Genomic DNA, 72,089 nt, shown 5'->3' with positions numbered 1-72,089 from the left:
GCCTGTCAAGCTTTAGAGTCTGGAGGGGAAGGCTACCTTATCTATGCAGTTGATTTGTCCGCTGAGAGTATTGGGATAGAGAGTATTCCTGTTGCGGATGAATTCCCAGATGTATTTCCAGATGAGATTCCGGGTTTTCCTCCTGCTATGGAAGTCGAGTTTGGCATAGAGTTGATGTCGGGTACTTCGCCTATTTCTCGAGCACCGTATCGTCTGGCTCCGTCAGAGATGCGTGAGTTGAAGAATCAGTTACAGGATCTTTTGGACAAGGGGTACATTCGTCCTAGTGTATCTCCTTGGGGAGCTCCTGTTCTTTTTGTAAAGAAGAAGGATGAGTCTATGCGGTTGTGCATTGACTATCGACAGCTGAATCGAGTTACTGTGAAGAACAAGTATCCGTTGCCTCACATTGATGACTTTTTTTATCAGTTGCAGGGTACTTCGGTTTACTCCAAGATTGACTTGAGATCTGGGTATCATTAGTTGAAAGTTCGAGATCAGGACGTAGCCAAGACTGCATTCCGTACTCGCTATGGGCATTATGAGTTTCTAGTGATGCCATTTGGATTGACTAATGCGCTGGCTATATTTATAGATCTGATGAACCGTGTCTTCAGGGAGTATTTAGAAAAGCTTGTCGTGGTCTTCATTGACGACATCTTGGTGTATTCGCGTAATGCGTAAGAGCATGTTTCTCACTTGCGAGTGGTACTGCAGACTCTTCGGGACGAGCAGTTGTACGCCAAACTGAGCAAGTGTGAGTTCTGGATGGATCTAGTGGTCTTTCTTGGCCATATCATATCCAGGGAGGGGATTTATGTTGATCCGAGCAAGATTGAGGCTGTGCTGAATTGGTTGCATCCAATGACGGTTGCTGAGATCCGTAGTTTTCTGAGTCTAGCAGGATATTATCGACGCTTCATTCTGAACTTCTCTCAGCTAGCTCGACCGTTGACGCAGCTTACCCGCAAGGGTGTTGATTTCGAGTGGTCCTCCGAGTGTGGGGAGAATTTCTGTGAGCTTCGATGGCGGTTGACTTCTGCGCCGGTGTTGGCATTACCATCAGGATCTGGAGGGTATGTGGTATACACTGATGCTTCTCTTTAGGGGTTAGGTTGTGTCCTGATTCAGAATGGGCATGTTATTGCATACGCTTCTAGACAGCTGAAGCTTCACGAGGACAACTATCCAGTTCATGATTTGGAATTGGCAGCCATTGTGTTCGCTTTGAAGATCTGGCGTCATTATCTGTATGGAGAGAAATTTGAGATCTTCACCGACCACAAGAGTCTCAAACATTTGTTCACTCAGGCGGAATTGAACACGAGGCAGAGACATTGGATGGATTTGCTTAAGGACTATGATTGCGAGATTAAGTACCATCCGGGAGCTGCTAATCTCACCGCTGATGCTTTGAGTCGCAAGGTGCGACTATCCACACTGTAGACTTGTTCGATGTCTAGTGAGATCAGTGACTGTTGTACTTCGGGGTATACCTTCAAGCATAAGAAAGGTATGCAGAGTATCCAGATGTTTGCAATATTATCTGAGCCAGCTTTGTATTCGCAGATTCGGGATGCTCAGATGTCTGATTCGAAGACCCAACGTTTGGCTCGCCTAGCTAACGAGGGTAGCTCGTCTGGATTTCACTATCAGTCAGATGGTTTTCTGTGTTTGTCTGGTAGACTTGTGATTCCGCAGGATGAAGAGTTGCAAGAGGAGATCTTGTCTCAGGCACATCGCACCAAGTTGAGTATTCATCCGGGAAGCAATAAGATGTACAAGGATCTACGTACTCGGTTTTGGTGGAAGGGGATGAAACGCAGCGTGTATCAGTATGTTTCGAGATATTTGGTGTGTCAACAAGTCAAGGCAGAACACCGACGACCTGAAGGTTTGCTTCACAGTCTGCCTATTCCTGAGCAGAAATGGGAGTTATCACGATGGATTTTGTGAGCCATTTGCCGATGTCCTCGAGGAATTGTGATGCTATCTGGGTTGTGGTGGACCGACTCACCAAGTCAGCGCATTTCATTGCCTATAGTCAAGAGTACTCTATGGATTGCATGGCACGGTTGTATGTTCAGGAGATCGTTCGACTTCAAGGAGTGCCTATGAGCATTGTCAGCGATCGAGACCCCAGGTTCACTTCTAGGTTCTAGGGGAGTGTTCAGCGTGCGATGGGTACTACTCTCAGTTTGAGTACTGACTATCATCCGGAGACAGATGGTCAGTCAAAGCGCACTATCCGTACTTTGGAGGATATGCTTCGAGCGTGCATTATGGATTTTGGTTCAGCCTGGCAGGATCATTTGCCATTGATCGAGTTCGCGTACAACAATAGCTGTCATACTAGCATTGGGATGGCACCTTTTGAGGCATTGTATGGGCGACGTCGTACTCCACTCTTCTGGGAAGAAGTGGGGGAGAGAGGCTGAGGGACCGGAGTTTATCCAGCAGGCAGTAGATATTGTTGATCAGATCAAGAAACGGATTAAGACTGCACAGGATCGGCAGGCCAGCTATGCTAACACTAAGCGTAGGCCTTTGCAGTTTGATGTTGGGGAGAAAGTGTTTCTGAGGGTGTCACCTTTCCACAGGATTCTCAGATTTGGCCTTAAGGGCAAGTTGTCTCCCAGATTTATCGGTCCGTTTGAGATCTTAGAGAGCATTGGCGATTTGGCTTATCGTTTGGATTTGCCATCGTATCTGTCTAGTATTCACAACGTGTTCCACGTATCTCTGTTGCGACGGTAGATCCGTCTCATATTCTGCAGCGGTCTGAAGTTCAAGTGGATAAGGATTTGACGTATGTTGAAAGACCTATTCGTATCCTGGATCAAAAGGATAAGGTCTTGCGGAACAAAGTCATTCCTTTGGTTTTAGTTCAGTGGCAGTGCCGAGGCGCTGAGGAAGCTACTTGGGAACTTAAAGACAGGATGCGTGCAGAAAATCCTGAGTTATTTTGATTTCATTTTCGATTTGTATTCAGATGTAAACTCTGTAAATGTTTGATTTGAATAAAGAATGTTTTGGATTGTTGTTTTACATTCGGTACTTAAGATCGGATTTCGAGGACGAAATATCTTAAGTGGGGGAGAATGTAGTAACCCGTATCCAGAATTAACGATTTATGAGTAATTAATAATACGATCATGTTTAGATGTAATAAAACATGATTAAGGGATTCCCAGATGGATTAACAGAGTTCGGAAATAAATTCAGAATTCTCAAAAATGGTTCGAGGGTCGTCGAGTTCGGAGGCTCCGAAGTCAAGGTTTGGAAGGTCCGAAGTCAGGGTTCGGAAGGTCCGAAGTCAGGGTTCGGATGATCCGAAGAGTGGTTCGGACGCTCCGAACGTGCTGCCGACAGACGTCATGGATGACGTCATTGTGCTGACGTAAGCAATGATGTATTATTGGATTCGGACGACCCGAAGTCGAGATCGGACGGTCCAATCGTGTTCGGACGCTCCGAAGTCCAGTTCGGACGATCCGAACTCCGACTATAAATAGAAGGGCCGAGATTCAGATTTAGATGCACAAATCACCTCTTCTCTCTCGATTCCTTAGCCTTCTAACTCAGATCTAGGGAATTCTAGGCGTCCCATCGGGAATCCAGAAGTGGCATAGCGATCCAGGCGTCGTAGCGGAGCTGTGGCCTAGTTTTGAGGCAATCGACAGCAAAGGGCTAACGACGGACGAAGGTATAGATTTTGCTTCCTAAAAATATTTAGGAGTATGCTTTAGCTTAGTTAAGGCTTTTAGAGCGCTATAATGATAGTAGTATCATTTGGTAGTGTAGCGCGGATTATAGGCGTGAACCTAGGGCTGATAGCACTTGCCTAGTATTATGTGACTGCATGATTTATATGTCATTGATTTATGCTGCATACATTTGCATATTGAGCTATCTCGTTCGAGATGTCTATAGTAGGGTTTTACCCTATCCTGTTAGTGGTTGGACTTCCATCGATTTGGGTCTGTCATATCCACTGGTATTTTGGTATGGGATTCATCTTCTGAAGCGACGACACAACGTGCTACATACTAGGGCCCGGTCTGTCTTTGTTCTCTGATCCTTGACCTCGAGTTTATAGGGAGTTCACTTTGCATGCTCATACTCTCATGCTGAGCGTTTTATGCTCACGTCTCGTACTCTGTGTTTCTGGACACCCTATTCCATGGGGCAGGTTTGCGATTGGACGAGGTGGGTGGATCCAAGAGGGGCTAGGCAGTGGTTGATCAGCTGGAGCTTCGTTTAGGTTTTTATTCTGTTGTTTTGGGTTTATACAGCTATTCGATTTGGTTGTATATTATTTTGGATATTTACAGATTCCTTTTCTTGGGATTGTATAAATGTTATGGTTTCCGCAGTTGAATTCTGATTTCTGTTTAATTAAGTTAATTGCATGCCTAAGTTCTGTTTAGTAGGTGATCCGGGTAAGGGTCACTACAGGGGTGTTGGAGGTTCACAAGGTGCAGGATCATCAAGACCAGTGGCTCATTCTGCATCTTCTGTTCATTTGCTCCAACCACAGACTCAGCAGCAAGGTAGAGGAGGAGGAAGTCAGACTGTGAGTCAACCTCCGAGACAACAAGCTCGAGTGTTTGCTTTGACTGAAGAGCAAGCAAAAGCTGCACATGATGATGTGATTGCAGGTAACTGCTCTATTTATGGTTATCCTGCATATTTGTTAGTTGATACTGGTGCATCACACACATTTATATCTGAGCAATTTGTTGCATTACATGAATTGCCTGTTGAACCCTTAGCTACTGTAGTGTTTATTTCATCACCTTTGGGAAGAGGTATTATATCAGTGAAGTCGGTAAGAAATTGTACATTGAAGTTTGAGGGTCATGAGATTGAAATAGATTGTGTTGTACTTGGTTTGTCTGATTTTGATTGTATCATCGGTATCGATATGCTAACCAAGTACAGAGCTACATTTGATTGCTTTCAGAAGATTGTGAGGTTCAGACCAGAGATGAATGACGAGTGGAAATTCTATGGTAAGGGTTCACGAGCCAGAATTCCTTTGATATCTATTCTTGCTATGACTGATATATTGTAGAAAGAGGCAGAAGGATTTTTTATTTATGCAGTTGATGTATTGAAAGCTAGCCCGAAATTGGCTAATTTACCAGTGGTTAGTGAATTCGCTGATGTCTTTCCTGACGAGATTCTGGGATTGCCTCCATTTCGAGAGGTAGACTTCAGTATAGAATTGATGCCAGGTACACAACCGATATCAAAAGCACCTTAACGTATGACACCAATTGAATTGAAAGAACTAAAAGATCAACTTGAAGATATTTTAGTCAAAGGATACATTAGACCGAGTGTGTCTCCTTAGGGAGCTCCGGTACTATTTGTACGCAAGAAAGATGGGTCTATGAGGATTTGTATTGACTATCTGCAAATGAATAAAGCAATGGTAAAGAATCGATATCCTTTACCTCGAATTGATGATTTATTTTATTAGTTGCAGGGTTCGTCAGTATATTAGAAGATTGATTTACAGTCTGGCTATCATCAACTGAGGGTAAGAGATGAGGATATCTCTAAGACTGCATTTAGAACCAGGTATGACCATTATGAATTCATAGTCATGTCTTTTGGTCTAATGAATGCACCAGCCATATTTATGGGATTGATGAATAGAGTATTTCAAAAGTATCTATATGACTTTGTGATTATCTTTATCGATGATATTTTGATTTACTCTAAGAATCTGTGTGATCATGCTGAACACCTCAGAACTATATTGAGAATTCTACGAGAAGAGAAATTGTATGCCAAGTTATCAAAATGTGAATTTTGGTTGCAGAAAGTTGTTTTTCTTGTCCATATTATTTCAGGCGATGATATTTCAGTTGATCCAAGCAAATTTGAAGCAGTGATCAGTTGGCAGAGACCGACATCTGTGCCAGAAATTCGAAGTTTTATGGGCTTAGCAGGTTATTATCGTCGATTTATTAAAGATTTCTCGTCTATTGCCAAGCCTATTACACAGCTTACACAGAAGAATGCACCGTTTGTTCGGTCTGAAGCTTGTGAAGTCAGTTTTATTGAGCTGAAGAAAAGATTGACTACGGCATCAGTCTTGACAATCCCTTCAGGTACTGGTGATTTTGTTGTTTATTGTGATGCTTGTCACAGAGGATTGAGATGTGTTTTGATGCAGAAAGGACATGTTGTTGCTTATGCTTCACGACAACTGAAACCACATGAAGTCAGATATCCAATTCATGATCTTGAATTGGCAGCTATGATCTTTGCATTGAAGATCTGGCGATATTATCTGTACGGTGAGAAGTTTGAAATATTTTCTGATCATAAAAGTTTGAAATATCTATTTTCACAATCTGAGCTGGACATGAGACAAATAAGATGGCTTGACTTACTGAAAGACTTCGATTGTGAAATCAAATATTATCCAGGGAAATCAAATGCAGCAGCAGATGCCCTAAGTAGGAAGGTATGTGCTTTATCCTTGTCTACTATAGGTGTATCTAATTTGATTGAAGATTGTTGTATTTATGGATTAATATTTGAGACAGATAGAAGACCAATGAGAATTTGTGTTATCCGTGCTGAGCCTGAACTGTTGATTCGAATCAAAGAAGCACAGAAATCAGACTAGTGTTCAGAAGTCGATTGAAATGATCAGATCAGGACATAAATCTGAGTATCAGGTTAGTATTGATGGTGTTTTATATGTGAATAACCAAATTGTTGTTCCCGATATTTCATATTTAAGACATAATATCTTGAAAGAAGCCCATTGTAGTCGATTCAGTGTACATCCTGGAGGCAGAAAAATGTACAACGACTTGAAGAATCAGTACTGGTGAAAACAAATGAAGTCTGATGTGACTGAATTTGTATCTAAATGTTTGAACTGCCAACAGATGAAGGCTGAGAGAAAGAAGCCTGGAGGTCTATTGCAGAGTTTATCGATTCCTGAATGGAAATGGGATCATATTTCCATGATTTTGTGACGAAGTTACCACGATCATCCCGAGGATGTGATGCTGTTTGGGTGATCATTGACAGGTTGACGAAATCTTCATGTTTTATTCCATATCGAATGACTTATCTTCATGATCAGATGGCATATTTATATGTTCGAGAAGTGGTACGATTACATGGTGTGCCAGATTCGATTGTATCTAATCGTGATCCTAGAATTACTTCGCACTTTTGGCATAGTCTACAACAAGCTCTAGATACGTGTTTACATTTGAGTACTGATTATCATCCTCAAACTGACGGACAATCTGAACAAACTATTCAGACTCTTGAGGATATGCTTAGAGCTGTAGTACTGGATTTTGGTATTACATGGAAAGATTCAATACCACTTGTGGAGTTCTCATATAACAACAGTTATCCGACTAGTATTGAGATGGCTCCATTCGAAGCACTGTATGGAAAGAAATGTCGATCACCGTTGTATTGGGATGATGTGTCGGAGATACCTGAATTGGGACCGGATATGATTAGACAGATGACTGAGAAAGTGAAGTTGATTCAGCAGAAAATGAGAACAGCATAGCATAGACATGCTAGATATGCAAATATCAGACGTCGACCGTTATCTTTTGAACAGGGAGACAGAGTATTCTTGAAGATTTCTCCGTTCAGGGGTACTATTCGATTTGGGAAGAGAGGTAAGTTATCTCCACATTTTATTGGGCCGTATGAGATACTCGAGAAGATAGGCAATCTTGCTTATCGACTTGCTCTTCCTACATCTTTATGTGGTACTTATGATATTTTTCATGTCTCGATGCTTCAAAAGTACCAACCTGATGACTCTCATATTTTGAAACCTGATGAAGCAGAACTAGATAAAACTCTTAGCTATTTTGAGAAGCCGATTCAGATTCTCGATCAAAAGAAAAAACAACTCCGCACCAAAACCATTCCATTGGTGAAGATTCAATGGAGTCGTCATGGAGTTGAAGAAGCGACGTGGGAAACTGAAGAAAACATGAGACAAATATTTCCCTATCTATTCCATTGATGTGAGTTCTTATTCAATATTCTGTTATTTCTTTATCTTATGTGCGTACAGATTCCTTATGAATTCGAGGACGAACTCATGCCTTAGTAGGGGAGAAATGTAAGGCCCGAGATTATTTAATTTTAATCTAGGAATATTTAATTTGGGAATGTTTAAAGTTTAGATTTAAATTCTAATATTCTTAAACTATTTAGGATTGAAATTGAATTAAAAGAAGGGCCGATGACTGAATTGCAATTTATGAAGTTTTAGGGGTTAAATTTCAATTAGAATTTAAGTTATCTGAATTATTGAATTGAGTAGTCAGCATATTCACGTGTACTTTGCACATTTCTTCAGAAACTTCAAAAGTGAAGACCGAGATCTCTATTTTCTTCTCGAACTTGATTTTCAAATCTATATATCTTTTTCTCCGGTTACCCGATTTCAATTCCGGACATAGCGCTGCGATCCTCTTGAGACAAGCTTCGATTTGGTGTAAGTATCTTCATGATTCATTATGTTTTGATATGTTGTATGGTAGAAAAATCAGAGTATGAACATGAATAGGTGTTCTTGAGCTTTTATGTATTCCAATATCGAAACCGGGTTGAGGATTAGTGGTTGAATGAATTTATGATTATTTCAGCATGTATTTCGATTTGTATAGCAGATGATTGTGCTGGGTTTCGATGGTTTCTTGTTAATAAGAGTTGGTTGTGACGTATATGAGATTGGTATTCGAGTTCTGTGAGACCTCGGTCTAAACATCTAATCTCGGGATAAACGATAATTAAGCATACAAGATCCAAGATTAAAAGCAAAGGAATTTTTTTTAAAAAAAAGGTGCTCGCTCTATCAACTCGTCCACCTAGCCATGCGATCTCTGACTCGGTCTTGCCCAACCTGTTGCCAAGTCCACATACAAACAAAGACAATAGCCGGATAATCCGATGAGAATAATATTTCCAGTAAAAGAGACAAACGTGCAATATCAAATAAGTATCTAAAAATGAAATACATCAACTTCCAAATATTCATATATCAACCATGAAATTCCAAGACAAATCCAAATAAAATGCATGTCTTTAAAACTCTGGGATTATCAAGTCCGGATAATCCAGAAATTGCTGTTTTTGCTTTTTGGGATCCCGAGGATGAGTTCACGTAACAACTCACCGACTCTCCCGATCGAGGTGGTGCTACGTATCTCCATCCTCTAGAATTTGGTGCGACTATAAGGAGTATGCTAGCACTAGGTGAAACGGCTACACCCAGGCCACTCACAATATAGTCCCCAAAATGTCTAACATAAAAAGGGCCGTCCTGCCCGCTGAAATCAAAGATTCTTAACTCAAGATGAATGCAATGCAAACATAACTCAATCAACTAAATTCAAGTAAAAGCAAATAACATGCAAGTATGTGATTCTTCGGAACACTCGAATCAAGTCGGATTCGAGTCACTCATTCCATTCCAGTATAAGTCATCTTATACCTTTTGTCAAATGTCGATGCTCCAAATCTGGAAACAACAACAATACTCAATCAAGATTCAATCAAACTTCCTCAATCGATAATAAGAAATCGATACTATACCGGCTACAATCTTCAAGCTGCACAAAGCTGAAATCTCGCAACTCCACTGGCCTCAAATCAATCTGTACGGAGACAAAAGATGATCAACATCATCGAACAAACTCAAAGCCCAAAGTACAACAACTCAAATGGTTTGAAATCTCAAAACTCAAACCGACGGCATAATGGCTATAAACTGAACAAACCGGAAACGCAGACAGCAGTTCAATACCAATATCAATACGAATCAATGCTAAAACAACAATATCAAGGCAATTCCAACAAATCTCAAAACCCAATTTTCGAACAAGGCTTTCGAAAATCAAAACAATTCCGAACCATGCTCAAATTCAAAACCGACAGATAATAAACGATCAGAACTCCGCCAAGAACAACATACACGAATCTCAAGCGATTCTAACAACATTCGAAAAATAGAATGAACCTGATCGTAGAAAAACTTACGATAGAACGAAGCTCTCGCAGCCGTGATCGCTAATCTGCCTTCAGAAATAAATTCTAACGGACGGATCGAGCTCGGGAGGAAATCTGGAAGCTCAAAGAACTTGGGAGGCGCTTCAATGGAGGGAGACGTGAAGGAGGAGGAGGATGAAGTGAAAAAGAGAGTCAAAGCTTGCTTAAATATCTAACAAGGTCCAAAATTGCGTTTTAGTCCCTGAAATTCCGAAATTTGCAAAAAGGACCCTGATCAAAATCAAGTCGGCTCTTGAACTCTGGAATCTCCGATTATCTCAAATAAAGTCAATTAAGATAAAATCGGGGCGTTACAATTCTCCCCCTCTAAGAAAAGATTTCGTCCTCGAAATCAAACACTGTTCCAACACGAACTGTGTCTCTCAAGTTACTCCTTCAAGTCCGTCAATCAAAAGTCGACTCTTTTTCGTCAGAAAATCTTTCTAAGCTTAGTCACAATCAAATCATCTCTGGTTCCAACTCAAGGCATAACATCTAATGTTCTACTCGTCTGACCTGGCTGTCCGTCGTTCTGATGATATCGAACTGAAAAAGTTGCAATCAGACAACAAAATCTCATCGAAGTCTATGCCGAAAGAATGAGTGCATCAAAGATCTCTATCTAAACTGACAGACTTCAGCAAATCATACAATCTGACAAAATTTCTGACAGAAATCTAACATCTGATCATGTTTGAGAATCATTCTGTAGGGAAAACACGGCAGATTCATCAATCGATCAATCATAAGAGATAGTAGATAAAATAAGAACAAAGCTTTCGGCTCCAAAACATCCACTGTTGCATACAATTCTTCAGATAAAGATTCGCAATTAGAAATCTCATACAATCTAATCATCTTCTTTGCCTCCAAGTCAGTTCCGTCTGCTAAAACAAATACTTCAACTCTTAAGATTAGAAAAGATCGCGGAAATTTCCTCATAAGACAATAGATAACAGATCTTCTAATCAATAAGATTGCTGCGAGCTCAAAGTCCAGATTCAGACATGGAGTCTCGAGCGTCTTCAGCTGTCTCGATGTCTAGACTAGAGCGCGATTCCTCTGAATAAGAATACATCCCAAAATATCGATAAGAAGAGAGCGCTGATCGGCATAAATTCCATCATCAAATCATACAATCGAAGAAGACCATTCGATCCAAAAATAATTCCGACATCGAAGAATAACATACAACAGTTTGGTACCACAATCTGCTATACGATTCTCAAAAGCTCTGAAAGATCAGTACAATTCTCATTCTGAAAAGATAAGAAATCAACGATAAGAATTTCTAGTCTCAACTAATTCTTCTGAAAGATCCGGTTAATAGAAAGATTAACAATACTACTAGAGTATTCATCAATTCGAACGACTCAACAAAAGTTAGAGGCACGATAAACATTAAACATATTCTTCAATAAGAAGGCAAGAGACTCGCCAATATCTAACAGTCCAATGAGAATAGAAAACCCAAAATCAAACGTTACCTGATCTGTCATTATCGGGTGCAGCCTGAGTCTGCGGATCCCCAGACAGAGCAAAAACTCGTGCCTGTTGTCTGGGAGGCTGGCTTTCATACTGATTACCTTCCTGACTATTCTGCTGCTGAGGTTGGAAAGAGTGGACAGTAGGTGCTTGCTGTTGAGGCTGAGCTGTCTGTCTCGAAAAACTTCCACTCTGAGCTTGCTCAGGGACACGCTGAGGACACGTTCTTACAAAGTGCCCCGCCTGGTTACAAATATGATAGCTTCCGAAAATACCTCTACACTGTTCACTGGAGTGACGACCTTCACAATTGGCACAAGACATGCCTGACTGACCCAAACTCTGTCCCGATCCAAACTATCTCGAGCCACTAGAGCTCAAAAAACTGGTTACATGCTTCTTAAACTGCTTCCCTTTTGGATGATAGTAATCCTTCTTATTACCTCCACTGCTACCACCTTCAGAACTCGGTGGTTGGTTCTGAAATTAAAAGGACTGGTTCTCGTAATACGATGGTTGGTTCTGGTATTGAGAAGGTTGTGCCTGAAACTGTCCTTGCTGCTGCTGCAGCACAAACTGACCTCCTCTCTGTCTCCACAAACCTGCTTCTGCTCCCTTTGCATGATTCATGGCATCCGCAAAATTATCAGGCCTAGCAGTGTTTACCAGTGTGAAGATGTCAGGGTTCAGACCATTAATGAACTGGTCGGCTTTAGCTTCTTCATTGTCAGCAATGTGCGGTGCAAATCTCAGCAACTATCAAACTTGGCTACGTATTCCTCAATATTCAAATTCTCTTGCTTCAGATTCGCAAATTCGGCTCCCTTGTCCTTTCAGTACGAAACTGGGAAAAGCCGTTTATAAAACTTCGACTTAAAAAGATTTCAGTTAATAGTTGTACCTCGGTTCTCCATGGATCTCTTCGTCGTGATCCACCAGTTCTTAGCAATACCACGAAGCTGATGAATGACCAACCTGGTTCTGCGGTCATCGGAATAGTCAAGGGAATTGAACAACTGATCAACGTCATCCAATCAACCCTCACAGTCAACTGGATTTTCAGTACCCATCAACAACGGCGGATTAAACGACTGAAACCTCTTCAGCAAGGTTTCCATAGGCGTCGATGTAGCATCCAACTGATCAACCTCAGTACTAGTTTGGAGTAACTGGCGGTGGGTTCCTGTTAATAACTCGTCGAGGACCCATCTGATAATCAAAGGTTAGGACACAGGATATCTCAATCGCTGCAATCGGTGCCCTTGCAACCTCTCAGAATTCCGGATACAGGTGAAATATAGTTCATATCTCAATTAATTCATGCTTTACAATTCAAATCACAAAATCATGTAATTCAATTAATTCTCAATTAATAAAGCATGCTCGCATGGTATTTAAATAAATCAATTTAAATAACTCAATCACATGCGAGAATTCAATTCATGCGGACTCGATCTACCCCGCTCACTTCTAAATTCAGTCCAAGATCTTACGCTCTGATACCACTTAATGTGAGACCTCGGTTCTAAACATCTAATCTCGGGATAAACAATAATTAAGCATACAAGATCCAAGATTAAAAGCAAAGGAATTTTTTTTAAAAAAAAAGGTGCTCGCTCTATCAGCTCGTCAACCTAGCCATGCGATCTCTAACTCGGTCCTGCCCCACCTGTTGCCAAGTACACATACAAACAAAGACAACAGCCGGATAATCCGATGAGAATAATATTCCCAGTAAAAGAGACAAACATGCAATATCAAATAAGTATCTCAAAACGAAATACATCAACTTCCAAATATTCATATATCAACCATGCAATTCCAAGACAAATCCAAATGAAATGCATGTCTTTAAAACTCTGGGATTATCAAGTCCGGATAATCCAGAAATTGCTGTTTTTGCTTTTTGGGATCCCGAGGATGAGTTCACGTAACAACTCACCTACTCTCCCGATCGAGGTGGTGCTACGTATCTCCATCCTCTAGAATTTGGTGCGACTATAAGGAGTATGCTAGCACTAGGTGAAACGGCTACACCCAGGCCACTCACAATATAGTCCCCAAAATGTCTAACATAAAAAGGGCCGTCCTGCCCGCTGAAATCAAAGATTCTTAACTCAAGATGAATGCAATGCAAACATAACTCAATCAACTAAATTCAAGTAAAAGCAAATAACATGCAAGTATGTGATTCTTCGGAACACTCGAATCAAGTCGGATTCGAGTCACTCATTCCATTCCAGTCTAAGTCATCTTATACCTTTTCTCAAACGTCGATGCTCCAAATCTAGAAACAACAACAATACTCAATCAAGATTCAATCAAACTTCCTCAATCGATAATAAGAAATTGATACTATACCGGCTACAATCTTCAAGCTGCACAAAGCTGTTGGAAATTATTAGCGTACAGTACGGTCCCTTCATCCATATATCCCGATCGAATCAACAACCATTGGTATATCGAGAGTCGCTCAAGATTCGATAACTATGCAATACATCTTGAAGATCAAATTAGTGACATCGCATGTGCTACTAAGAAACCATTTCTTAAATCACATCAATTACTCTGGCCAGAGATTTATCACACTAATATCTCCTCAGATCGCATAGGATATCCACACTCGCAAGTATGTGGTGAATCCTTGACAACAATGCATTGACTCCTATATGTGTCGTAACTGTACCCAATCTCGACACCTGATGACCCCCATAGAGTCGGTAAACGAGTCAAAGCATAGCACTAGCATATAGAGTCTCCATGATGTTTCAAGTCGTAAGGACTAATGGTGTACAACCAAAACCGCGGACTTAATGTACTCCGCATCGCAAATGCTAGTCTCAAACTCGAGCGATCCTTATCCTTATTATCGGACGGCTCAATCGACTAGGAACGGTTTTAGAACATACAGTGACTATAAGATGTATTTCATGATAGACATCTCTATGTTCTACCACATCTTACATACACTATAGTATATTCAAGGTCTTTATCAAAACAACAATAGTATATCACAATATAACAATATGAAGTAATATAAAGTCATTGCCATAAAAGTGTAAATAATATTAAACAAAAGATTGTTTATACAAAGAGTCATCAAAGCCCATAGCCACACAGTTGGCTCACTGGGCACCCACTCTTACAAAAGCTGCAATCTCGCAACTCCACTGGCCTCAAATCAATCTGTACGGAGACAAAAGATGATCAACATCATCGAACAAACTCAAAGCCCAAAGTACAACAACTCAAATGGTTCGAAATCTCAAAACTCAAACCGACGGCATAACGGCTATAAACTGAACAAACCGGAAACGCAGACAGCAGTTCAATACCGATATCAATACGAATCAATGCTAAAACAATAATATCAAGGCAATTACAACAAATCTCAAAACCCAATTTTCGAACAAGGCTTCCGAAAATCAAAACAATTCCGAACGATGCTCAAATTCAAAACCGACAGATAATAAACGATCAGAACTCCGCCAAGAACAACATACTCGAATCTCAAGCGATTCTAATGACATAAAAAAAATAGAATGAACCTGATCGTAGAAAAACTTATGATAGAACGAAGCTCTCGCAGCCGTGATCGCTAATCTGCCTTCAGAAATAAATTCTAACGGACGGATCGAGCTCGGGAGGAAATCTGGAAGCTCGAAGAACTTGGGAGGCGCTTCAATGGAGGGAGACGTGAAGGACGAGGAGGATGAAGTGAAAAAGTGAGTCAAAGCTTGCTTAAATATCTAACAAAGTCCAAAATTGCGTTTTAGTCCCTAAAAATTCCGAAATTTGCAAAAAGGACCCTGATCAAAATCAAGTTGGCTCTTGAACTCTGGAATCTCCGATTATCTCAAATAAAGTCAATTAAGATAAAATCGGGGCGTTACAAGTTTGATATTGTTTTGGTTACCGATTGCAGTCGTTACGCCGCCGGTTAACGATTTGAAGCTTGTTTGATATCTTGTTATTAGAGCTGAATATGATTGAATGTGTTGCTGGTAAATTGAGCTTATGACCATTTTATTTTCAGCTTTGACAAGATTTTGATCGACTCGAAACATCTGCCTTCGAACCGAAGAAGATTTTCTTTGAGGTTTGAAGTTGTCCGTTGAGAATGAAATAATGAAAGTGAGCAGATTTGTATGTAAAGTTGAATTTATTATGATATATTAGTTCTTGTCATTATGTTTCAGATTTGAAGCTTCAAGAACTGAGACAAAACGAGAAGGTATAAGACGACATCGCAAGTTAGGGATTTGTAACTCGAGAATGAAGCTTCTTGAGTTGTCCCGCCAAAATCACATACTTGTTTTGTGTTTGTATTTAGATTATTGATGTTGTTGATCCATCTCAGGTAGTAGATATTTATTTGATATGATATGAAATATGAATTGATTCTTATGCCAAGGTCTGAGGCGACCTTATTTTCGAGTCTGATGAGACGACGATATATGGATATTCATGTCAAGATCGTATACGAATTTTTATGGCAAAGAGTGTGATAGGAATAAATTATTTATATATGCGTTTACTCTAATCTCAAGTTGAAATGTTTAGAGTCGATATGTTTTTATTTAACGCATGTATATGTTGATTATACTGAGATTGTATTCTCACCGGACTTTTCCGGCTGTTGTCTTGTTTTGTATGTGTGCATGACAATAGATGGGGCAAGAGCTGGCCAAAGTCGACGAGGGTAGCTTATGAGAGAGTCTAGATATGTGGACTCGGGTTGTGTAGCTGATTTTATGAACTTAGATTACTAGCAAGCAAGTTGGAAAAGACTTTTGAATGTCATTCTTGAAATGTTGTTGAACACTTGTATAGGTTTATGGGTTTTGTGAGATTCCAAACCTATATTTTGATTTATTAACTTATTGTAAACATGTTCAGACCTTGATCTATGTATGTATACATGTTGTAGGACTTCATTATGATGGATTGGAGTGATTGGAATGATCTTAAATTGCTGCTGAAAAACAGAGCATGAATCTGCACAGGGCAGCGCCCGGAGTGATTGGAATGATCTTAAATTGCTACTGAAAAACAGAGCATTGAATCTGCATAAGGCAAACCGAGCGCATCTCCCTTGTAGAGTTTGGGGGCGCTCCATCGACGGTTTTTAACCGACTGAGCGCACCCCTCCTTGAAAAAAAAAATAAATTTGTTTGATCTTCTTCATTCCTTGTTTAAGTCATGATGTTTAATTACTAATTTCCCTAAAAATGAGATTAGCAAACCGAGGCCCCACAAAGCACAATACAGTTAGCACAAATTATACTCACGACAATTTGAGTGTTTGCATATATATATATATGTTTTGTGAGATAAAATAAATATCTTGACAAAAGAAAGTTGAATTTTTGAAATTTGAATTCGAATTTTGAAATTTTCGCGCTTTAATATTGAAGTAGAGAGGTCGATGTATTGAAAATCATAAATATGAAGAATGACGGTTAACACGAAAACCAATGTCTATTCAATTCTGATGACAGAGAGAATAAGGCGGTGTTTGGGATAAGTCGTCAAATCCCATAATAATGAGTTGCAACTTTTGACCAGTGGAAGATGAACGGTTGAGATGTAAGTTTACTGACTCTTTATCTTCCTGAATATTCCTATAAATACATGACCTAAACATAGTTAGAATTTTCAATTACTCACATAAGATCTCAATATATTTAGAAAATATGGCTCAGTCAGAAGGAGATAAGTTAAGTGAGTTCAATGCTGCTTTGACGTAGTCTCGAAAGTGAGACTTTGAATATAGAAATGCTGAAAAGTTTGTTGCAGAGTGGGAGGCTGTGGAGCAAATTGCGTCTTCATCTTTCTAGTGATGTGCTACTGACCTCTGCTAAAGTTTTCTGTCACTTTACGGCTTTAAAGCAACAATATAAGGATTTGTTCTGGACAACTCGTACTCATGACATTTTCAGCTCTGAGGGAACCCTTTTACTGTTGCTCTGCTCAGAGCATTATGAGTTGAAGCGAATCTGGGAAGATGATATAGGTTTTTCTTGATCTCCGATAGTAGATCTTTTTACGTTTGTCCGATCATGGCGGTGGGCAGTAGACAAAGAGATACAGAAGGTTTAACTAGCCTTTGATGCCTTGTTGTAAAAGATGCTAGTTAATTCTTCCTGTAATAAAGATGTTATCTCTCTCGAAAATTTTAAGTGAACATCTTTTTATAAAAAATTATTAATCTTTGTACTTTATATCCTGATCGGTTTGATTTTTAACTATTCATAGAACTCAACAGTTAACGTGAATGATGAGACTAGAAATTTTGGACAATTTATCTATTTAGAACATATGAACACAAAAGTCTTGTTAAAGTGATATCCGATCTTTTGTTTCTAGTGACTTTTCATTTTTTATCAAGCATGAATTTCCATAGAATATCAGCAAATAGATATTGATGTGACATATATGATGGTAATAATGAGACAACATATTAGAGTTAATTTCGTAAGTCTCAACTACTGTGTTGTAATAAATGTGTAGCAGTTACTGATTAGTCTCAACTACTGTGTTGTAATAAATGTGTAGCAGTTATTGATTGGACATGATGATGACCCTTGAGTTCTCAGGCTTTATTATCTTCCATCTAATATGCCTATAAATAGCACGAAGGTTAGTTTAAAGATGGGAGCAGATATATTAGAGGACAATAAGCATATGGAGTTTCAAGTCTTTGAATTTCAAAAGAAGTATTATCAAGATCAAGTACTTGCACGGGTGATGAAGATATATGATCACGTGCAAGCACTTGGTCACCATATGTCATCTAGTCCTCCTTCATTTTCAGTTGAGGAGGCCTTAAGGTTTTCTGCTAGATCTCGTCGGTTCAGCCGAATGTTGGGAACTCAATCCAATCGAGATATATTCAAATCATTGGGTTGCCTTCTTTTGATGCTATTTATTGAGAATATGGGCTTGGAGAAATTATATTTATTTGACGATTGAAATGATGCAACCAGTACTTTCAATGTGACAAATTGGATGCTTGAGTGGAGTGATTCTATAGACAGAGAAATAGAGAAGATAACTATCTTGTGGCTCTGAGATTGAAATATGTCAGTTGTAAGCAATATTATTAGTTATGAGCAAGTAATCTACTTTTGGTTAAAATATATTAACATAATATTTTGAAAAGTACTTATTGAAAAGTAGCTCATTGTAGCCTTTTATTAAATGTGTGAAGCACAGATACCAAGAATTATAAACTTATCAGAATCTCTGTATTGATATCTTTTTAGATAAGTTAGCATTGATACGACGTATAGGTGACTGTTGGCCTGAATGACCGTTCACCTTCTTTGTCTCTCACCTATAAATAATTCAACAAGCAACAAAAGAAATCAGTTCAAGCAAAATGTCAAATTCAAATATTAATATGAATGAGTTGGAGTGCGAGATAAAGAAGAATAGATATAGAGACAAGGTGATAGCAAGAGGAATGCAAATATGGTTTTTCTTGGAGACAATTCACCGTAACATTCCTCGGGATTTAGCTATCATGGAACCTCGTTATGTTGAGGGATTACTTCGATGCAAACTTCTTTTTCAAACTTAGAGCACTCGTGATGTGCTAAAACCTGCTGCAGTGAGACTTTTTATGCTTTTAGCAGAGAGAGATGAGATGCAGAGAATTTTCTTTGAGGATGATGTCTGCAATGACCAAGGCTCACTCACTCTGTGGATGATTGAATGGAGTCGTGAAATGATGAGCAGAATAGCTGTAGCTCGTGTAGCATATCGTCATTCTTAAAAAAATATGTATTCATCTATGTGAATGTGTATGTGTTCAATGTTTTGAACATTTTTGTGAAAACATGCAGTGTTCCCCCTAAATTTGTGCTTATTTTAATTTAAATCTATAAACCCAAGTATATTGAGAAAATAAGAGAACTTAGCGTCCGGTAATGGTTTGGTGAAGATGTTGGCTGTTTACTGATCAGTAGATATATAGATCATCTAAATCTCTTTCTTCAGCACATGTTCTCTTATAAAGTGATGGCGTGCATCGATATGTTTAGTCCTTGAATGCATTACTGGATTTTGAGTGATTGCAATGACACTTGTCACTTGTGTTGTCACAAAATATGGGAGCTTCATTTGATTGTACTTCATAGTCTCGAAGTTGTTGTTGTATCCACAGTATTTGTGCACAGAAGCTGCCAGCTTCCAAGTACTCAGCTTCGGTGGTTGAGGTAGCCATTGATGTTTGCTTCTTGCTGAACCATGATATTAGTCTATCTCCCAGAAATTGACAAGATCCACTAGTGCTTTTTCGATCAATTTTGCATCCTGCATAGTCTGCATCTGAATAACCAACTAGGTTAAATTCTGAGTCTTTGGAATACCAAAGAGCTACATTTGAAGTACCCTTAAGATATTTTGTAACGCCCCGAAATTATCTTAATTGAGTTTATTGAGATAATCAGAGATTATAAAATTCGAGGATCAACTTGTTTTTTTATCAGGGACTACTTTGCAATTTTCAAAAATTTCAGGGACTAAAATGCAAAATTAGAATTATTAGATATTTATACTTGGTTTGACTTATTTCTTCACTTCATCTTCTCCTCCAAGCCACCTAACCTCCATTGAAGCGCCCCTTAGAGATTTCAAGCTTTCAGATTTCAGTTTTCGGTCGATCCGTCCGTTGGAATTTATTTCTGAAGGCAGTTTAGCGATCATGGCTGCGAGAGCTTCGTTCTATTGTAAGTTTTTCTTCGATCGGATACTTTATTTTTTTCAGATGTTGTTAGAATCGATTGAGTTTCGGTTATGTTGTTCTTGACAGAGTTCTTATCGTTTATTCTCAATCGGTTTTGAAATAGACCGTCGTTCGGATTTGTTATGATTTTTGGAAGATTATTCGAAATGTGGATTTTTAGATTTGATGGATTTGAGTTCTATTTGTTGTATTGGTGTTGATATGAGTTGTTATCGATATAGTACTGCTGTATATGTTTCCGGTTTGATCAGAGTATAGCCGTTATGCCGCCGGTTTGAGTTTTTGGACTATAGTTTGGTTTGGATTGATTTGAACCATTTTCAGTCAAATGTGGATGTCGATATCGATCTCGAGTCTTTATTATCTCTTTTACAGATTCATTTGAAGGTCGTTATTTGCTGGATTTCAGAATTTGAATAGTTCTAGATATTGGAGACGGTATAGTATCGACTTTTTATTATCTTTTAAGGATATTAGAATGAATATTGATTGAGGAATCGTTGTTGTTTCCAATTTTGGAGCATCGACGTATTGAGAAGAGGTATAAGACGACTTAGACTTGAATGAAACGATTAACTCGAATCCGACTTGATTCGAGTGTTCCGGAGAAATCACATACTTGCGTGTTATTTGATTACTTGGATTATTGAATGAGTTACGCTTTGCACTTGCATTCATATTGAGCCATTTGAATTCATTCACTTTTGATTTAGACGATCTGAGAATTATAGTAGGGGTCATTGGCAGGCGATTTACTGCAATGACCGACTTAACCCTCTATAGTTGCTTCAGAGTCTAAAGGATTGAATTATACACTATCCACCCCGAGTGTAGAGTAGGTGTGATTTGTGTGATAGTTCATCCTCGGGATCCCAATAGAGGAAGAGAAGAACTGATTACCTTTGATTATCCAGACTTGATAATCCCAGATTTAAAGTCATGCATTTCATTTTAGATTCCTTCTTGAAGTACATGATTGAGATTTGTGTATCATGCTTGAGATTATATGTCATTAGTTGATATACTGAATGATATTGCATGTTTGTTTCTTATACTGGGAATGTTATTCTCACCAGATTATCCATTTTTTGTCTTGTTTTTGTATGTGAACTTGGCATCAGGTGGGGCAGGACCGAGTCAGAGATCACATGGCTAGGTGGTCGAGTTGATAGAAGTGAAGCCTTGATGTTTAGAAGTCGATTATGTAATCGAACTTACATTGTAATCGAACTCGTTTGTATTGTATTGCATTGAATAAGCTAGACTGAAGCATGTTCTACTAATTTGAGATTGTATAACCCTAGAATTATCTTGTATTGAAGCTTGTATGATGTTGATTGCATGTTTCTATACCTTATTATGTGTTGAATGGATATCAAAATCGAGTTGGTGAGTAAAATTCTGGAATTTCTTGTTCAGAGCTGTCACCGCTCGATCGGTAGAACTTGACCGATCGAGCGAGTGAGTTTTTAGCCAAGTTTCTATTTTTTTGAAAACTTTCCCGATCGATCGGTAGAACTTTACCGATCGAGCGGAACACTATTCATGAAAAAAAAAAATTGCTTGATCTCTTGAACCTTTTTATGTTTATCGATAGGATTAATTCTTGATTAGATGATTAGAATCGAGGTCTCACATATTTAATTATTCGTTTTGCAGCAACATAGTGAGATTGTTTGGATGCTGCTTGAAATCTTGCACATAAACATACTACAAACATAATATGAGGTCTACTTGCAGTTAGATATAATAGTGAACCAATAAGTCCTCGATACATTGTTACCTCTACTGGTGCTCCTGCTTCATCTTTGTCAAGTTTTATGTAAGCACTCATAGGAGTAGACATTGTTGAACAATTTTCCATGCCGAACTTTTTAATAAGTTCTTTGGTGTATTTGGCTTGATTGATGAAGATATCATTCTCAAGTTATTTTACTTGTAATCCAAGGAAGAAATTCAACTCGCCCATCATGCTCATTTCAAATTGTTCCTGCATAAGCTTAGAGAATTTCTCGCATAGTCGAGGATTAGTTGAACCAAATATAATGTCATCCAAATAGATTTGAACAAGCAAGATATGATCTCCTTTGGTGAATTTAAAAAGATTCTTATCGACTGTTCCAATTACAAAATCATGATTTAGCAGAAACTGTGATAATGTATCATACCAAGCTCTTGGTGACTGCTTCAAGCCAAAAAATGCTTTATCAAGTTTAAAAACATAATTAGGAGTTAATGAATTGACAAAACATGGTGGTTGTTCAATATAGACTTCTTCTTGGAGTAATCCATTTAGGAATACTGACTTCACGTTCATTTGATAAACTTTAAAGTTCTTGTAGGCAGCATATGCAAGAAATATTCTAATGGCTTCAAGTCTTGCTACTGGAGCAAATGACTCATCGAAATCAATACCTTCTTCTTGTCTACAGTCTTGAGCAACAAGTCTAGCTTTGTTTCTTATCACTATGCCATGCTTATTCAATTTATTGTGAAATACCCATCTGGTACATATGATATTCTGATTATCCGGTCGAGGAACTAGATTCCAGATTTTGTTTCTGATAAACTGATTTAGTTCCTCCTGCATTGCTTCAATCCAGCTAGCATCTTGTAAGGCTTCATCAATTTTATTAGGTTTTAGCTGTGATATGAATGCTGCATGCAATAACTCATTAATCATTTGATTCTTAGTACGTAATGGAGCAATAGGATTACCGATAACCAGCCCAGGTAGATGATCTTTACTCCACCGGAGACATGGTCGAAGGAGATTTGTATCCTGATTTCTTGGAGTATCATCCTCAGATCTGACCGTGTTGTCTGGTTCAATAATTTCTTCTACAATCCTTGGTTCTTCATGATCTTGACCGACTTGGTTTTCGGTTGGCTGAGTAGTCAAGAGCTCTGAATCAGCTCTTCTGGTGGGAGGCTTATCGCTATCACTTTCATCATTTAGTACCGTTGTTTTTAGCCTATTTTCTAGATCATTAATACTTGCTTGGGATTGATCTGCACATTTAGTATCTTCATCAAATATAACATGAATGGTTTCCTCTACTGTCAGTGACTTATTGTTGAATACTCTATAAGCTCGACTGACTAAGGAATAGCCAATGAATATGCCTTCATCTGCCTTTGCATCGAAGGCTGTTAAGTGATGTTTGCCATTGTCATGGATAAAACACTTGCAGTCAAATATTTTGAAATATGAAACATCGGGTTTTGTGTCATTCCAGATCTCATATAGTGTCTTTTTATGTCTCTTGTTAATCATAGATCTGTTTTGAGTATAAAATGTTGTGTTAATTGCCTCTATCCAAAGTTTTTTAGAGACGTTAGAATCAGCAATCATATTTTTAGCTGCTTCTTTGAGAGTACGATTTCTTCTTTCAGCAATACCCTTTTGCTGTGGGGTCCGAGTAGCAGATAACTCATGTTTGATTCCCTGGTCATCTAGATATGATCCGAGGGTTTTGTTTAAAAATTCAGTGCCTCTATCACTCCTGATTCGATCTATCCCAGTACGTTTCTCATTTTGCAAACGTTTTAAAATTTTTATCAAGTGAGTAGCTGTTTGATCTTTGGAAGACAAAAAGATTACCCAGGTAAATCGAGAGTAATCGTCCATAATAACTAGAGTATATCTCATTCCCCCTAAGCTTCTGACCGGTATAGGACCGAATATATCCATGTGCAACAAGTCTAAGCATTTGGAAGAAGACACACCTTTTTTTAAAAATTTGTTGCTCTCACTTGTTTGCCCTGCTGACAGGCTGAACAGACTTTATTATTTTTGAAATCCCATTTGGGCAAGCCAAGAAACAATTCATGCTTGCTCAGATGTTTAATGGACTTAAAATTTAAATGATTCAGCCATTTATGCCATAACCAGTGCTTATCATTTTGAGCAACAAAACATGTAGGAACTGATGGTTGATCACTTTGCCAGTTTATCCTATATGTGTTTTGTTCTCTTAATCTGGTTAACATAACTTCATCTTTACTAGATTTGATTGTGCATGAATGTTTGTGAAATTCAACAGTATGACCATTATCACACAATTGACTTATTCTAATCAAGTTATAGCATAGATTATCAACAAGTAATACATCGTTAATAATAAAGTTACCATGAGTAATCTTACCCTTACCCATGGTCTTACCCTTTGAGTTATAACCAAAAATTATTTTAGGTCCTTTGTAGTGTATAATTTAAGATAATAATTCTTTATTTCCAGTCATGCGCCTGGTGTAATGGACTGGGCCTCTGCGCTCTGCTAACCCTCTCTGGGCCGGCCCAGCCATACTCATGATCTCTTCCCCCCTGGTGGGGAATTTCATGCCCTCCCCAAGACTTGAACCTTGCACTCCAAGATAAGTACAAAGTCCACTCAGTCTTGGGGAGGGCATGAAATTCCCCACCAGGGGGGAAGAGATCATGAGTATGGCTGGGCCGGCCCAGAGAGGGTTAGCAAAGCGCAGAGGCCCGGTCCATTACATAAAAGGGCGCCCTTTTTTGTAATGGACTGGACCCGCACCCTCTGCTTTTTGGCAACATCAGGCACTTCTGCTCTGGGCCGGCCCAGCCATTTTCTACTCATGGGCCTTCTCCCACCTGGAAAGGGAGTTTCATGCCCTCCCCAGGGATAGAACTTGGATCTCTAGGCATAAATCCAAATTCTTATCATCCCTGGTACCACTTGAGCTCAAGTGGTACCAGGGATGATAAGAATTTGGATTTGTGCCTGGAGATCCAAGTTCTATCCCTAGGGAGGGCATGAAACTCCCTTTCCAGGTGGGAGAAGGCCCATGAGTAGAAAATGGCTGGGCCGGCCCAGAGCAGAAGTTCCTGATGTGGCCAGAAAGCAGAGGGTGCGGGTCCAGTCCATTACACCTGGAGCATCCACAGTCGAGATACCAGGTTGTATTTTCTACGATATTGTTTCTCTCAACTGATTTCACTAATAGTACCTGCAAAAAGAGAATATTACTATGGTACCCTTATCTATTTGGGTCCGAACTGGATTAGTCCTTTTGAGACCCACACCTGAATTACCCTGACGGGTTTACCTGTGTGTGCATCCAAAAAGTGAATCGGTCGAGGTGCCTGATGTGTGCTTGTGTGGTCTAGATACTACTGTGTGATGTTTGAACTTGTGATCTTTGTTATTCAGTCTGTACTGCTTTTGAACAGACATGCAGTTGAAGTATCGGTTCTGTTTCACCTGAATATTCCTGTACTTAGATTGACTTGGTTCAAACGTAGACTGTTTAAACTTAGATTGGTTTTTCTTTCTTTGTTCATTCAGTCTAGGTTTGACCCATGTTTCTCCTTTCCCTGGATTTCGAGGTTCCACATATCCCAACCCTCTATGCTTAGCTTTGTTCTCATAACGTATTGGCTGTCCATCATTGATCTTAGACTCACTGTGTTCATATATCGTACTAGATCGAAGAAATCTTATGGCATTAGGATTGTTTTTACTAGGATACGATTGAGTACTTTCCTCAGTAAGAATGCAATCATTTGAACCATATCCAAGGCCGGTTTTGTCACCTGCCTGTTTTTGGTTCTCATGTATTTTATCTAACGAGGTAGAAACATTATTCCAAGAGTTGATTGTTTTAAAAAACTTTTGATGTTCACTCAAAGTAGCTTGGAATACACGTTTTATTTCATCGTTCTCAACTGCTAGCATGTTTAGTTTCGTTTTTAGACTGTCAAGTTCCTTTCACTATAAACAGCTAAATTCTCTCGACTTATCAATATGGGTTGATTTTTCTGCTTTCACTTCCTCGAATGATACATAAAGCTTCTGATACTCTATGACCATGTCATTACGTGCTTGAACAAGGTCCTCATGTGTACATTCAGATACCTCAGCATCATCTTCTCCATTTTGAGAGTTGACCATAAGACACTGGACTTGTTTCTCCTCACTTTCTTCGGATGAGCTGTCTGAATCCGATGATTCAGATTCAGTTTCTGCCCACTTGCTTTTTCCTTTGTCTGCAACTAGTACTCTTTGCTCTTTCTTCTTTTTGAACATTCTTCTTTCTTATTTTCTTTTCTTTTTCTTCCCATAAAGCTGTTTCTTTTCTTTGTTCTTAGAATTAGTGCAATCTGCAATGAAGTGGCATTTCTTGCCACAGTTAAAGCACGAGGGACCATCGTCTATATGGTCTTGTTTGTAGTAAGGTTTATTAAACTTTGTTTGATGCTTACACATAAACTTACCAAATTTCTTAACGAAGAGAGACATTGCTTCACTGCTCATTTGCTCAGCTGTTTTCTTTGTTGATGCTTCCTCAGTCGGTTGTGGTAAAGCATTTGAGGTCAGTGCTTTGGTAGGATTAGAAGCAGATGGTTCTTCTTCAGTTCGTATTCCGAGTTCAAACTCGTAGGCTTTGAGATCAGCAAACAAATCATAAAGTTTTTGTTTTCTTAGATCTTTTGATTCCCTGATGGCTATAGTCTTGACATCTCACTCTCCGGGCAGTGCACGCATAACCTTCAAAGCAATTTCACGATTAGTATATATTTTATCGAGAGATATAAGTTCCCAAGTAATGTTACTAAATCTTTCGTCAAACTCAGCCATGGTTTCTCCTGGTTTCATCTTGGCATTATCAAACTTCTAAATGGCTACTGTGAGTTTTGGTCATTGCCCTCGCATAGTTGAGTGAGTTTCTCCTAGATTTCTTAGCAGTAGAACACGTCTTGATCTTGCTAAACATGTTTTTGTCCAATGTTTTTTATAAAATATCTTTGGCTACGTTGTCAAGGTTTGCTTTCTTTTTTTCCTCGGTGCTCCATTATGCTCTGGGTTTTTCAACCATCTGTGGTTCACCTCCTGAAATGGCTAAGTTGTATTGACTTTGAGAAGTCATGATGAGTAAATATCAGCAGCTGAGAAGGAACCCGTTCTGATACCACTTGTTGGGGATCGGTAGTGTGTGTAGAGAGGGGGGGGGGATGAATACACACTCTAATAATTTTATGCTTTAACACGATAAGATTAATGTTGTGAAAATTCATCGCAAGCGTACGAGTGTCAAGTTTTAATATAATGATAAAATCAGATATCGATCCCACAGGGAGTGTTTTGAAAATAATCAGTGCTTGTAATTAAAATAGTCTAAACTTTATCTAGAAAATCAAACTTTCAGAAATTTTGCAGAAAAATAAAATAGCAATGGAGTTTTGATTAGCACGCACACAACTTTCAGATGTAATCAATCAGAGAAAATTGGTCTAGAGGTATAGATTTCACCTGGTTTCAACAACAGTCAATCCTAATTAATTTAGTTTCATGAATTCCAATCAATTAATAGCCAAGAACACTTAAGTTTATTATTTCCCTCTCCCGAGCAACAAATAATTTTTATCAATTACAATTTAATTCCAATATCCCTATTAAAAATTTATCGCAGTGATCTATCACAAAACAATGTTCTCTTTAAAAGCTCTGTTAAAATTATACACTCTCCCGAGCTGTATAAATAATTAACAGTGTATTTTCCAATGGTCCTATTCAAAATCTCCTCTCCCGAGTGCCAGATTTCAAATAAATATAACAAATCAATTATTGATCAGATAATTGAAAAGACAATCAATTCCAGAAAAAACAATTAATCTAGAAGAAACTCAATTCAATAAAATCAAAAATTCATGAAAGTGTCTACACCAGGTTCCATCCGACCTCTAGACTCTAAAAAATTAGTTCATAACGAAATTCTGAATAAAACAATAATTCATAAATCCAAAAATATTCAGAATTAAAATAAAAGATAAGAAACAAATCCGTCGTCGATGCCGTATCCGGTCGATCGAACTCCGTCTTCGTTCTTCAAGTTAAGCTCCACAATATTCTTCCCAGAAATCTTCACGATCAAGCTCTGTTCTCTGATGTGTACTGTATGTAAGGTGTTGTGGCGGCTCTCCCCTAATTTTGATCAGAAAATCCCTTATATATTTCGCGTAAGAAAAGCCCAAGAATAAAGCCCATAAAAATTTCCTGAAATAATAAAAATCTGAGATGGCGGCGATCGGGGCGGGCGCTCAATAGACAGACGCGGGCGCTCCTTTGTCTCGACTTCAATCTTCTCGCCTTCACAACTTAGCGCGATAGCTCTTGATTAAGCGCTAAAGACAAGCGCTGACTTTCTTCAATCAAGCCCAATAACAAAAGCCCAATTACATTTCTCATTCACCCTTTTTCTCTGTATGTTTCTTTTCTTCTTCTTTTCTTTTCTTCTCCTTTAATTCTCTTATTTTCTTCTTCAATTTCTTCTCTTTTCCAAATAAATCCATAATTCCCTACGAACACAAAAACAACAAAACCCAGACATAAATCTGCTCGAAACAAATATTTAACAATTAAAAGCATATATAAATTAAGTGTATAAATTACACTTATCAAATACCCCCAAACTTAGACTTTTGCTAGTCCCGAGCAAAACTATTAAATTTCAAATTCCAAAACTCAATCTCTCAAACCCACAAGAATAGTCAATAAATATTATGGAACAATGGCCTCGGCAATGATTTCAAAGAATTTTCAAATCCAATCTCATCCACCTTACTAACACTTGAAAGTTTCAGTCATAACAAAATAACCACATAAACTCACAATCTCCGCAACTCACGTTCAAAACACCCTTATCCAAATTCAATTCACACATTCATAGATCATGAGGACTTTTCAGGGTAGCAAGGATTAGGATATTAATCAAAAACACTCACAAATAGGTAAATGCAACGAATAATAGTGTGTGCGTGTTTCGATCAAAATTCATAATCATTAAAAGCATCAATCAACAGTCCATAGGCTAAATTCTCGCAACTCTTCTCCACTAGTATATTGGGCAACTGAGACTCGATCAATAGAACTTAATTAGCTTATAATGTAAGGTCTGGCTTATGGCTACAAACGAATGATAAGAATTCAAAAATAAGAAGTAATTTATAATCATGCTCTAATTTCAACTCCTTTCATTCACAAATCTTCAAATCTTGAATCCATTCCATTTTTTAACTCTTCTTCTATTTCTCTTTTTATATCAACAAATTTTTCACAACTTTTTCAACCACATTTTTTTTTTCACAACTACCTTCTTCATTTCAATTCATCCACCACATCATTCCATTTGCACAAATAAAAACTAGGAGAATATAATATTTTCGCATTCAAATTACTCCCTTAAAGGTAGGAAATAGTGTTTAGGCTATTCAGGTAGTCAATTTAGGATCTTGAAATAATGAAGAATGGGGGTTTAATCATACGTTTACACGCATATCATTCGATTTTCAATAAAGCTCAAACAAGGTACTAGGGATAAAAAAATATAAATAGGTAGCTAAAAAGGCTCAAACGAATTCAGAAAAATTGGCTAAATCATCCCTAATCACAATTTTGTCCGTATTTTGCCTCGAAGAGTGTTTGAACTAGTTCTAGACAAGTCTCAATCCACAATTAAATCATACAAATATCAACCAGTGCAGAAAAGACAATCATCAACAGTAAACGATGATTTTCACAACAAAATTCAGATTATTCCGTACCTCAAAGTACTCATATACGTGTAGAGAAGTGGGCAATTAAGGATAAATTTAATTCAATAAAAATTAGGCCCAAAATTCCAAACAATGCCTCAATCATATCTATGTCTGTATGTTTCAAAATTCAGATTCAAGTATTAATCACAGAGTATGTAGGAAATTGTTCATTCAATTGGTTCCATTTTTTCTCAAAAATATTTGTCAGATAGGTAGACAATCATGGATTTCAGTTATAGCACAAAAAATATTTTCATCATTAGTCATGCATCCAATTCTTTCTCAACTTTTTTTCAACTCGACTAACACAACAAAATTTCAATCTATGAAGCACACAGTAAGATTCAACTACAATATCAACCAACCAACTAATTCAAACAAAATGATTCACCCCCCCCCCCAAACTTAACGTAATCATTGTCCCTAATGATTAAAAATTAATAAAAAGAGCAAGGGACTCATACCTTCGACACCGAGCATCAGTACTCGATGTTATCAAATTTTCCATGGTAAGATAATAATTCGCAGCCCTTCATCATGGTTAAATTGGTTGAGAAACACGACATGAACATCCAAATTGGCCTGAAAAAATAAAACATGAACACAATAAGAAACAATAACGAATCCCTAAAGCAATAAAGACAATATCAAACTCTTAATGGCTAAGTGAAAAGGAACGAGTGCTAGGAATAGTAGCCATGAAGGACGATGGTGCATGGAAGAAGGGCCATGTAGTAGCCCGTAACCAAAATCAGTAATTAAGGAATTAATCATAATTACTTGGGTAGAGTTCGGAAGCTCCGAAGGTGAGTTCGAAAGCTCCGATCAAGATCGGAAGCTCCGAACAGGATCGGAAGCTCCGATCGATATTACGTCAGGCATGACGTGTGGCAAGATCGGAAGCTCCGATCAGGACCGGAAGCTCCGATCACCCCTATCCGGAGTCAATAAGTGATATTTTGACACGTGGCAGATCAGGATCTTCGGAAGATCCGATGGCGGGATCGGACGTTCCGATCGAGTTTCGGACGTTCCGATCAAGGATCGGAAATTCCGATCGTTGTCTATAAATAGAAGGCCGAGGCTTCACTTTCATTTGCCAATTCCGAGTTCTCCTTTCCATTCTAGTCCTTTTGGAGCTGTTCTAGTCTTCTTAGGCTTGGTCCGGAGGTCGGCGAGGCGTTCGGTAGTCGTAGCGGAGTTGTGCCCAAGTTCTGGAGGCATCGACATCAAAGGGCTAACGACGGACGAAGGTAGCTTTTGCTTCCTATAAATATTTAGGAGTATGCAATAGCTTAGTTAAGGCTTTTAGAGAACTTTAATGATAGTAGTATCATTTGGCAGTGTAGAGCAGACTATAGGCGTGGACCTAGAGTTGGTAGAGCTTGCACTGTTTTGAGGTACGAAAGTACTGTTCGAGATATCCTGACTGAGTATGCATGTATTATGTGACTGCATGATTTATATGCCATGATATTATGCTGCATTCATTTGCATCTTGCTGTATCTCTTTCGAGATGTCTGTTAGTAGGGCTGTACCCTATCCTATTAGTAGATGGACTTCCATCGATTTGGGTCCGGCGTATCCACGGTTATCTCGGTATGGGAGCCACCTCCTGAAGCGACGGCACAGCGTGCTACATACCAGGGCCCGGTCTGTCTCTGTTATCTGATCCTTGACCTCGAGTCTATAGGGAGTTCACTTTGCATGCATGTATACTCATACTCTCGCACTGAGCGTTTTATGCTCACGTCTCGTACTCTGTATTTTCTGGACACCCTATTCCATGGGGCAGGTTTGTGATTGGACGAGGAGGGTGGATCCAGGAGGGGCTAGTCAGTGGTTGGCCAGCTGGAGCTTCGTCTAGGTTTTATTACTGTTGTTTGGGTTTATACAGCTATTCGATTTGGTTGTATATTATTGAATAAATTACAAATTCCTTTACTTGGGATTGTATATTTTTTATGATTTCCGCAGTTTTATTCTGATATCTGTTTAATTAAGTTAATTGCATGCATAAGTTTTGTTTAGTAGGTGATCCGGGTAAGGGTCACTACATTTATGGTATCAGAGCATGCAAAAGAATTCTTGGGATTTAGTCTCATCTTGAGGTATTTTTGTAGATGGCAAATCATGACGACCGGAGTTCTCATGGCAGTGTTGGTGGGCGTTGGGGTGATGCCGACCGGGAGCCTCGTCGAGAACGGCGTCATCGTCATCATGACGACGAGCGTTTCACTCTGCATCGATTCTTAGCTATGGGTCCTAAGCCCTTAGTTGGAGGAGAGTCTCCGGAAGATGCGGAGAACTGGTTAGACCGCATGGAGACGACTTTTCAGACTTTCCAATGCACCGAGGAGCATAAGGTAGAGACCCTTGGCTATCTTCTGGATGGGCGTGCGCGCAGGTGGTGGAGGTTTACTTCTGCACCTTTTGTTGCGGCGAGAGGAGTGGCCACCTGGGCCGAGTTCCGCACAGCTTTCCAAAAGCGGTATTTTCCTCCTGCACTCCGTCAGTCAAAGGCAGGCGAGCTACTGAGTCTGCGACAGGGAGCCATGTCTATCGATGAGTATCAGCAGAGGTTCTTTGATCTGCTATCCTATTGCCCCGAGATTGCTGATAGCTCAGAGATGAAGTATAATCTGTTCCTTCAGGGCCTTAACCCTGAGATCCATGACCGTGTGGCGGTTGGCGACGACATGTCCTACGAGGGTTTGGTGAGCCGTTGTCACCAGGCGGAGGACAGCATTCGGCGGAACAGGTCTTTCCCTCAGTCGAGGCCTGCTAGTTCTTTGGGTCCCCGTGCCCAAAATTTCAAGAAGTCTGGATCTTCTTCTTCCTCTGGTTCTGGAGGTGTTGTCCGTTACGGTAAGAAGGACAAGTGTGATCACTGTGGGAAGAACCATCCATCCGACAAGTGCCGTAGAGCTTCTGGAGCTTGTTTTCGTTGTGGAGAGACTGGTCATATCCGGAGGGATTGTCCACTGTCTGGGGGAGGCGGTTCTGGATCTGGTTCAGGATCGGGTTCTCAGGCCACCGTACAGCAGAGGTCACAGGGACAGTCTGCTGGGAGTTCTCATTTGAGGCCACGAGCTTCTGGCCAGGTGTTTGCCCTGAGACATGATCAGGCTGTGGAGGAGAATGAGAAAGTCATCGCAGGTACATTTCTGCTTTTTGGTATACCTGCTCTTGTACTTATTGACACTGGTGCATCTCATTCCTTCATTTCTGCACGTTTTGTTAAGAGGCATAAGTTACCATGCATTGCACTAGACGTAGTGATGTCTGTTTCTACTCCGACGGGCCAATCTGCTTTGGCTAAGCCTCTAGTGATGGGTTGCCCTTTAGAGTTCGAAGGGAACATTCTGTTAGCGAATCTCATGGTCCTCGCGATGGACGACTTTGATTGCATTCTGGGAATAGATTTGTTGACTACCTATCGAGCTTCAGTGGACTGCTATCAGAGATTAGTACGCTTTCATCCGGAGGGGAGTGAGAGCTGGTTTTTCTATGGTGAGGGAGCGCGACCTCCGATGCCTTTGATATCAGCTTTGAGAGCCTGTCGAGCTCTAGAGTCTGGCGGGGAAGGCTACCTTATCTATGCAGTTGATTTGTCCGCTGAGAGTATTGGGATAGAGAGCATTCCTGTTGTGGATGAATTTCCAGATGTATTTCCTGATGAGATTCCGGGTTTTCCTCCTGCTAGGGAAGTCGAGTTTGGCATAGAGTTGATGCCGGGTACTTCACCTATTTCTAGAGCACCGTATCGTCTGGCTCCGTCAGAGATGCGTGAGTTGAAGAATAAACTACAGGATCTTTTGGACAAGGGGTACATTCGTCCTAGTGTATCTCCTTGGGGAGCTCCTGTTCTCTTCGTGAAGAAGAAGGATGGGTCGATGCGGCTGTGCATTGACTATCGGCAGCTGAATCGAGTCACTGTGAAGAACAAGTATCCGTTGCCTCGTATTGATGACTTGTTTGACCAGCTGCAGGGCACATCAGTTTACTCCAAGATTGACTTGAGATCTGGGTATCATCAGTTGAGAGTCCGTGATCAGGACGTAGCCAAGACTGCATTCCGTACTCGCTATGGGCATTATGAGTTCCTAGTGATGCCATTTGGTTTGACTAATGCACCGGCTATATTCATGGATCTAATGAACCGTGTCTTCAGGGAGTATTTGGACAAGTTTGTCGTGGTCTTTATTGACGACATCTTGGTGTATTCACGTAATAAGGAAGAGCATGTTTCCCACTTGCGGTTGGTACTACAGATTCTTTGAGATGAGCAGTTATACGCCAAGCTGAGCAAGTGTGAGTTTTGGATGGATAGAGTGGTTTTTCTTGGCCATATCATATCCAGGAAAGGGATTTATGTCGATCCAAGCAAGATTGAAGCGGTACTTAATTGGTCACGTCCGACGACAGTTGCTGAGATCCGTAGTTTTCTAGGTCTAGCGGGGTATTATCGTCGCTTCATTCTGAACTTCTCTCAGTTAGCTCGACCGTTGACACAGCTTACCCGCAAGGGTGTGGATTTCGAGTGGTCCTCCGAGTGCGAGGAGAATTTCTGTGAGCTTCGACGGCGGTTGACTTCTGCGCCGGTGTTGGCATTACCGTCAGGATCTGGAGGGTATGTAGTTTACACGGATGCTTCTCTTCAGGGGTTAGGTTGTGTCCTGACTCAGAATGGGCATGTGATCGCATACGCTTCTAGACAGCTGAAGCTTCACGAGGACAACTACCCAGTCCATGATTTGGAGTTAGCAGCCATTGTGTTCGCTTTGAAGATCTGGCGTCATTATCTGTATGGCGAGAAATTTGAGATCTTCACCGACCATAAGAGTCTCAAGTATTTGTTCACTCAGGCGGAGTTGAACATGAGGCAGAGACGTTGGATGGACTTGCTTAAGGACTATGATTGCGAGATTAAGTACCATCCGGGAGCTGCTAATCTCACCGCTGATGCTTTGAGTCGCAAGGTGCGACTATCCGCACTTCAGACTTGTTCGATGTCTAGTGCGATCAGTGATTGTTGTACTTCAGGTTATACTTTCAAGCATAAGAAAGGTATGCAGATTATCCAGATGTTTGCAATATTATCTGAGCCAGCCTTGTATTCGCGGATCTGAGATTCTCAGATGTCTGATTCGAAGACCCAGCGTTTAGCTCGTCTAGCTAACGAGGGTAGCTCTTCTGGATTTCACTATCAGTCAGATGGCTTTCTGTGTTTGTCTGGTAGGCTTGTGATTCCGCAGGATGAAGAGTTGCGAGAGGAGATTTTGTCTCAGGCACATCGCACTAAGTTGAGTATTCATCCTGGGAGCAACAAGATGTACAAGGATCTACGTATTCGTTTCTGGTGGAAGGGAATGAAACGCAGTGTTTATCAGTTTGTTTCGAGATGTTTGGTGTGTCAACAGGTCAAGGCAAAGCACCAACGACCTGGAGGATTGCTTCACAGTCTGCCTATTCCTGAATGGAAATGGGAGTTTATCACAATGGACTTTGTGACCCATTTGCCGGTATCCCCGAGGAACTGTGATGCTATCTGGGTTGTGGTGGACCGACTCACCAAGTCAGCGCATTTCATTGCCTATAGCCAAGAGTACTCTGTGGATCGCATGGCACGGATGTACATTCAGGAGATCGTTCGACTTCATGGAGTGCCTGTGAGCATTGTCAGCGATCGGGACCCCAGGTTTACTTCTAGATTCTGGGCAGCGTGCGATGGGTACTACTCTCAGTTTGAGTACTGCCTATCATCCGGAGACTGATGGTCAGTCGGAGCGCACTATCCATACTTTGGAGGATATGCTTAGAGCGTGCGTCATGGATTTTGGTTCAGCCTGGCAGGATCATTTGTCATTGATCGAATTCGCTTACAACAACAGCTATCATACTAGTATTGGGATGACACCTTTTGAGGCGTTGTATGGGCGACGTTGTCATACTCCACTCTTCTGGGAAGAAGTGGGGGAGAGACAGGCTGAGGGACCGGAGTTTATCCAGCAGGCGATAGATATTGTTGATCAAATCAAGAAATGGATTAAAACTGCACAAGATCGTCAGGCCAGTTATGCTAATATCAAGCGTAGGCCCTTGCAGTTCGATGTCGGGGAGAAAGTGTTTCTGAGAGTGTCACATTTTCGCAAGATTCTCAGATTTGGCCTTAAGGGCAAGTTGTCTCTCAGATTTATCGGTCCGTTTGAGATCTTGGAGAGCATTGGCGATTTGGCTTATCGACTAGCTTTGCCACCGCATCTATCCAGTATTCACGACGTGTTCCACGTATCTCTATTGCGACGGTATGTGGCAGATGAATCTCATATTCTGCAGCGGTCTGAGGTTCAGGTAGACAAGGATTTGACTTATGTTGAGAAACCTCTTCGTATCCTGGATTATAAGGATAAGGTTTTACGGAACAAAGTCATTCCTTTGGTTTTAGTTCAGTGGCAGCGCCGAGGCACTGAGGAAGCTACTTGGGAGCTTGAGGACAGGATGCGTAAAGACCACCCTGAGTTGTTTTGATAACATTCTTTAAGTTGTATTCAGTTGCAAACTCTGTAATCGTTTGATTTGAATAAAGAATGTTTCTGATTTCTGTATTTGCATTCGGTACTTAAGATCTGATTTCGAGGACGAAATATCTTAAGTGGGGGAGAATGTAGTAGCCCGTAACAAAAATCAGTAATTAAGGAATCAATCATAATTACTTGGGTAGAGTTCGGAAGCTCCGATCAGGATCGGAAGCTCCGAACAGGATCGGAAGCTCCGATCGATATTACGTCAGGCATGACGTGTGGCAAGATCGGAAGCTCCGATCAGGACCGGAAGCTCCGATCACCCCTATCCGGAGTCAATAAGTGATATTTTGACACGTGGCAGATCAGGATCTTCGAAAGCTCCGATGGCGGGATCGGACGTTCCGATCAAGGTTCGGACGTTCCGATCGTTGTCTATAAATAGAAGGCCGAGGCTTCACTTTCATTTGCAAATTCCGAGTTCTCCTTTCCATTCTAGTCCTTTTGGAGCTGTTCTAGTCTTCTTAGGCTTGGTCCGGAGGTCGGCGAGGCGTTCGGTAGTCGTAGCGGAGTTGTGCCCAAGTTCTGGAGGCATCGACATCAAAGGGCTAACGATGGACGAAGGTAGATTTTGCTTCCTATAAATATTTAGGAGTATGCAATAGCTTAGTTAAGGCTTTTAGAGCACTTTAATGATAGTAGTATCATTTGGCAGTGTAGAGCAGACTATAGGCGTGGACCTAGAGTTGGTAGAGCTTGCACTGTTTTGAGGTACGAAAGTACTGTTCGAGATATCCTGACTGAGTATGCATGTATTATGTGACTGCATGATTTATATGCCATGATATTATGCTGCATTCATTTGCATCTTGCTGTATCTCTTTCGAGATGTCTGTTAGTAGGGCTGTACCCTATCCTATTAGTGGATGGACTTCCATCGATTTGGGTTCGGCGTATCCACTGTTATCTCGGTATGGGAGCCACCTCCTGAAGCGACGGCACAGCGTGCTACATACCAGGGCCCGGTCTGTCTCTGTTATCTGATCCTTGACCTCGAGTCTATAGGGAGTTCACTTTGCATGCATGTATACTCATACTCTCGCACTGAGCGTTTTATGCTCACGTCTCGTACTCTGTATTTTCTGGACACCCTATTCCATGGGGCAGGTTTGCGATTGGACGAGGAGGGTGGATCCAGGAGGGGCTAGTCAGTGGTTGGACAGCTGGAGCTTCGTCTAGGTTTTATTACTGTTGTTTGGGTTTATACAGCTATTCGATTTGGTTGTATATTATTGGATAAATTACAGATTCCTTTACTTGGGATTGTATATTGTTTATGATTTCCGCAGTTTTATTCTGATATCTGTTTAATTAAGTTAATTGCATGCATAAGTTTTGTTTAGTAGGTGATCCGGGTAAGGGTCACTACAGGCCATGGAGATGAGCTGTTAGCACGCTGCTGGGAAACACGATCACGCATGGGATTGCTGCTGTGGAGTGCTTGCTCAAGAGGAGGCTAGGCTGAAGAGGTTATTTGCGCAAGGTGGAGGTGCAGATGGTTGTGCAGTTGTTGAAGCGCAGATAGGGAGGCTGGACGCACGTTAGCGCTAGAGGCAGCGTTGATTAGAAGCGCTGATGGTGAGCTAGGATGAGCATGATTGCGCAAGAGCTGGCGGGGATAGTGGCTTTCGTAGTGCGCATTAGCGCTAAGTAGGGCGCAGATGGAGGGTGCTTAGCGCGATAGTGCTAATGAGCAGCGCTTTAGCGCTAGTTCTTGCATCTTCTTGCATTAGTGTGGCACAGAGGAAGCGCGGGCGCTCGGAAGGAGTGGCGCGGGCGCGCCTTTAATTCGCAAACAACTCCAATTTCATACAGGGTATCGCGATGGCGCTCGATTAAATGGGGCGGGAGCGCCCTTCGCTCGGCATTGAGATTTTCTGGAGCCTGAAAAATTTTGAAAATTAAGAAAAATTAATCTAAAAAATTGAAAATAAAAAATACTTAAAAACGACTAAATAAAAAAAATAAATTAAACTGAAAATAAAAGCAAATAAAATAAAATAAAAGAAAATGCTTGGGTTGCCTCCCAAGTAGCGCTTGGTTTAAAGTCATCAGCCCGACTTTCATCGGTGTTAGATCTTCCCTTTCTCTTTTACTCGCCAATCATCAATCAAAATTGGCGTTTTGAGATCGTCGCATAAACTGCAATTAAAATTAGAAGAAATTAATTAGTAACTTAAAATAAAATAAAATAAAAACTCTAAATTAAAATCTAAACTAATTGGTAACAAGACTAAAAAAAATAATCAAAATTTACTCCCCGGCAACGGCGCCAAAAACTTCTTGTGAAAATTCCTCGCAAGCGTACGAGTGTCAAGTTTTAATATAGTGATAAAATCAGATATCGATCCCACATGGAGTAATTTGAAAATAATCATTGCTTGTAATTAAAATAGTCTAAACTTTATCTAGAAAATAAAACTTTCAGAAATTTTGCAGAAAAATAAAATAGCAATGGAGTTTTGATTAGCACGCACACAACTTTCAGATGTAATCAGTCAGAGAAAATTGGTCTAGAGGTATAGATTTCACCTAGTTTCAACAACAGTCAATCCTAATTAATTTAGTTTCATGAATTCCAATCAAATAATAGCCAAGAACACTTAAGTTTATTATTTCCCTCTCCCGAGCAACAAATAATTTTTATCAACTACAATTCAATTCCAATATTCCTATTAAGAATTTATCGCAGTGATCTATCACAAAACAATGTTCTCTTTAAAAGCTCTGTTAAAATTATACACTCTCCCGAGCTGTATAAATAATTAACAGTGTATTTTTCAATGGTCCTATTCAAAATCTCCTCTTCCGAGTGCCAGATTTCAAATAAATATAACAAATCAATTATTGATCAGATAATTGAAAAGACAATCAATTCTAGAAAAAACAATTAATCTAGAAGAAACTCAATTCAATAAAATCAAAAATTCATGAAAGTATCTACACCAGGTTCCATCCGACCTCTAGACTCTAAAAAATTAGTTCATAACGAAATTCTGAATAAAACAATAATTCATAAATCCAAACATATTCAGAATTAAAATAAAAGATAAGAAACAAATCCGTCGTCGACGCCGTGTCCGATCGATCGAACTCCGTCTTCGTTCTTCAAGTTAAGCTCCACAATATTCTTCCCAGAAATCTTCACGATCAAGCTCTGTTCTCTGATGTGTACTGTATGTAAGGTGTTGTGGCGGCTCTCCCCTAATTCTGATCAGAAAATCCCTTATATATATCGCGTAAGAAAAGCCCAAGAATAAAGCCCATAAAAATTTCCTGAAATAATAAAAATTTGAGATGGCAGCGATCGGGGCGGGCGCTCAATAGACAGGCGCGGGCGCTCCTTTGTCTCGACTTCAATCTTCTCGCCTTCACAACTTAGCGCGATAGCTCTTGATTAAGCGCTAAAGACAAGCGCTGACTTTCTTCAATCAAGCCCAATAACAAAAGCCCAATTACCTTTCTCATTCACCCTTTTTCTCTGTACGTTTCTTTTCTTCTTCTTTTCTTTTCTTCTCCTTTAACTCTCTTATTTTCTTCTTCAATTTCTTCTTTTTCTTCTCTTTTCCAAATAAATCCATAATTCCCTACGAACACAAAAACAACAAAACCCAGGCATAAATCTGCTCGAAACAAATATTTAACAATTAAAATCATATATAAATTAAGTGTATAAATTATATTTATCAATTAAGCAAATGTTAATTCAATTAATCGATTTTTCTCAACTTTCTAGATAAATAAGAGCTACTAAAGTAGTGCAGAAAATGGCTCTCACTAATCTAGGTGACAAGAGTCAAAATATGATGTGATGCAGTAGTGTAAATGTGCACAGAATTGTTTACGGATGTTCGGAGCTCAATATCCTACGTCACCCCTTCTTTCTCATGGAAAGAATACACTAGAAGACTTTGGCTATTACAACATCTTGTAATACACCCGATCCAAGTTAGGACTTATCACTGCCTAAAATGGAACTCCTTGATTTACACTGATAAAATTCTAATTAAGTTCTTATCAAACTTATTTGTTTGATGATGATGAATGACTAAGCTCTTAAAAGCTTAGTATCTCAAATCCTTGGATCAGTCAATGTTCTTCAAACAATAGCTTGGATTTGAGTAACCCTTGAGTAGATCTCTAAAAAGATAAGATATGCTTTTGTTTGAGCGAAGAGTTGAATGAGCAATAAAGTATTGAAGACAATTTCGAGTGCTCAGATGCTTTGATAGTTTTATGGCCGTGTGTTCTATTTTTCTTTGCTTGGCTCTGGTATATATATATATATATATATATATGTATATCTATCTATCTAAATCTTCAACGTCTTTATCCCTTTGTGTCAACGGTAAGAAAAATCCTTTCGAACAGATGTATGTCAGATAATATATCTCATTTTGTAGAGTAAGACTGAGATATGTTTATCTTCAAATATTTGTACTCGAAGATCTTTTAATGTCCATTCAATATGTCTTTATAATAAATGCTATTAATGATCTTTCGAGCATTGCCAGACGGCTCCTTATATTCTCTGTCTTTTTTAATTTAAGTTGTCTTGTCAAGGATTCGTTACTAGGTATTTGTGACTTTATGAAGTCAGTACATATCCTTGAGACTTGTATTCCAGTTGACACTTATTCTGATTGCTAAGATCGGTTGAAGTCTTGAGGACTAGCTAATATACATTATGGACTCGACTGATATGTGAAAGTCGGTTGATGTCCAAGAGTTCAGCTGATGTTTGTAAACAATCGATGTCTTTCAATCGGTTGATATATTCCGATAGACGTTTTTCCTGTTTTACATACAAATGACGGCCATACTATAACAATGTATATTGTTTTGTTATCACCAAAAGTCAAGATTCAACATATTTTTACCCCTCTAAAAAAATATTTCTTCCTTGAAATCAAACACACACATCAAACTTATATACAAAGTTGTCAAATATCTACCACTGATAGTACATAGGGAAATCAGAGTACATGTAGTAGTTCATCACATTTTCAAACATACATGCATTATCATGTTGAGCCTATACCTTATTATAGCCTGTAGGAGGGTCACTCAACGCCTTATTTTCTTAGTGGATGGTTGGACCCGCTAGTATGAGATCAAGTCACTTGTATCCATAATATTTTGGTATGTGTACCACCTCATGATGCGATGGCCCAGCATGCTATATACTACGACGCCTTCCTGACTGAGCAGAGTTTTACCGTGATAGGTTTTCGGTACCCTATACATTTAAATTCACGCACTCATAGAATGTGTATACTCATGTTATTCGTACTGAGCGCTGTTATCGCTCACGTCTTTGGTTGTTTTGTGGAAACCCCATTCGACAGGGTAGTTGCAAGTTTCTCAGAAATGGGACCTGTGCGTAGTAGGTGACCAAGGATTGGATGCAGGGGTTACCAGCATCTTAGTTTAGGTGGGATTTTGTTGTTATACTGTTTCATTTGGTTTGTATAATCATTGTTTTGGGTTCTATTGCTATCGGTTGTATTCTGTCGGATTGGTAATTAGTACTCTCTCCGTCTCGATTATACAGTCCTACTTTTTTTTCCACACAGATTAAGAAAAATCATTGGGTAACCAAATTTTATACAAACTTCCAATTTTATCTCTATTTAATGTATTAAAAATGAAGAAGTGTAAAAAAATATTATTAAATATGATATATGAATATATATTTGGGACGAACAAAAAAAGAAACATGGACTTTATAATTTAGACGGAGGGAGTATTTCTATTTAAGTTTGATTGCATGCTTATGTCTCTGCTTAGTGGATGATCCGGAACAGGTCACTACATCAACCATGATTGGGTTTGAGATAGAGAAGAGTTTAAGGACATGATAATATGAATCATGTCCCAGTTGTTTAATTTTATTTTAAAAAACGTAAATTAAATTACACGTGTCGATTGATGGATGGTTTAGGGCACTGTTTGTAAAGGTAGTATGAGACGAGCCGTATATATGTACAATCCTTCCTTCTCTTTTTCCCTTTTCATGAATTTTTATTTTTGAAAATTTCCTTTTTATTTTTGTACATTTATTATCAATTGGTGATTATTTATTTTTGAAAACGTAATTTTTAAAAATTGTTGCATACCTTTTTTTGATTTTTTTACCCTTTACTGTCTTTTTTTTTCTTTTGATTTTTTTTGACCCTTTACCGTCTTTTTTTAAAAGAGAAAATACCTTACAAACTAAGAGCCCGTTTGGCTAGAGAGCTGGAGGCTAAAACAATTTTTTTTTAAAAATAAAAGCACTTTCTTAAAAGTGTTGCGTTTGGTTACAAAAGTCATTTAAAAAAATCACTTAAAAAAGTGCTTTTTTAAAAGCTAAAATTTTTAGTTTTTTTGGTTTTTGCTTCTAACTATATTAAAAATTTAAATAAAAACATTTTCATCATTTATCCAAACACCAAAATGACTTTTGTTTTTTTTAAATAAAAACACTTAAAAAGTTGAACTTATATAAGCACTTTTTTAAGCTTCCAGCTTCTGTATCCAAACTGACTTTAAGTCAAAAAGTCTTTACTTACAACATGATTAAGCCAACTAGAACAGAAACCGTCTACCCATTCTACATTGGAAGACATAGGCTTTCTTTGCCAAAAGATGAGCCGCCTCATTTGCAGTCCTTCGCATATGATTAATCGACAAGAATGGTGCTTGCCCAACCATAGATCTGATTTCCAAAGCCAATATACCATCTTTTTCCTTCATGTTTTGGGTTTTTTGATTTAAATAAAAACAAAATAGGGCTGTCAAATTGGGTTAGCATCACTGGATTGGACGTCCCCGCCAAATTATGGGTTATGACGAGTTGCAAGTCAACCCGCTAAATATAACTTAAAATTGGCTGGTCGACCCGACCCGCACCATCAAATAGATGAGTTGAGTCGCTAATTTCCTAACCCTCCCAAATGACGGTCACGTCCAAGTTTTGGTTGGTTGCGGGTTGATCCGTAGCAAGTCCGTTTTGACATCTATACAAAAAAAAAGAACGAAAAAATAAACACACTCGATAATATTAATCACAAAACGAATATTAAAATTAAATACATAATCTGAAGAATGTTTAAGAGGGAATAATAAATAAATAAAATAATAATATTTTTTTAAAGGGAAACTAATAATATTATTAATGAAAATAGTAGTGTTAATAACAAAACATAAGGATTATACTTATTTATGTTGAATTTTTTTAGTCATGAATTTTTATTTATGGATCAAATAATAATAAAAATAATTAATACAATTAATTCATACTAAGAATTTATAATTATATAAAAGTTATATTATAAATATAATGTTAAGGTAATTAAGAATAGGGAATGCTTTTAAATAAAAAATAAATCTGAATATAAAAACAAATGCATGAATTAAATTAAAACACAAGTGCAATAGACCACTTATTTAATAAAATATGTATGTAGTAGTTTGATAATCATATAATCATATTAGTTCAATTTATTATGTTTGTGTGTTTAATGTAATAATATGTTAAAGGATATATTTGGAACTTAAGGGCAATTTTAAAAATTAACTTATAATAAGTTCATATTTGATTATTGATATTTACCGAAGGCCATTTTAAAAAATCTATGGTTAAATAAACTGAATCCGTTACCGCTTGTACATCCCGCTTAACAAGTAGTACGATCATCCCCGCTTTGACCGACCCTCTTCCACCGCCGTCCAGTGCTGTGTTCTTCCATCTTCCACCGCTGTCAGGCCGACAATGGCGGATACGAAGTTCAGTGTGATGGTCAGCCTGTTCAATTGGATTCAGAAGAGCAAATCCTCCTCGGTCAAGCGCTCCAAGTTCCGCAAGTTTCTTGACACATTCTGCCGCCCCAACAACGGCGACGACTACTTCTCCGCCATTCGGTTGATACTCCCAAGCCTCGATCGAGAGCGTGGATCCTACGGCCTCCGCGAGCACGTCCTCGCCACCATCCTCATAGATGCCCTTGGAATGTCGCGTGAGGCTCCTGACTCCCAACGTCTCCTCAACTGGAGGAAGGGAGGCCCTAAATCTGGCGCCTTTGCTGGAAACTTCTCTCTTGTTGCAGCTGAGGTCTGTTTTTCCTCCGATTTTTTATGATCATAATGAATGGTCAACTCACCTTCATTTTTGTTTACGCAATTGTGTCAAGAAAAAAAAATAAATGTTACACATTTCTGTTAAGTCACCTTATGCTATCCAATAATTTTGATCACCTGCACAGGGTTTTTTGTGTGTGTGGGACCACGGGTTTTAGCGTTAAAAAAAACACTAAAACCCGGCTGCGAAGTGTAAAAAAAAACACTAAAGGGTTTTATTGATCGCACACGAAAAATACTGCACCCCTAGGGTGCAGGTGATCATTACTCTGCTATCCAATTGACAAATTTGTTTTTGCAATCTATTAGTTATTTGCACTTCAATATTGATCACAGGAACTGAATGGTCTTACTGCTTTATATATATATATATATATTTTTTTTTTCCAGGTGCTACAGAGGAGGCAGGGCATGGCTTCAGGTGGCCTTACAATAAAAGAATTGAATGAGTTGCTTGATCAGTTGGCTACAAGAGAAAATAGGTTCAATTTTATGTGATGTTTGAGCAGAGTTATCAGATATTCTATCTTGATTAGAAAAATAACATTACTGTGACTCTTTTGCTATTAGGATCTTGTTTCTGTGGAAATTGCTCGTTCCTAATTTTTATGTTCTGAATCACGAGAAGCTCAATTGATGATATTCTCTCTTTAATGATAAGGAAGAAATAAATGGCTGAAGGCTACTAATGGGGTTGAACTTCATACATTCATGATTATGAATTGATTCCTTAAGCTTTTAATTCTTGATACAGGGTAGAGAAGACATCAGTTCTTTCTGTGTTGATTACGAAAACAAATGCTCAGGAAATGAAGTGGATAATAATGATAATTCTTAAAGGTAGTATTTAGTGACTAATTTAATCTGATATGCCATTAGTAATCTATGACTGATCATATGTATCAGTTTTTGCTTATCTATTCCTTTTCTGCAATTCTTCCAATGTTTAAGATCTCAAGTTGGGCATTAGTGAGAAGAGCATCTTTCATGAATTTCACCCTGATGCTGAGGACCTGTTTAATGTCACCTGTGACCTGAAACTGGTTTGTGAAAAGTTACGAGATCGAAGTTTGAGACATAAACGACAGGTTTGATTCAGATTGCCAAATCATGTATCCTTTTTTATTGACTTTATCCATTATGGTGCTTGATGGAGGAGTAAGTATACACTTAACTCGTTTGATATCCAATAATCATTAAGCTAGGGTTGATCACCATCAGAATCATGGTCACAGTATTGACTAAATGTACAAATATTTTAGTAAATTGGGGAAAATTCACTATGTAACTGAAAATTGGTTTTTAGATTTGCATTTACTTTGTTCTCCGCCAACCACTACCACCGCATTGCTGCGTGTTGGTAGTGTCTGTTCAGATATATTTATTCCTTCATGAGGCTATTCTTTGCTATAATAGATGGCCTGCCTAGATAAATGTTTTTCTTTTAGTCAACATGTTACATTTGCTGTTTGAAGGTTAGAAATAATGCTCTTTGAATTTTTTAGGATATTGAAGTTGGCAAACCAGTTCGCCCTCAACTAGCTATGCGAGTCAGCAATTCCGCGGTTGCATGGAAAAAGGTTTGCATGTGTTTTAAGTTGATTTCAAATACTTGGAACCGACACACTTTTTGTTACTTGGATGGATGGTTCTAATTTTGAGGCATGTCCAGGTGTTTCTGTTTTTTTTTTTTGTATTATATTGAGATTGAAAATCCTCTTCCATCCTGCTAATTCTTATTAAGATTTTACAATCACAGTTTCATGGCAAGGAAGTTGTTGTTGAGTGCAAATTCGACGGTGATCGCATCCAAATCCATAAAAATGGAGCACTGATAAATTTCTTCTCGAGGTAGTTGCTCTCCTGAAATAACTCCTTTTGGCTTTTCAATATCTATTGGTGATAAATTTATTGAAACTAGAATTGGAAAGAGAACTTTTAATTTCTCATTAATGATGATACACAACATATACATGCTTGTCCACAATTTAAGGAAAGCTAATCATGAAAATCCCTAATTGATCTTAGTCAAATCCTACTCTATCTTTATAATTATATTGTGGATACTTTTCTATTCTATCTAAGGAAAAAACACAACATAATATATTTTCAATAATCTCGAACACTCCCCCTCAAGCATAGGAATAGATATTGCGCTTTCAAAGCTTGCTCAATAAATCTTCATGGCTTGCTTTAGGGAGAGTCTTTGTTAGGATATCTGCCTCTTGAGAGGAGATATAACATAAATTGATGCTCCCTTCCTCAATTTCGTTCTTGATGAAGCTTCGATCAATTCGTACATGCTTCATTCGATCATGCTGAATAGGATTTTTCACAATGCTAATGGCAGATTAACGGTCACTGTACAAATTTGTGGGATGGTGAATAGGAATTCGCAAGTCCTGCGTTAGTCTCTCAAGCCATATAACTTCACACGTTCCTTGAGCAATAGCCCGATGCTCTGCTTCTGCGCTAGTTCTTGCCACAACTGACTGATTCTTACTCCACCAAGTGACCAATTTCCCCACAGCTTGGTGCAATATCCCGAAGTTGATTTGCAATCTTCACTCCCTGCCTAGTCAGCTTCTATATAACCTTCAATACTTCTGTTCTCATTTTTAAGAAGCATCAGTCCTCTCACAGGAGTCACTTTAAGATATGTCAGGATGTGATTCACTGATTCACTGGATCTATATGTTTTTGGGTCGGTGAATGCATTAATAAACTTACAACACTAATACAATATGCAATTTCTGGTCCTGTAGGGGAGAGATAAATCAACCTACCAACTAGACGCTGGTATCTCCCTCTACAGAAGGATCATCATCTTTAATCTTGCTCCTCCAATTTCTTTCTAGTGGAGTTCCCACTGGTTTGCATCTCGAATCCCGGTTTCTTTCAGTAGTTCAAGGGTGTGATTTTCTGAGAAATGAAAATACATTCCTTGCTTCAAGCCACTACCATCCCAAGGAAAAATTACAAGGGTCCTAAATCCTTCTATTGGAATTCTTCATTCAGCTGATTTTTGAGCTTATGGATTTCGCCATTTCAATATCATTTCCTATGATATGATATCATCTACATGCACAATTAGAATGGCTCTTTTTCCAGCTTCTCCCCTTTTATGAACATAGTGTGTTCTGCCTTTCCTTGAATATATCCAAATCGGGTAAGAGTCGAACTGAATCTAGTAAACCATGCACGTGGGGACTATTTTAGGCCATATTAGTGATTTTTTAAGCTTGCAGATTTTACCGTGTTCTTGTTCCAACTCAAACCCCGGTGAAATCTTAATGTACACTTCTTTCTCAAGATTTTCATTTAAAAAGGCATTCTATACGTCAAGTTGATGCAATTCCCAATCTAGATTTGGTGCTAGAGATAGGAGAACACGAATATAATTGAGTTTTGCCACTCGAGCAAACGTTTCTTCATAATCAATTTCATATGTCTGTGTGAAGCCTTGTGCCACTAAACGAGCTTGTATCTTTCAACTTCTCCATCTGCCTTGTATTTCACAGTGAAGACCCATCTACTCCCAACAACATCCTTGTTTCATTTGATGCCCTAATTTCTTGCTGCACGGTAGCATTCCACTTTGGGTCTTTTTGAGCTTCATGAATATCTTTTGGCAATTTTACTTCATCAATCTTTGTAGTAAAAGCTTTAAAAGTGGGAGATAATTTCCTGCAGGTCAGAAAGTTTGAGATAGGATGTTTAGTGCACGATCTTACCCCTTTCCGTATTGCAATGTGCAGTTCCAAGTCATTGTTCGTACCAGAAATCGATTTTTTTTGGTTCGATGATTGATTGTGCTGAGGAGCTTTAGGCCCGCGAGAATAGGTTTGAAGGGGTTTCATGGAACTCTGTTTTTCCCATTGAACTTGATGTGAAACTGGATTTGACTGACATGAACAGGGAATAGGATTGAGCTTACATTCAAGTGTGTAGGTGGTGAGCACGGTGGGATCCCACTGACCGTTTTCATCAAAATTATCCCCTCGAAAACTGTCGTTGGAACTTGGAATAGAATAACTTATTTTCAAGAAAGGAGACATCAGGGGAGACGAACCAACACTTAAGGGAGAATAACATTCGTATCCTTTTTGGGTTGGAGAATACCCAGCGAAGACACATTTAAATGTTTTGGGATCGAGTTTACTTTGATTGGGCTGTGTCTAATAGACATATGTAGTGCAACCGAATAATTTTGGGGACAATTAATTGAAAAGATCAACTGTTGGGAAATAAACAACAAGAACATTCAAAGGAGTTCTGAATTTAAGTGCCTTTGAAGGTAGGCGATTAATTAAATAAGTGACGTAAGAATGACCTCCCCCAATAAGAATTAGGAACAAAACTTGTGTATATAAGGGATCGAGTTACTTCCAACAAATGACGGTTTTTTCGTTCAAACCCCGTTTTTCTTTGGTGTGTCAACACACGAACTTTTGGTGGTATATCCCATTATGCCTATATTGATAAATCACGAGAGAAATATTCTTGACCATTGTTCGAAGAACCTGGATGGTGGATTGGAAAACATTTTGGACAAGTTTGTGAAATTGTTCGAACCAATGAAAGGCTTCTGATTTAACTTTCATCAAATTGACCCAGCAAACCCGAGTTTGGTCAATAATGAAAGTAATAAACCAGTGAGTTCTATTCAAATTAGATGTTCGAGACGGACCCAGATATCACAATGAATCAAGTGAATGGTTTAGTGGGTTTATATGTATGGGACGGATAAGTACTTGTGGGTTGTTTTGCGAGAACACAGTGCTCGTATTGGAACAAAATTCTCCTAATTAATGAAAAAATGAGGATACAAAATTTGCATATAACAGAAATTGGGATGTCCCGAACGCCGATGCCATATCAAAATATGTGGAAACAACAGACAATGACCTTGTCTTTTTTGGCTCAATACGACTGGAATTCTCAACTCTCGTAATGTAGTATAGACCATCTTTCTTCTCAGTAATTCCAACATCTTCCTCGAAGAACGGTCCTGAAATTCACAACGAGAGGAGAAAATGGTCATTACACAATCCATATCATGTGTCAACTTACTAACAGACAACAAATTTTATGTCATATTAGGCAAAAAAAATAAAAAATTCAACATCATATTGGGTAAGCAAACCGTCCTCTACCCACACATTTATTCTGTTGGGACAGTTGGTATAATCATTTAATACTTTCATGGACCTTGTCATATGATCTGAAGCCCCAGCGTCTACAATCCAACAATTAGTCTGATGTGACTATCACATAAAAGTTTGGCTGATAGTAGGATATTTAGAGTTTCGACCATCAACATTTGTTGAAAGTTTGGTCAGGTGGAGGAGTTGTCGTAGCATGTCTTCAAGTCCAGCATTGGTATTGGACTGATTCAGCCAAGCGAGCGGATTTTGGGTTCCTGTGTGGTTTTCGTGGCTTTCAATCAGCAGATTTGCCGTGCAAATCCCAACAAGTTTCACGTGTGATATGGTTGGTAACAGTAATCACACACAACTTTGTCAAAGGACAAAGTGTTTCGACCATTGTTATGTTTGTTTTGTCACAAGGGTTGAATCTCAAGTTTCCAAAGGTTGCGAGTCCTGTTGTGAGAAAGTTAACATCACACATTTCTTGCTTCTTCTCACCCCACTTCTGCAAACGATTCACGCAGAGTAGGGAATGGCTTCGTACCCAGTAACCTCCCACGCGCTTCATCTAAGTCTGGATTCAGCCCATGCAAGAAATCAAATATGATCTCTTTTTCAAGCATTTTTTTGTACTTCTCTGCATCAGTCGACATGCCCATCCACTTTCATAAAAAAGATCAATTTCTTGCCACAATTCCATGAGGGAATTGTAATATTCAGTAACACTGAGATCACCTTTTTTGTGTTACGAATTTTTGAGCGAATCTCGAAACATTGAGTTGTATTTTCGAGATCAGAATAAATTTCCTGAATTGCATTCCAGATCCCCATAGCAGCAAGGAAAAAAAAATTTTTTTGGCCAATGCTTGGTTCCATAGAGTTGATGAGCCACGCCATGACAATCGAATTTTCAGCCTCCCAAGTGCTATAACCAACTGTGGTTTTTTCAGGGGCTTTGATGGCCCCAGTCAAGTAGCCAATTTTTCCTCTTCCCTTGATGACAAGTATCACCGACTGAATGATGTTGGAAATTTACACCATTGAGTTTGTGATAAGTAATTTGTAGAGACTGGTTTTCTAATGAGAGAGTAGAAGAGGGTTTGGATACGAGAGTGCTCCACAGTGGAGTCTTCTTTGGAGGTCATTTTGTGAATAGTGAAACAGACACAAGTGACCAAAGACAAGGCGTCAGTATCGCCTTCTCTGATACCATGATAATTGGAAAGAAAACTTCTTAATTTCTCATTAACGATGATACACAATATATGCATGTTTGTCCACATACAATTAAGGAAAGCGAATCATGAAAATCCCTAATTGAATATGATCAAATCCTACTCTATCTTTAATCTTTATTATTATATTGTGGATACTTTTCTATTCTAAGGAAAAAATATAACATAATATATTTTCAATAATCACCAACATATATGTTTTCTACACAAAATTGAATGGAATATATATTTCTATGTTGAATAAATCTTGTAAGTGGGTAATATGAGCAATTTTATTAAAAGAGCAATCGGATATTGTGGTCATTCAAGAAACTAAAAGGCAGCGGGTGGATAGAAGATTCATAGCTAGCATTTGGAAATCTAGATTTGTAGAGTGGGTGGAGTTGCTAGCGATGGGAAGATCAACGGTATCTTGGTTGTGTGGGATTTTAAATCTGTGGGAGTAAAGGATAACTTGGTAGCGGAATTCTCAGTATTGATAAAAATAGAAAAGGATATTGCTAGAAATTGGTGGTTCTCGGCGGTTTATGGACCGTGTATACCAAAAGATAGATAAAATTTCTGGGATGAAACTAAACAACAGTGCCTTGACTAGTAGCATGAGATGTTTTGATTCCTTAATTACGGATATTCAGTTGTATGATCCACCACTTTCGCATGCAAAATATATGTGCTCTAGTTTGTGTGCATCACCTATCTGTTGTAGAGTCAGAGTGGATAGATTTTTGTTCTCTGGGGGATTGAAAGAATTTGTTCTCAACTTCTCATCTAGTAGACAATCGTTTTGCCTAGAATAACATCAGATCATTTCCCTTTGATTTTGGATACGTCGAAGCGAGTGTGGGGCCTGACTCCTTTTAGATTTGAAAACATGGCGTTAAAACACAAGAATTTCAAGAAGAATTTTTAAAATTGGTGGTTAGATAAAGACTTTCATGGTTGGGAAGGTTACGAATTCATGAGGAAGTTGAAAGAATTGAAATCGGACCTAAAAGAGTGGAATGAAGAGAATTTTGGGAATTTAGATGTGAGAGTGGAGCTGGAGAGAATGATTCGTGACAGAGAGTATGGCTCTGGGGTCAGAGTTTGGCGGTTGAGAGAAAAGTAACCAGGTGTGATTTACAAGAATTAGTTTGCAGGAAAAATCAAATGGAAGCTCAGAATGCTAAGGTGAGATGGTTAAAGGATGCTGATTGTAACACAAAATTCTTTCATTCGTTGTTCAGTCACTGGAGGAGCAGGCTAACAATTAAGAAATTGGGAATGGATGATGGATCTTTGTTTACAGACGAAGAACAAATCACGCTGCAAGTGGTAAACTTTTATCGTAGGTTGTTCAGTAAATCTGGAAGTGGGGGCTGGGGTATTGAGGGCGTGGAGTGGAGAGTGCGATTGATACGGAATTCATGTTACTGCTTAAGTTACCTTTTTCCGAGGAAGAAATACAAAAAAACAATTTTTGAATCTGATGGGGAGAAAAATCCGGAACCTGATGGTTTTACGATCGAAGTTTACCAAGAATGCTGACATATAATCAAAGGGGACCTGATGAAGGTTTTTGTGGAGTTTTATGAGGGGGGATTATAAAGGATGTGACTAATGAAACCTATATGTGCTTGATCCCAAAAAAACAAGGTTCAGTTCGCATTAAGGACTTCCGATCTATCAGTTTAGTCACTAAACTTTACAAGATTATCATCAAAGTGTTGCCTATGCGATTGAAGAAGGTAGTGGCTATTATTATTGCAAACTCCCAGAGTGCTTTCATCGAAGAAAGGCATATCCTAGATTGTTGTCTCATTGCCAATGAGATGGTGGAAGAATTTATAGTTAAGAGGAAGAGTGGCTGGGTCGTCAAGGCAGATTTTGACAAAGCATATCATAACGTTGACCAGAGCTTTTTGGACTTTGTGTTATTAAAGAAGGGATTTGAGGATCGATGGAGAAGGTGGATCAAGGGTTGTCTTACGAATGTGTCTTATTTGATTATTATTATTGGTAGACCAAGAGGTAAAATTAAGGGAGAAAGTATTACGGCAGAGAGATCCATTATCGCCTTTCCTATTTGACTCGGTTGCAAATGTTTTGGGGAGATTGATTGACAAGGCAAAGATATTGAGAGGGTGTTTGGTAGAGCTTAAAAGCTCTTTCAAACAGCTTATAAGCAGTTTGAAAGAGTTTTTAAGCTCTAAAAAAGTGTTTGGTAAAATTTTTTAAAATCAGCTTATAAGCTGTCAAAATAAGGGGAGAGGTACTTTTTTCAACAGATCTTATTTTAATATTCTATGTCTCTAAAATATTCTTGAATATTTTAATAAATCTTCATCTTATACTCCACTCATTAAATATTAAATAATTTATTGAATATTTTAATAAATCTCCATCTTATCCTCCACTCATTAAATATTAAATATTATTTAAAAAAAATTACAAATCACATAAATTTTTTAAAAATAAAATATTAAAACAATTTTAATTTTTAATATAGGTTTATTAACTATTTTCGTATATGTATAAATCGAAGCATTATTTTCATAGAATTATACTCTTTTTTGGTAATTTTGACAATAAAAAGGTCTTATAATACCAAATATATCAACACCTTTAAGTTATTTAAAATAAGTTTACCCAAACACTTTAACTTTTTAAAATAAGTTCTAACATCATATAAGTTTTAAACAACTTTTAAGCTTTAAGAGCTTATAAACTCTTTTTAATAAGCTTAGACAAACATCCTCTGAATTTACTTGGTGGATGGGAAATAGGTAGAGAGAGTGTTGAAGTTTCTCATATTCAGTTTGCTGATGACTCTATGTTTTTTTGTGGAGAGTGAGGAACATTTGAGATTTCTGATAGATATTTTGCATTTTTTTGGTGATATGTCAAGCTTAAAAATCAATTTTGAAAAAAGTGCTTTGTTGGATATTAATAGTGAAGTAGAGGTTGTGGGAGGTTGTGGTTGGGAATTGGGATGGCAAGGGAGTTTGGATGCAGGGTGGAATCATGACCCATTCGATACTGGGGGGTTCTGTTTGGAGGGAACCCACTAAAGGTGTCTTTTTGGGAGCTGGTATTGTTTAAGATGTCAAAAAAGTTAGCTAGCTGGAAAAAAGCTTTTCTTTCAAGATGAGGTAGACTCACTTTGATTGCTGCAGTTAAGAATGCTCTCCCTTTGTATTTCACGTCGCTTTTCAGAATTCCTTGGGCTGTAGCGGACTCCATGAAGAAAATTATGAGGGATTTTTTGTGGGATGGTCCTGATGGGGAAAATCACCATCACTTGGTTGCTGGGGACCAAGTGTGCTGTGTGTAGACCAAATGATAGAGGGGGTTTGGGAATCGGTAACATTTGCCTACGGAACAAGACATTGTTAGGTAAATGATGGTGGCGTTTTTCAAGTGAGGGGGATTCACTATGGAAGCGGATTATTGTTAGTAAATATGGATTTCAGGATAATGGTGGAATGCAAGGCTAGCTAGGAATACTATTTTTAGGAATCCGTGGAAATTTATATCGAAGATATTTCCGGCTTTCATTTAGACAATGAGGGTTGTTGTCAAAGGGGGTAACAAAATCAGATTTTGGAAAGACTGTTGGGAAGGAGATTATTCTTTTTAAGGATCTTTTACTCTCCTTTCCAGATTTCTATGGTTCATAACCATTCTATTTCCCATTATCTCCCTCTTCTTGGAATTTGGAGTTGGCCAATCTCAGTGCTTTGTTGGATATTCTGAGTAGGGTCAGTTTGGTTGAGGGGGTTGAGGATGTCAGGAAATGGGTGTGGGATACCTCTAGTTTGTTCTCGGTTAAATCTTTCTTCGGTTTATTCTTTCTAGATGCTTTGTTTCCTCATTTTCCTATTTTCTGACCAATTTGAAAAGCTTCTATTCCTTTTGAAAAGCTTCTATTCCTTCTAAGGTTCAGGTGTTTTTATGGATTGCTGTGATGGGAAGATTACCAACTTGTGAGATTATTCAAAAGGGGAATCCAAATTGTCTTCTTTGTACAAATTGTTGTGTGTTGTGTAAGCAAGATGAGGAGACTCGGGACCATCTGCTTATTCATTGTCCTTTTACGAGTTCGATTTGGTTCTCGGTTTTGAAGGAATTGGGTTTATGCTGGGTGATACCAAAATCGACAAAGGAAACTATATGCAGCAGATATCAGAGGATTGTTGGGTAAAAGCGGTAAAGTATTTTGGGAAGTCATAGTGCATTGTGTTTGCTGGTTAGTGTGGCTTGAAATAAATAGGAGTCGTTTTGAAGATGAAGAAGAGTCGATGGAAGATCTATGGGACAAGATAAAGTTCAGAGTCCCTACTTGGGTTCATATGATTACCAATTTTCAATCTTTTATGGTTTCAGATTTGCATAGGGAAAGGAGATTAGTCTTGGGTTAACTTACTTGGTGGCTTTTCTTCTAGATTATTTGCGTGGAACCCTGGTCCTCTTTTTGTAATTATCACACCCTTTATTTATATAATATAATATAATATATAATATTATCGTTTCTGATTAGAAAAAAACTTGTGTATAGAACCTTGCTCCTTGGCACAACTAAGTTCAGATAATTAATAGCTTGTGTACTTATCTGCTCAACGGTTTAATGCGCTGATTAATATGTGACTTCAAACCATGTCAGACACTGAAAGTTCCTTTTCTTTTTTTGCATGGCAGGAACTTTCTTGATCACCCAGAATACATACATGGCATGTCAGACGTTATAAATGAGAATATCCTTGTTGACAGGTGAACGGTTCAGGAAAACACATTTCAAATTCCTTTACTTTCCCCATCAGCAGTCTCTCTCCCCCTCCTCTTCCCCATGAACTATTTTTCTTTCATAGTGTTTCTAATAGTAGACAATGACCCGTTGAGTTAGACTTATGGGGAAGAGGACCCGTTGAGTTAGACTTATGGATATCTTTGTTGCTGCGAGTTTTTCACTTAATTTTTTTTGCATAATTTCTTAAACATACATTTTGTTGTCATCTTGATTTGGAAAAACCATGCTAAACTCCTCTTGAAAAAACAATTTTCATCTCGAAAGTTTGTTAGTTTTTTACTGCTAGATTCCATGAATCATGCCAGATCTGTTGAGGTCATATTAACTATAGGATCCACATAGAGCCTGGACAACAATATTAAGCACATGCTAATGACTTTTTCTGCCTAGTTGTACATATAAGTATCACCTATCTCAGCATATTGCCAACAAACTTTCTCTGTTTCTTCGGTGTACATATAAGTATAAGTGTATAACCTTCCTGCTACTTCATCTACCACCTTCACCCACCCTCTAGGTTTGAGAACCACTATTCTTGTCTAGGGAAAGATATAAATTTTATCTGGTGAATTTTAAAATTCAAGGTATTGACGTCGGCTGAAAGTGAGCATAGTTTGTCTGATGCTCCCTCTAGTATCTATGCAAAGTGATAAAATTTGATGAATGTGCAACACATCTTTATTGCAGGTGTATTCTTGATGGTGAAATGTTGGTTTGGGACAAATCTGCGAATCGATTTGCAGAGTTTGGTTCCAATCAGGAAATAGGTTTATTGTTACATTGCTGCCTTTGCTTACTTTTTTGCTGTCTAACGTAGTATCTTTGTCCATATGTCTATATCAATACTCGCTGTTCCATCTTTCTTATTCTTGTCACAGCCAAGGCTGCAAAGGAGGGGCTTGATGGTGATCGGCAGGTGTCTTTTCTATAATGTGAACTATGAAGAGTAGATAATTATTTTAAAACTAGAACCTTCCATTTTTTGGTTTTGATGACCACTTCCTTCTGATGCAGTTGTGCTGTATCCTTCTATTGCACCTGTACTCCCCAAGCAATTCAGGCCAGAATATGATTCTCCATTTTGTTTTTATGTATTTATTACGTACAAGATGAAATAAGACATTTAATTTGCAGATATTGTACTCTTTATTTTTGGCGTTCCTTAATATAAGTTGTAACTAGATGTTGCATTTGACATTCTTTACGTTGGAGATACCAGTGTTATCCACCAAAGCTTGAAGGAGAGACAACAGCATCTTAAGAAAATTGTCAAACCTAAAGCAGGTCGGTTGGAGATTTTGGTTCCTAATGGCGGTCTCAATGCTCATTGCCCTGCTGGTAGATACTGCTTCACATTGCTTCTCTGTTTGATGTTTTCTTTCACGTTAACAATACTCTTTCTTGTAAACATAGTCAGTTTCAAATTTTATAAAATATGATTTTCTCCAAATCAATGCATTTAACTCTCACACACTTCATTATTTATTTGAGAAAATTATTTTAAAATGTATTAAAATATTTTTATATTTTAAACGTAATGTAAATTTTTTTTTTCTGAAGGACCTCGAGTATTCTCTAATACTAAATGATATTTGGTGGTTTTATCTAAATTTTTTTGGGAACTTAATTTTTTTAATTATTAAAAAACCTATTTAGTAACAATATATATTTTCTTTTGTCTACAAATAATTTTTTCTTGTGTATCATAATAGGACAATATATATGAGTATTAAATATTATTGATAACGTAGGTTTTTTTCCCTAAAAAACCTGAACATAAGTGTTTTAATATCAAATAATTTTGATTTTAACTTGTTGAAGTGCAATTATTGTTCCTGTTTGGTAGAGCGATCGAATCATGGCGCTTGGGCTGTTGTGCGATTTAAGAGATTTGAGTTGCACCATTACCATCAGCTATAGCTTTTGGTAAAGCGGTAAGCGTTTGGTTCCACATTGGTATCAGAGTCAAGGTTATGAGTTCGATTCCCATTGATTGCAAGAAATGCAATTATTGGGTGAGAGATTGTTGAGGTGCAATAATTGTCTCTGCTAGGTAGATCGAACCATGATATTTTGGCTGTTGTGCAGTTTAAAAGATTTGAATTACACCATTACCATCAGCTATAGCTTTTGGTAAAGCGGTAAGCGTTCAGTCCTACATGACTATGAAAATCAATTCTTAAATAGCATTGTCTAAATACCAAAATAGAATTCTAAATCCATGGATTTTAAAATCCAATTCCAAATCCCAGTTTTAATTCTTTCAAACATAGTGTTAGTTAAAATCTGAATTCATCAACCGAAACATAGTCATATGATGCAGCCAAACAATAAACTTTAGGAACTGGTAAGGATTTGTTCACCATTTAATTTTTTAAAATTACAAAGGGGGAGTGATGTGGGTAACGGCCTTCAACTTGAGACCTGCTCTTATGATGAGAGTTGTGGTGTCATTTGACCACTTAGAGTCTTAACGGTTAACTTATTAATTGCAGGTTTGTTTGATATGGTATTAGAGTTTTTTCCCCCCCTTTCTCACGTCTTTCTCGTTTGTTCTGGAAACTGTTTGCTGGATGTTTTTCTGTTGCTGCTGTATATTTCTGTTTAACTGCACTATCTATCAGGGGAACCTTGTTGGTCACGAATTGCTCATAATGTTGATGACATTGAAAGATTTTTTAAAGAAACCATTGAGAACAGGTCAGAAAATTTTCCGATTATTATGTCTAATCTTGTAACTACTACCAATTTTCATTAAGTACATACTTATTGGTGTTTAGGTTCACGAATTTTCAATATCCTCAAAGATTTTTTAAATACGTTTATCTACATTTGTAACTGCTATATTGTCCATGTCAGCTCGTTGTGCATTATTCAACATTGCAATTTTTTTGGTTATTGTAGTTCTTTATCTTGATATAGAAATACTTCTATATTTTTTGCAGTGGGTATCGTGTGTCCTTCTGTTTATGTTATCCACCATGCAAAGGTTTTGTGAAATTGACAAATTCTCGTGTTTCCTTCCTTCCCTTACCTCTTTTTTTTTTTGAAGAAAAATGTGCTTCCAGTAATTAGATAAGTGATAGAGACATGATAATGCTCATTGATACGTTCATATTGTGTAGACACTTCGAGTGGTGCTCACTTTCTGTAACGTCCCACTGTATCAAGACGGGTCTTTTCAGCGTGCTTATGTCCTCACTCACACGCACCCTGAGAAACTTCCCAGGGGGTCACCCATCCTAAAATTCCAAGTCAAGCACGCTTAATTTTGGATTTCTTATATGATGAGCTCCCGAAAAGAAGATGCACCTTCTTGATATGAGTAGTACATATGAAATCTTTTAAATTCTTCTCAACTATGCAGTCACATATCTACACAGTCTCAGAATCCCTCTTATTCCGGCAAGATCGGTTTATTCATGTCTCCCTCCGCCTAGAAGCCTACCAGGAGCCGCTCATTGTCCGTGCAACCTCTTGGCACCGGCGATCACTCCTCGCCTCCTCAGCCCCGGGCGTCACATGCACACCAGTTTCGGCTTGGTTTGTCCCCGAACCATACCGTACTAAGAGAGGTCGTCTCTGATACCATTTGTAACGTCTCACTGTATCAAGACGGGTTTTTTCAGCGTGCTTTTGTACTCACTCACACGCACCCTGAGAAACTTTCCAGGGGGTCACCCATCCTAAAATTGCTCCAAGTCAAACACGCTTAACTTTGGAGTTCTTATATGATGAGCTCCCGAAAAGAAGATGCACCTTCTTGATATGAGTAGTACATATGAAATCTTTTAAACTCTCCTCAACTATGCAGTCTCATACCTACACAGTCTCAGAATCCCCTCATTCCGGCAGGATCGGTTTATTCATGTCTCCCTCCGCCTAGAAGCTTACCAGGAGCCGCTCATTGTCCGTGCAACCTCTTGGCACCGGCGATCACTCCTCGCCTCCTCAGCCCCGGGCGTCACACTTTCTGGTTGAAAATGTTTTTTGAACTACTGTTGGATGATTTTCATGGTTTTCCCCGCGAGGGTACTTGCCCTTATGAAATATTTGAATAGTACAAATTAAGCTTGGTAGTGATCTTTTTCATGTTTTTTGTTACTTTAAAAACTCTGTGCATGTGTGTATGCCTGACACTCCTAGGTGGTTGCATGATCTGTTTTGACTGTCTGAAACTGGCCAAAGATGGTGCTGTACTACTGTCTAAACTTTCTTTATCCAATTGGTTTGTTGCTGATATTCTGAGAGTTACCTTCCTGCATGTCTGATAGAATTGCCGCAGGAAATGGCTACACTGACACTAATATATTGATTCTGCACTAGTGGTATCATAATTCTCTTTGTATTTGGGTTGATTTATTCAGAGTTGAGGATTTCAAATTCATGATGACAGATATAGTGGTTTGTTGAGGTAAATCCATTTGACAATGGATTAAAATCTTCAACTAGTTATTTTGTTAATCATTATGGTGAATTTCAAATCCATCTCAAGATGGGGTTATTTTAAATCCTTCTTCCAAATGTTTCGTTAAATCCAAATCATTGCATCCTAATGCAACCTTAGATGCAGCAAGTCTTTGCTACCTGTAGCAAAAGTCTTTTACTCTTGTATTAACTCAAGAAAACATTGGTTGCTTAGTTAATAAATCTACACTTGGTGGACTCTGTTAGATAAAGAAATACAGCTTGCATGTCAAGAGCGATTGATGCTGCTGAAATAAAACATCTAAGAATGTGATAAACGAAAGGAGGGGGATCAGTAGGGAAATTGTGGGCGCTATAGGGATTTTTGATTTCCTTCATTATACTCATGCTTGTGTCCATGCTGCTATCGTCAGTGAGAGTTCCCTAAACCTTGATTTCCCCTCGATCATCTAGTTTTTTTTTTATACATACAATATTCATTTTCACAATGTCAGAGATGAAGGAATTGTTCTGAAAGATCTTGGCTCCAAATGGGAACCAAGTGATCGAAGTGGGAAGTGGCTGAAGCTGAAGCCTGATTATATTCGCGCAGGCTCGGATTTAGATGTTCTTATCATAGGTATGAAATTAACTTTAACTTCTACAGATGAGGATTTTTTGCATTACTATGTTATAATGCTTGAGCCATTTTATGCAGGGGGCTACTACGGATCTGGGCGTCGTGGAGGAGAGGTGAGGAAGATGCTTGATTTCGTGGTTGTTTTTTTGTCATATTCAGTAAGTAGACTTCATGCTTTTCGTTACATGCTTGAAGGTTGCACAATTCCTTGTTGGTCTTGCAGAGCGTCCTGCCCCAAACACATATCCTAGACGGTTAGTCCTTCTGTAAAATTTTTGGCCTCACTTTCTTTAATGTACCATCCCCACTAAATATGAACCGTGATTTTTACTGGTTTATATTTAATAGTGCTTTTTATCCGCATTTCTTTTGAGAATCTGTTTTCATCCATGCACTTGGTACTTGCGTGTTAGAACTGGCAAAAGATGTTTCCAGTATTCAACTCCTGTTTTTGTTCCTTCTTTTCTGCTTTGGGTTTCTGTTGTTTTCCTCTCTTATTGTTTGTCAGTGTCTTATGGCATTTTTCTGACTCAGCCTGCTTAGACTAATTGATTCGGATGCAATATTGCTTGCGTCTGTGATATAATTTGTAATTCTGTAATTTTACCTTGAGCTGATAACATATTATGAGTTGTATGTTGTGGTCCTGCAGATTTGTGTCCTTCTGCAGAGTGGGTACAGGGCTCTCTGACGAGGAGCTGGACGCTGTTGTGACTAAATTGAAGCCATATTTCAGGTAGCTGTTAATCAGTAGTGTCTGAATCTGTAAATTGTCTTACAAAGCTTTGGCTGCCGATTGGTGAGATGACTGCATGAAAGAAAATGTATAGGTTGACTCGTGGTCTTTGGTTTAATTTTTTGGATTAGTAAATTTTACTTCGGACATTTTTACGTGGAACTTGCATGTAGTTTGAAAATATTTATGGGTTGGGCATTTGCATGCAAATGGGTATTGTGGAATTAAACTTGACTACAAAAAGCTTTACAGGGCTTTATTCTTGCTTCCAACATAGATTGTTGCTGAATTATTTCTTGTTTAAAATCATGAGCAATGCCTTTTCCAGGAAATATGAAAGTTCGAAAAAGGCACCACCAAGCTTCTACCAAGTTACAAATAACTCGAAGGAGAGGCCAGATGTCTGGGTTGAAAGCCCAGAAAAGTGAGCATAAGATGCTTAGACTTCAGCGCTTTCTTTGCGTTTCTTACCCTTTGTGCTTTTGTATGCAGGTCGATCGTCCTTTCCATCACTAGTGATATTCGAACAATCAGATCTGAGGTATCCTTGTTGATAATACCTTTTTTTTTCCATTCTCAACAGACATCATGTCAAGTACTTCATTTAAAAAGATATTCAACTTTGTGTGAGATCTGACTTTTGGATTTGTTCAATGGTTCTGCATTTTGATTGAGTACTATTACCTTGGTTTCCACCCATTTTGAGTGCATCTTTGTGGAATCTAGTTTCAAGTGTCTTGATCCTATTTTTTCTCTTTTTATGCGTCCAGGTTTTTGCAGCTCCATATAGCTTGAGATTTCCTCGAATTGATCGAGTGAGATATGACAAGCCTTGGCATGAATGTCTTGATGTGCAATGTCAGTGGATCCCTGCATTTTATTATTTCATTGCCTTCAATAGACATTATCAAATTTTTTAATTTCTGGATACATTATCCAATGTTTCATGTACAGTCAGATTACTATTTTAAGCTCACAACCATACATCGAGATGGATGATTTTCTTTTGAACTGCTACAGCTTTTGTTGAATTGGTACATTCAAGTAATGGTACCACCCAAAAGGGGACAGATTATGCAGTTGAGGATAACAAGCCAAAACGTACAAAGCTGTCTAGAGGAGTGAAAAAGAATGTTTCTGCTGTTCCTTCCCATTTCATGCAGACAGATGTTTCGCAAGTTAAGGGAGAGAGTTCAATATTTTCAAATGTGGTTTTCTGTATCCTATTACCATATGCCTATTACAGCCAATGTGAATTATATTTGGATTTAGATATTTCACAGTTGTGTGGTCAATCTTTTAACTTTTAATGGGTCAATCTTCAATGTTAAGAATACTGTAGACTGGTCTGACGAAATAGTAATCTTTTGAAAGTCAATTGGCTGTTATCATATAAATATCGCGTTCAAAAGTGTGACTTCTCAATCGTTCAAATTAATGTATTTAGTTTTTGTGAAAGAAATTATTTGGTAATTGAACCACCATGACATTTGTAGACTTTGTAAATGTACCTTCGTCCCATTCCCTTGATTCTCTGCACAAAATGGTGGTTGAAAATGGTGGTGCTTTCTCGATGAATCTGAACAATTCGGTTACTCACTGTATTGCTTCTGAGAGTAAAGGTCAGTTTCAATCCTCTTCTCACGAGCGCACACAGAAAATGTAAGTGCTCTTATATACCTGGAAAAAATTAACGTTTTTTTACAAATGACTTGCAGGAATCAAGTTTCAGGCTGCGAAGCACCATGGAGATGTTATTCACTGCTCATGGTTCATTGATTGTTGCTCAAAGAAGATGCTTCTTCCTTTACAGCCAAAGTTAGATTAACATTGTTTCACTTTTACCTCCATGTTGATTTATAACCCCGTAATTTTATTTCTTATTTATAAGAATTTTTCTCTTTTGTGAAGATACTATCTTTTCCTCTCTGACATTACGAAAAAAAGATTGCAAGAAGAAATTGATGAATTTTTTGACGCTTACTATTTGGATATCAATACAGAGGATCTCAAACAGGTATATTTCTATGCCAAATCGCTCCGACCTATGTGTTTGTTATGTTGACAATCACGTCATATCACACTAGTAACTGGAAGTCAAATGTGCATGGTGATGCCTTGATTAAAATTACCTTCATTTTCTTTTTTTTTTTTTCTTTATTTGTTGCTTTTCAGATCCTAAAAGACATAGCTAAGATTGAAGATCCCAACTCAATTGAGTATTACAGGAAAAAGCTCTGTCCGAAGGAAGAATGGGCTCGCTTTCATGGTTGCTGCATTTACTTTCACCTTCCGAAGCAATTATTGTAAGATTATTGTCTCTCTACACTAGAGTACGAACCTAGTTAGTTGTCGGTTGTATTTGCCACTTTGGACTTGAGATTTGATCCTCCTTTCTCGTGCTGTAGAAAAAATATGAACCGGAAAACTCCATTGGAACTTGTAATGAGAAGGATGAAAATTGAGGTTTCCATTGGTGGTGGAAGTGTTACTGAGACTCTTCACCATGCTACTCATTTAGTAATCGTGACTTATCCACAACTTGATGTGGACTTTGATACGTTATTGAGTAGGTGAGCAGTACTTTATGTTACGATAAGCACTTACTGTACGTTTTGGATGATGGCTGCATAAATTTATTTTAAATCATATTAGCTTATGCATACAGCTGTCTTATTTGCATACAACCTAGCATCTTGTTTTCGGTGAATTTCCCGACTCCAAGTTTCCTTCGAATTTACTACCGTTATTTATTTTCGCCATACAGCACCGGGCACAATAAGTATTATCAAGCCTTATAATGAGTTAGAGTTCAGGTTCATGCAACAGTATTTGGAGATTCAATTTTGAAAGGGAGATTCAAAATAATGGTTAATGCTTTTCAGTAGATGTACCCATTTTTTTTTATCATATTATTATTACATAGTTATTTTTATCAGTTTCATGGAGGCAGAGAGGCGTCTCCTGCACAATAAAAATTTGCAAATTGTCAAGTCAGAGTGGTTGGAGAACTGCTTCGAGAAGCTCCAGAAGTTGCCAGAGGAGAGTTACAGTTTGAAACCCTCGGGCTTTGGCCAGTCTTTACCAGAGTCGGAGTAAGTGTTGAAGTAATCTAATTAATATTTTATGGCTATCATAATAAATGGAACTAATTTTCACCTGTTGGTGTCACCATAAGTGTAAAATGCGATAATCGTATATCTATGAAATTTATAATTGGAGACATGTAAAGTATACAGATTCACACGCGATTTCACCATGAAGTATATGTGCTCCCAATAGATTTGAAGGTATTTTCAGTTCAAAGATTATGTTTCGCTGCTAAAATTCCAGTTTAAACTGTATTTGTTGTGATATTTCAGTGATGAACACAATGTAAGTAAAGAAGATTACAGTAGCTACTCTAATATGGGAAAAAGGGATGCATCTCCTCCTCCTGATAAACGTGAGAAATGGAGCAAAATCTCTGCTATGGCAGATAAGCCTAGATTAGTCAACTTGCCTCCCAGAAGTATAAAAAGAAAACGGGGAAGTTCAAGTGGAAATAATACGAGAAAGGAAAAATCAATTGTTAATCACCCTCGAAGAACAAGAGCACGGATTGGAAACAAACCTGCTAAGATCTCTGAAAATGAATTGGATGAAGGTGCTTCTTTAGATGAGAAGAAAGCATCCGAAAACAGTGGAGTGCATTGTGGGATTCCTGAGATGGTTGAAGATAAAGTAAAATCAGGTTACAGTCGTCCTCGAAGAACAAGAGCTCAGATTAGGAACAAGCCTGCAAAGATCGGCAGGAATGAGTTTGATCCAGATGGTTCATCAGATGAGCGAACTATCAAAAACAACTTGGAAGTCAGTGAAGCAAGCCATGAGGGCTCAGACTGCGTGGGCAAGCCCATCCCTCATATTCAAATGGAAGTTCTAGTGGAAGAGCCTGAAGCGCCAGAAAGAGGCCAACCTGTTGAACTGACCGTTGCTGAATGCAGTGGGAGCAGAACACAGAGCAACGATCAAGTTACAGACACACTTGATCCGGTCCAAGCCATGCTGCTAAACATGTTACCAATTCTTTCAACCCAGAAAACCGATACTAGTCCTGCCATTATTGAAGAGGTTAAATTTAGAGGTGCTGATCAAACTCAAGACGAGGAAAAATTGCCCTCAAATGCGGATACAAAACTAGTTACAAAAAGGAAAGTCAGCTACAAGGATGTCGCTAACCAACTGCTCAAGGATTGGTAAAAATAACTTTGTATGAAATTGGTTATGTTATTTTGCTATCTTTGTATGCACTCTTAAGTCCTTTATGTACAGTAGTTTGAAATCCCCACAAAATATTTTGTTTTGTCTCTCGAGGCTGGACAGCTGTGTTGTGCTATATTGTTTACGATGTATAATACAAAATGAATTTTATGAACTCTTTTATTACTTCGAATTTGAATTATTTGTGGCATATGATATATGCTGTGAGCAAAATAGTGGAGTGTAAACTGCGTAGGATGCGTTGAATTCCGTTTAATCAGTTCAAATCATCTATTTGTTTCCTTCTTCTTCTGTATGTTACATGTCCATATGATTGAGGGTATGGGTTTCGAAATAGTGAAAGAACTAAAGAAGTGCTTTGACTCATTCCTCTATGACTCAGACTGGTTCTATAGCCGACGTATTTCAAATTGTTCGTGTCCGTCGATGCTAAAACAGAACGAACATTGTAGATTATTTCAATATTGAATTTTCATATAAGGATTCTGATTTGCCTGTTCTAGCCCCCTTATGAAACTTCCGTTATTGGGTTAGTTGTACACTTCTCATATTTCCGGCAATTCCTTATAATGTTTGTTTTGGATGATGTTATTGGGTTAGTCGTACACTTGTCATATTTTCGGCGATTTCCTTAAGGTCATGTTTGGCTTGGATGATATGATTATTGAATGATTAATAGTAAATAAATTATAGAAAAAGTGATAAATAATAATATGTAATATGTGATGATAAAATATGTTGTTTTTTATTTGATTTTTATGAATAAGGTTAAGGAAGGAGGATTTGGTATTATGTCCAAAATATCCTTAGAATTTTTTTTTTAGAAAAAAAAAAGAAAAAGAAAAAAATGTAATAATATACTCTTTGAGCTCTAATGTAAAAATATAATATGGTTATTGTTGTCTAGTATTAATGTTTTTCTCAAATTCAGAAAATTTAAATTCAATGATTGGTTTAAAAAATTTGCATTCAAAGGATATTATGTTAATAAAAATTGATTGATAATAACATTTAATTTTAAATTCAGGTTTTATGTTGATTGAATTTATCTTCCGATTCAAACTGACGGTTTTATCTTCTTCTACATTCTCGGAAAAAGAAAAAAAACACGACTTCGACTAAGTTTGGATCAGGTCATTTTTCACATATTGATTTTTCCATAATTTTACAATTTTTTGACAACATTTTAATCTAATATATTATGTTACACATGCAACGTATGTGCGTTGGTAACTAGTATTAATAATTTTATAAGATAAGCATTTGTTGATTATTATTATTATTATTATTATTATTATTATTATTATTATACTATATTTGAAGTAAGAGCATCTCAGTCGTTTCGATTTTGTCTATGCTGTCCCATTTGGGCACTGCCTGAATGGGCATCCAACGACCATTTTTTTTTTGCATTTAAGATGTTCACATGAACATCTCAAATGAAAAAAAAGAGCCGTTGGATGTAGCACATGGACACTGCCCATGTGCTAGCATAGACTATTTCATGTGCTAGCATAGACATACTCAGTGGTCTCTTGGTATGACCCCCTCATGATTTTACCCTTGGATGGTTATGTAATTACGAAAATACTATTTTTATTATATATTTTTTTTGCCTTTTTATGAATATTTATTTACAAAAATTCCAATTTTTTATGGGCAATTCTCGATAAATCCCCAAGAGGAAATTCAAATGATTCCTCAGTCCCCGTGTAAGAGATTTTGTGTTCCAGCTCCCTGACAAATGCCTGCAATATGTTTGAGCTCCCTATTTGTGACCAATTGACCAAACTACCCTCAATTTGTTTGATAACCCCACAATACCCTTTTCCCATTTTTGAAATACTTAATATTAATATCATCAAACGTTTATTTCCCTCCCTCATCTACCGATTCTTCTTCGATGACAGAAAACACTGATCTTTGGAGACATTCTTCTTAGTCCTGACGATGGCACCGATGACGAGGAGGGGCAAGCATTCGAAAGAAAAGTCAGGTTCAGACACTGCTAAAGTGAGGAAGGGAAAGAAATCGCCGAAAGTGATGATGATGATGAAGAAGAAATAAAAAACATGTTAAACATGTATTCTATTATTGAAATCGACCACAATATATTATTTTTCGCGAGTAACACATAATTTTAGCGTTTTGATGAATAATTTTCGTCTCATTTCTTAAAATCTTTGATAGTTTCGTTTTGTCCCAATTTTTTTAGGGTTTTGATGTCAAATGTGTTGCTACTTTTCTTTTTTACATAATTTGTTATGTTTTGTTTGATATTTTTGTCAAAAAATTGGAATGATTATTCTGAAGTTCGTATTTATTTGTTACAGTTCTTCATGATATATATTTTATCCCCAATTGTTATGGTTTTGTTCTTGAAAATGTTTGTTAAAGTATATCTTGGTTTAGAACATCAATCTTTCTAAATGAATTACATTTTGTTATGAAATTTGATGGTTTTGTTGTTGTGAATTTATAGTGGATAGTTTTATATAGCTAATTTGACAAATGACCAGTTTTTGTAAATATATTCTAAATTTTTCCCAAATATGATTGTTTTGTTGTATACCATTCTATATTTTATTCTTTGATTTGATAATGATATTATTTTGTACAAATTTTTAAATATTAGAAATGGCCGATGAAGAGGAAATAAGTGATGATGTTGAGTTGATGAATAGGGGAAAGATAATATTTACACGATGTTTCCCTGCTTATTGTAAAAAAAATATGAAAGAGTTGAATCCGATTATAGGGAACGAACAACTAAGTAGGATAAAAGATACTCCAGTTGGTAAATGGATAGACATGTCAGTTCTTCCTATGAGTAGTGGCAGAGTAGACTATCATTTTAAAAGATTTGATAGCCTTCATGCTCGTTCATTGTTGATGGTGATATTTTCATTCCTTTCACTTTAAGAGACTTCTCCATTGTTTTTGGTTTGCATCATGGAGGGCAACAAGTTGATTTGGACCTTAAGTTGGAATCAAGATTCTTGTCTCGACACTTTGGAGGAAAAATAAGCAATGCTCACAGGCTTGTTATTAAAGAAAAGCTTGTTTCACTTGCAAAAAGTGACGTCCATGCTGATATTGATGATTTCGTTTGGATGTTTATTTTGTTCGTATTCAATTGTGTAATATTCTTCATCGGTAATTATATTACTCCTGGTTTTATTTTTCCTTATATGGATGATCTGAGCATATTTTTTAAGTTTGCTTGGGGAGATGCTGCGTTTCGGTTTTTTTACCGAGATGGTTACGAGTAAAAGTGTTGGTTTATCTGGAAATTTGAATGCAGAAGGTGAGGTTGTTCAGGAATTGTTTGAGACCAAAATTCCAGATATTGGTAAATTGAAAAAGGGTGAAGATGTATGTGCTGACGGATTAGATAAGGGAAAGGGTGTGGCTGGTGTCGAGTTTGAGATGAAAGAAAGTATAGGTGTTGATGACTTGGGGGATGGAAAAAGTGTTGTTGGTGCTAAGCTTGAGAGAGATAAAAATGAAGAAAGTGGTGACATGGGAATGAAAAGAAGCGAAGCCGATGAAGAGAATTCTCTTAACGGATCATGTGACGGTAGTAGTGAAGATCTGAATGAGATTGATCAATTGTTGGATAATATTGTAACGAAAGTGGTTAAAAAAAATATTTTTTCTGCAGGTGATATTTCAACCAATTTGATTGAAAGTCGTATTGATGAGGATACTTCTGAAAAAAATGGTGGGTGAACGAGACTGATGATAATTCTGAGAAGGTTGAGAAAATCATTAATTTCCAATCTTCTATTGTCGATAATGTCAGAACGAGGGGTGATCGGGTAAAGATATGAAAATCGTCAATGTTTGTGACTCCACCCAGTACCACGCCAAAGAGGAAGGACAGAAAAAAAAGGTTTAACTTTGATAGAAACCTACTTTAACCTTGATTATTTGATAACGAAGTCCTATATTTTAATTTGTGGAAATCTTTATTATTTTTGACCATCTTTGTGTATTCTGACGTAGGCAAATAAAGTAATTGATGTTGAGGAGATACCTGATAAGGAATTGAGTAAGGCTTGGACTAGTGAATATAAAGGTAAAACAAATTTATGTGGACATGAAGAAGCCATTGACGAAGAGAAAAAGTTGTTGACAGAATATCTTTCGAGTGATGACATAGCGTATGACTTTCTATCTGAAAGCTCGTGTATTTTTTTTATCTCTTTTTTGGAATCTTTTTTAATACAAAATAATTCGTATTTTGTTGTAGTGTTGATGTTTGGCAAGACGGAATTGTCCATTTACCAGGGTCCGTTTTCTGTGGTTTCTTGTTTGGTAAGTTTGTTAGTCATGAGATTATAAATGTTCAAATGCGCATGATGGAAAAATACAGTGTGAATAATGAAAATGAAATATTTTGCATGGACACTTTGGTGCAGGTTAGTAAAATTTAAATGTTTTACGTTTGATATACTATACACTTGAGTTAGTTTTTCATTTTTCTTGTTCTTTTTTTTGCAGGCAGAATTGTTTGAGCACCTCAAAAAATTTGGGAAAAAAATGAAGGTTCAGAACAATGATTACATATCCTTTTTTTCGCGACTCTCTTCTGCCTCAAAGTTATTTTTTTAGAAAATGAATGGTGATTTATTTAAGAGATGCAAATACCTCATTTTTCCAATCAATAGTAGAGTGCATTGGTTTCTGCTAGTATTTCACGCAAAGGAAGGGATATTCAAAATGTGTAATTCACTTTCCGATTCGTTCAGCCTAGGGGCATGTAGAACTTTGGTGAGTCTTCATTGTGTCATGTTATGTGATTTGTATAAATGTGTTTTGATAATATTTATCTTTGCAGGCACGTTTTTTGGTTGGTTGGGTTCGTCATCATTCAAATTTTATCATACCCGACTTTGATGTGTTGAGAGAACGTACGCGTCATCAAGGTGAAACACTTTACTGTGGTGTTTATGCATGCATGTGGGTAGAGTGTCTAGCCCATGACTGAGATGAAATGTAGACATATCAAAATACAGTGAAGATGGAAACCTACCGTGTAAGACTGGCTGCAAGTATTTTATGTCACGAAAGGGGAATGCTGAACAACAACTTTGATTAACATGTATAGTCTTTGTATGCTTTTATGGTTTACGGAGATACAACACGTAAGTATGTTTAAATTATTTTGTAAAACTTTATTTGGGATGAAACAATGTCGATTAAACTCATATTTTGTACAATTCAATATAGGATGAAATTATCACAGATTTAGAATAATCTCTTTAGTCAATGAAATAATCTCTTGTTTGGTTTGAAAATGATATTTACCGATCACCAGTTGAATATGTGAAGATAAAATGAGAACGAATGGTAAATAACTCAGACTCATCTATTACATCAATTTGTAAGACGAAGCATGTACTTCAATACCACTAATCATATAGAATATGGTTAGTGAGATCGGGCAAAACACGTACACGGTAATAGGACACATTAGATTTAATTGAGCACAACTTGTCCCAAATTTGAGGACTATCATCTGGGCCATCGAGATCAGTCACTCCTAGTGAAATTGATATCGGGTCTAAATGTCAGGTATTTGAAACAATCCAAGAAATATTCATAATAATCTGTTCGATTTAAGGCACAAGATGACATTTCATTGTGAAATTGAGATTTATTGTTTGCACATGCACCAAAGTGGCATGTATTATGTTGCATGACACCCATGTAGAGGAGTTTTGCTTAACTCAAGATTGGTATAACCAATACCCAAGTGTTTGTCAAGTTATGTATTGTGCACTACATTGCCTAAGATGTAGGAGAAATACATTGATCATCACCCAAAGAGATCACATTTATTGATGTCAATTGTCAGCCAATGTATACAATTGGGTAATAATCATAACTTTCAAACTAAAAAGTTGTTTTAATCATAATCATGTATTAGGAAAAATCTCAGACTTATGCAGAATAATCTTTTTTATTTGCGAAACAAAAAGGCATGCTCATGTTAACATGCACCAATATCCTATAATACACTGTATGACACAAGTGAAAAGGAGTTTTCAATCCCTAGAGATTGGTAGAACCATCACCCAAGTGTTTGTGTAGTAATGTGTCTTGTCCCACTCTTGTCTAAGGTATAGGAGAAAGACATTAATCATGACTCAATGAGAGCACCATTTGTGGATGTCCATTGCTACCCAATGTATACAATATGGGTATATTTTCCAAAATCCAAACTTGTAACTTGTTTAATATGATGTTTTCTCATCTTTGAGGACTATCATTTACTCTAATTCCACTCATCTTTA

The 72,089-nt window shown here is 38.0% G+C and overlaps 2 protein-coding genes across 2 annotated transcripts; one reads left to right on the top strand and one right to left on the bottom strand.

Moving 5' to 3' along the window:
• Positions 1 to 18,823: 18,823 nt before the first annotated feature.
• LOC140889203 (uncharacterized) lies at positions 18,824 to 23,996 on the bottom strand. The gene is made up of 3 exons (XM_073296910.1): positions 22,803 to 23,996; positions 22,239 to 22,484; positions 18,824 to 18,889 (listed from the first exon to the last, which is right to left on the bottom strand). The coding sequence occupies exons 1-3, from the start codon at positions 23,994 to 23,996 to the stop codon at positions 18,824 to 18,826; spliced, it is 1,506 nt and encodes a 501-aa protein (XP_073153011.1).
• Positions 23,997 to 44,041: 20,045 nt separating this feature from the next.
• LOC140891270 (DNA ligase 4) lies at positions 44,042 to 65,959 on the top strand. The gene is made up of 27 exons (XM_073299682.1): positions 44,042 to 44,544; positions 44,961 to 45,052; positions 45,325 to 45,410; positions 45,522 to 45,658; positions 46,076 to 46,150; positions 46,330 to 46,421; positions 55,633 to 55,704; positions 56,429 to 56,508; positions 56,620 to 56,657; positions 56,756 to 56,762; positions 56,924 to 57,079; positions 58,366 to 58,441; positions 60,664 to 60,788; positions 60,867 to 60,901; positions 60,984 to 61,042; positions 61,441 to 61,524; positions 61,853 to 61,948; positions 62,017 to 62,065; positions 62,295 to 62,382; positions 62,545 to 62,742; positions 63,021 to 63,146; positions 63,243 to 63,342; positions 63,436 to 63,541; positions 63,700 to 63,830; positions 63,933 to 64,097; positions 64,464 to 64,619; positions 64,887 to 65,959. Exons 1-27 carry the CDS (start codon positions 44,206 to 44,208, stop codon positions 65,764 to 65,766), a joined length of 3,648 nt encoding a protein of 1,215 aa, XP_073155783.1. The 5' UTR covers positions 44,042 to 44,205; the 3' UTR covers positions 65,767 to 65,959.
• The last annotated feature ends 6,130 nt before the right edge of the window (positions 65,960 to 72,089 follow it).

Source organism: Henckelia pumila, chromosome 3 (assembly GCF_033568475.1).
Source record: "Henckelia pumila isolate YLH828 chromosome 3, ASM3356847v2, whole genome shotgun sequence".
In the NCBI taxonomy this organism is placed as follows: Eukaryota; Viridiplantae; Streptophyta; class Magnoliopsida; order Lamiales; family Gesneriaceae; genus Henckelia; species Henckelia pumila.
This window is presented reverse-complemented; position numbering and strand designations above follow the sequence as displayed.

Bases quoted from the DNA above. Each gene is read 5' to 3' on its own strand.
- LOC140891270 (XM_073299682.1), top strand. From the start codon at position 44,206: ATGGCGGATACGAAGTTCAGTGTGATGGTCAGCCTGTTCAATTGGATT. The intron at 62,383-62,544 runs GTCAGTGGATCC...GAACTGCTACAG, and splicing joins TGAATGTCTTGATGTGCAAT to CTTTTGTTGAATTGGTACAT. The intron at 62,743-63,020 runs GTATCCTATTAC...TGACATTTGTAG, and splicing joins ATTTTCAAATGTGGTTTTCT to ACTTTGTAAATGTACCTTCG.
- LOC140889203 (XM_073296910.1), bottom strand. From the start codon at position 23,996: ATGGATATATTCGGTCCTATACCGGTCAGAAGCTTAGGGGGAATGAGA. The intron at 22,485-22,802 runs GTATTTCACAAT...GGCTTGAAGCAG, and splicing joins ATATCATATGTACCAGATGG to TCACCAAGAGCTTGGTATGA. The intron at 18,890-22,238 runs GTAAAATAACTT...AATTATTTATAG, and splicing joins ATTTCTTCCTTGGATTACAA to GTGAGAGACAAAGAAGGTGA.